The 72,089-nt window shown below is 35.6% G+C and overlaps 2 protein-coding genes across 2 annotated transcripts; both read left to right on the plus strand.

Annotated features, from left to right (window-relative positions):
* Positions 1 to 22,459: 22,459 nt before the first annotated feature.
* Positions 22,460 to 31,817, plus strand: LOC149189457 (exocyst complex component EXO70A1-like). The gene is made up of 4 exons (XM_089410243.1): positions 22,460 to 23,198; positions 23,288 to 23,513; positions 31,072 to 31,170; positions 31,616 to 31,817. Exons 1-4 carry the CDS (start codon positions 22,460 to 22,462, stop codon positions 31,815 to 31,817), a joined length of 1,266 nt encoding a protein of 421 aa, XP_089266369.1.
* Positions 31,818 to 70,535: 38,718 nt separating this feature from the next.
* On the plus strand, positions 70,536 to 71,273 carry LOC149189458 (uncharacterized). The gene has a single exon (XM_089410244.1). It carries the CDS (start codon positions 70,536 to 70,538, stop codon positions 71,271 to 71,273), a length of 738 nt encoding a protein of 245 aa, XP_089266370.1.
* The last annotated feature ends 816 nt before the right edge of the window (positions 71,274 to 72,089 follow it).

A 72,089-nucleotide genomic window follows, 5' to 3' on the forward strand; every position in this document is an offset into this window, starting at 1 on the left:
TGAAGATATGACTCGGAAGGTCATATTAATTCATGGGGAAAATGGTTTATTGCATAAGTTTATGCATACTATGGACATAAGCAAGAGTAACCCTGCGTCAAGTTATGACATACCCGCTATTAAAACCATCTTTTGTCTCTTACCTCTATACCGAAACATGTGCTAATGCTACATGTGCTAGAGCCCTCTTGAATGGCTGTGACTTGTTCAGCCATCCCTCCATCCAATCCGTATTCACGAATAACAACCACGAGTTGTCAACTTGCACGTATCTAATCCATATCCACAAACCACAGATAATGAAGTTGCAAGGTATAATTTCATACCATTTATGACAATTTAACTATGACAGATGTAGTGTTTACTCGAAGTTACACGTAGGTACTGATTAACGATACAATTGAAAAAACCATTTAAACTTTTCCTTCATAAATCACATGCTCGGCACTTATGTAAAAGCCGACATGGACTAAATAAATCACTTATGCACTTCCTCATTGGGTTTGACTCTGCAGCAAAGGAAAAGGAAAAGGTAAAATGTTGAAACTTGAACTCAATCTCAGAACTTACGTAAACTAAAACACAACCTCAGCACTTATGTAAGCAGCATTGAGTTTGACTAAGCAGATATCATGATCGCAATTCTTTTGTAAAGCACAGAGTCCGCGATTTAGATTTTTTCCTTGTAAAGCACATGCTTGGACTACATAGATAACCTCAGAATTGTTTGACTCGGAAGAACCAGGCGATTGGGGTGGGTAGGGAATGGAATTTTATTCACGCAAGACTAGAATTAGAATTAGACCACTTACAGCCATCCGTGTCAATCGCATTCAGATTACCCTTTATTTACAAATGAATGGCTTCCGATCAGTGATGCAATTTGACGGACAATTTTCCATCACTATCAAAATTTAAATTTTATAAGATTATCAAAATTTAAAGACCGTGAAAACCTTCAAATTTAACAAGTATATCCGTTTTGAAATTCCAACCCTACTATCTGTTGTAATATTTGAAGAGAAGCATCATTTTCTAATGAAAGTGGAGTTAGAACGACATAACTTTTCAACTTTGGAGTAACTTATGGCGATGGCGATGGCGATGGCGGCATTCATGGCGATGGAACTGGTATGTCTCGTATATCAGATGTGGAGGGTTTTTGGTCTCGAGAATCGAAATTCTCTGGTGTATAATGGTTATATTTATATGTGCTTAACTTGCTATATTGTCTTTTATTTTGGTAAATGAAAAAAAAATCAATTAGTTTTTGAAATTTGTAAATATATTTTATATATTTTATGAATTTTAATAGAGTTTAAAAAAATATTAAAAATTTTGCAAATATCATAACTTTGCACAAATACCATAATTTAAATGTTAAAAGGTTAATAATTATAAACTTTCTATATTTCTATAATTTTTAGAAAAATCTATTCATTGTTCTATTTATTTGAAGTTAATAAAATTTTAAAAAATGTTTTAAATACTAATTTCATATATATAATAGATAGGTACTACAACGAACCACATATTAAACTGGTTAATAATGATTTTATTAATAAAGTTATTAAGCAAGTAAAATTATGAGGTCACACAAGGTCACACATTAAGTTAAATTTGTTAATATTGATTTTATTAATAAAGTTATTAAGCAAGTAAAATTATGAAGTCACACATTAAGAACAGAGCAAGATTTTAAGCCTTCAAATAATTTATCATAATTAAGAATCTCATAAATGAAATTAAAAAATAGGTGTACCAAATTAATAACTCCAATGTTAAATGAGAACCAATTATAGTAAGAACCATAATGGAATATAAGAGAATTCATTTTTACTTTTTGAATTCACAATACCCAATATAGGAGAGATGTGTGTAATGTAATGTAAGTAAATATTTATTAAATGTTGGGTATATATATATATATATATATTCAATTACATATTCAAATTAAAACAGATATAAATGTAAAATGTAGTGTAAAGGTTAAAATGCGAAATGCATATATTAAAATATAATATAAAATGTAAATTCATATAAATTAAAATAATGATTTTCTAACCATATTTACATTTAATTAATAAGCACAAAAAATTTAATATTTATAATAAACTTACAATATAGCAAGATTTTTAACCATGCATATTCACCGTCACTTTACCATGGATATTATTAACTTGTAAATATGTTTTGTTACAATACCATGGGCCAATACCATGTCTTATCAATAACAAATGCCCAAAACCCAGATTTAAATTTAATTAATAAGCACATAAAAACTTAAAAATTACAATAAACTTACAATATAACATGATTTTTTACTATGCTATTCACCCCTTCTTTAACATAAATATTGTTAACTTGTAAATATTCTTGTTACAATATCATGGAAGCACATAAAAGCTTAAAAATTACAATAAACATACAATATAACATGATTTTTAACTATGCTATTCACCCCTACTTTAACATAAATATTGTTAACTTGTAAATATGCTTGTTACAATATCATGGATTATCAATACCAGATGCCGAAAAACCATAACTCATTTCACAATTAAATTCAAAATAATTTAAGTTTATAACATTTTTTAACTAAATGTTAAAAAAAAGGTTATGATTACTTTTGATATATTTTTAAACCCTCTAACCTCACCACTATCAAAAATATTTTGTAGATATTCTAGAGAGAGAAGGGATAGAGGGAGGGAGGGAGAGAGAGATGGAATTGAAGGGGGAGACATAGGGAGATGGGATAGAAAGGGAGAGAGAGGACATGAGAGAGAGGAGAGAGGAGAATGAGAGGGAAGAGAGAGATGTTACTTTTAGATGTAAAGTATATAATTTATTTGAGCCTTGAGCAATCCAAGCCTCAAGTGAAGTGACATGATTACTACTAGTAATAGTTGTACAAAGACTACATGGACACATCTTAATGTTCACACACATGTCTAGATGATATAAACATCGAAAATTAGGTTTATGATTCTAGGTCACCATGCAACTAATGCACACTTGTGTAGATGATGATTGGTAAATAATATTTAACTTGGTTATCTTTTTTAATGTGTTTATGTAGTTCTGGTAAAATTAAAAGCTACCATACTTATTGTTTATATAAACCAACATAGATTCATCTTAACTCTGGATCTCTTGAGGTGCAAACATTTTTTAAAGTGAAAAAATGATTTGATCCCTCATAGCCCTTAGTAGATCCAGAATAATGATGGATATAGTAATCATGTATATGTAAAATTTAGATTTTTGTAAAAATATAAATAATTTTAATTATGCATTTAGAATTAATTAAAAAAAATTAGTCATTTTGATAGTGTAACTTTTATTTCAACTAATTAAAATTTATAATATATTTAATTAGCATAATCATATAAATTAAATAGTTGGTAATCATTTATAAATATCAATTCATGATAAGATAAAAAATACTTAACTAATAATACATTTCCTAGTATCAATTTTTCAAAAAATCATAAAAATTATATATATATATATATATATATATATATATATATATATATATATATATATAAACTAGCTTTTTTCAAGGCATTTTCTTTTATCTTAATTTTAACCCAGTTTTGATCGCTCAATTTGTAAAATTTGAGTGTTCTATGGATTTTTCAAAACACTAAAGCCATTCATACATTCAAAAAATATTTTAAACAAACATTTTATCATAAAAATTTTCCCACCTTATTTTCACTACTATTAAAAATATTATATTTTACAAAAATAAATTATTTCTACTCATCTATTAATTTTATAATTAAATTATAATTCCAAAAAACCATTTAATTACGACTCCTCATGGAGTAGACCATTCTTATTTATGGGTTAGGGAGAAACATAAATAGAAAAGAAATATGGAGTAAAATAAACCCTCTTTAGGGATATAAATATTAATACATATATTAGTTTAATGCATTATTATTATATAAATAATAATAATTTAATTTTTAGAATTGATTTTTTTTCATATTATATAAAATTAAATATATATTACTTTAATTTTTTTATTTTATTATAAAAATAAATAATAAATATAAAAAATTTCGAAAAATAATTAAAAATAATATTATTTTAATTCTTTTACTTTATTATAAAAATAAATAATAAATATAAAGAAGCATAAGAGACTCTTCTTTAAACAATTTCTTTCCCTTTTCTTTGACTCCACCCACAATGAGAGAATATTTTCTTAAAATTAGATCTCCATATACATGGTGATCTCTTGAAAGTGCTTTACAACTATTTTTGGTGTTTATAGGACTCTAGGCAACATTAATGAGGCAATTTTGTGCTTAGTTCTCAAGGCACATGTTCTTAAGGTTGAGTATTATATTGTTTTTATGATTTCCCAAATCTCAAATTCTTTTTCCAAAATAAGTGTTAACTCATATATAATTATTAATCACATATTTCATAATATATTATTAGTAGCATAGCTTTATAATTTAAATGGATGGTAAACTTCTATAGGCATCAAAACAATTATCTTGTAACAACTTTAACACATAAAAAAAAAGTATTTCGTTCCATCCCTATTAACTATGTCATTGGAAAATATCAAGGTCATTAAACAAGTTTATACGAAAGTTAGGACTTAATGATGACCTGTCCTTCATATCCGTCGTGATATTTCACCTTGGTTAGACCCCCCGTTGGCATATTTAATTGTTTAATGCAACATTTTAATGATGGAGGTGTCATTCGAGGGTTGAGCTGACACCTGTTGCTCATACATTAAATGACTGACTTAGCTCATTGAATAATCCCACTGAACAGTCTGGCGCTTGGTCACTTGGCTGATCTCCCATTGTAGGATCATGGTTTGAGGATCCAACAGTTCTCATGCTCCAGAGTCATTTGTATGTTATTTTTCTGGATTTCCATTGTGTGCGACTTCCATTTTATCCTTTGAAAAACCTTAGGGTTCGGCTCTACAACTTTCCTAAGGGTTTGAAGAGAAATCATGGTGTTAATTTGATCTCCTCATCCGACGGGGTCCGACAATGTCCAGGTAACGTTTTCAACAGTTCCTTCGAGTAGTTTCCTCCAAACGCTTTCGTTTTTCAGTTTGAAGTGTTCATCCTGTTCATCTGGTGCTTTGGCATGCAGGTAGTTCCATTGTCCATTGTTTTGCACACCCCTAGAAGGATGAGATAGGGAAATATGTGCTTTCATTAAGGTAAGATCCTATGCAAGCTACATAATGGTTTTTCAAATTGTTCTGAATATAAATAGCCACTAATGACTGTAACAGGCTTTCCAGGTGTTCATTTCTTCTTATCGCCTGGAGTTCCTCCTATGCAGGTAACGACAAAACCCTTTAACATTTTAACTTATATCAGTCGTTTATTCTTATTTTCCTACAATATTTAACCCCGACGTTCATGTAATCACAGGTAAGGTCTCAGCAACGTTTGGAGGGTCCTCCTTACACTGGTTACTGTCTTCGGGTTACAGGTTGGTTTTATCACCCAGCCTTCTAGTGAATTTATGGGTAATAAGTGCCTCCAAGCTTCAACTAGCTGTGAAAGAATTTCGCCTTGTTGTGTTTAATGTAGTTTCTCTTATTTATAAGTAAACCCCATATCGAGGCTCGTCCATCGTTAAATTCATAGTTATAATGAAAGGAAATGTATGAGGGTTTGTATTGTTGTTTGGATAGTCCGAGATGGGACAGCTCTATGAACTGGTTTGACTCCGACTATAAGGGTTTAAACCCAGTTTTGATATTTTCCATTCAGATTTCAAGTTATAATTCAAGAACATTCCATACACGAATTTTATTACTTTGTTTGGTCCGTTCCAACACTATTCTGGTCATTATGAGTAACAACATTCACATCTTGAATGATTTGGAAATTAGACATGAGCGTGGGCGGTTGGCTCTCAGTTTTTCCTACATAAATTGACTGAGAGACACAAAGAACCCTCGCGATTCAGTTAATGTTTTTCTACAGTTAAAGATAAGTCTAGTTTGATTTAGTTGTGCAATGGTTTTTGATAACTGTCCCATGATGAAAATATCGTCTTTCGTCTACATCTGACATTTAGCATTTTTGATATTGCATCTATAGAAAGGTTTATAATTTCATAATGAATGCCTTTCTGTTTAATCTCTGTATGCTCTATGTATTAAGAAAGAATCTCATGGTTTGATTAAAAGTAGTATTCGATCTAAAAGCTCGACATTTTTCATCTATTACCTTCTCTAATTCACTAATATAATGTTATCCCGAAATGGTTGGGTTATTTTCTTAGAACAGTTTAAAGCTACCGATATTATTTCATTATGATTCATCAATTTAAATAAAGTGACAGAATATAACTAGCAGCATAATATGACATAATATATTTAGCCATATACCACGATAGAATATATATCTAGTAATCAATCTACTATTAGCTATCCATTATTGAATAATAATAACCCATTTTAGTTAATGATTACTAAGCACAACATGTATTACTTATCTGTTTCTAATTTGTTTATAATTGTGTAAGTAGTTCCCTTTCTTGGAAGGTCTCTCCTCCCAGCCATGGATCTGGCGATTATGTCTAGATTCCCCCTCTGAGCTCTTCCTACTCCTGAGAGTCGATAAGTCTGTTGCGGTCCGGTATCTTGGGCACCAGGACTACGGTCCAGCCTCAAGTCTCATACCATTTCGACTGTAATTCATAGTTTTCCCATTGGTTACTTTTGTCTAGCTCAAGGAAAATATGGGCAACATAATTCCTGATTCTTTTTCCAACCCCCTTAGGGTTCTCCCTCCTTTTATTTTTGAGGGAACAGATGAGCATCTGTTAATAACTGTCTTAGGATTTCTTAACTATTTCTTTCAGTTCTTTTACAAACTGTTTAAATTCTTAATTAATAAGTAACAAGATATGTTTTGGCTTCTCAGCCTCAGTTCTTTAACAGTCTATGTTAAACAAAGTAAAATATTGAAGTAATAATTAAAACTTGGTAACAAAGTAAATGTTCATGCAGCATAGGGTGTTACAGCTTCCCCCCCTTGTGAGGAACACCATCCCTGGTGTTGTTTTTAAGAAAATAGTGCCGGGTAAGCTTCCAGCATAGTTTCCTCTTCTTCCCAGGTAGCCTCTTCCGGGCCAAAGTGCTTCCACTGCAGTTTAACCATGCGGATGGCTCATTTACGCTAGATGGTTTCTCTCCGATCTAGAATACGAAGAGGCTTTATCAGAAACTCTCCCTCTGGTTCGACCTGCACAAATTATAATTTGCTGTCAGAATTTTCAAAACAACAATTCATTTGTTACCTATTCTGTTCTTTTATTACCTGTATATTTTTCTAGTTAATTACATGTTGAGGATTGTACACATATTTTTTTAACAGGGAGACATGGAAAACACTGTGGACCCAGATATGGCCTGGGAGTGCTAGCTTGTATGCTACTGGTCCAATCCATTCCAAGATTTGAAATGGTCCACAATACCAGGTTGCTAACTTAGCACAACCTTTCCACTGTAAGGTACTTTTCCAGGGTTTGACTTTCAGGTATACATGATCCCCCAACTGAAATTCCTTATGTGATATTTTCTTATATGCATAAACCTTTTGCCTATCCTAGGCAACTTTTAAATTCGGATGTATCCTCCATTTTAGCTAACATATCAGGACCCAATATTAATCTGTGAACAAGGCTATTCCAATCTGTGGGTACCATGCACTTTCTCCCATACAATACTTCAAAAGGGTTCATTCCCAGTGATTCGTGATATCCATTATTATAGGCGAACTCTACCAGGTGGAGGTAGTCCTCCCATTTATGTGGTTGTTGCATCACAAACATCCTCAACATGTCCTCTAGAATTTGATTCACTTTCTCTGTTTCGCCATCCATCTGTGGATGGTAAGCAATACTAAATTGAATCTCGGTACTTAACCCAAAGAAGAGGGTTTTCCAAAATGTGGATGTAAATTTTACATCACTGTCAAAAATTACCACCCTAGGTATTCTGTGCAACCGAAATATTTCCCTCATAAATATGTCTGCGATTTCCACTGTTTTGTAGGTGGATTTTATGGATATGAAATGAGAAGTTTTTCTTAGCTTTTCCACCACCACGATAATTGAGTCATGCTGCTTCTTAGTGCGAGGTAAATCAGTGATGAAATCTAGAGTGATTGTCTCCCATTTCCACTCAAGAATAGGTAATGGTTGCATTAGACCAGCGGGATGCTAATGTTCCGCCTTCATCGGTTGGCACTCCAAACATTTGGATAGGTAATCAGCAACATCCTTTCTTAAACCAAGCCAGAAATAACTTTTTCTGATGGAAGAAAACAATTTTTGGTATCCTGGGTGAGCAACATAAAGCTTCCTATGAAACTCATCCAATAACAATTGTTTGACATAATTCTGATTAGGAACATATATTCTATTTCAGAATGTTAAGATTTTTTCTAGATTTATACCGTAATCAGATTGTTCCCCCTTCCTGTGCATCCAATGCTTGCTACCAAATGAAGGCATGTTCTGGGCCTTTGAGAGATGCTTCCCTGATGATGTAAGGAAGGTTAGATCGTACTTGACTAAATTGTACTTCATAGATACAATGTAATTTCCTACTTAATGTGTTGGCCACTCGAGTTTCCTTCCCCTTAAGGTGCTTCATTTCAAAGTCGAATTCCCTCAAGAACGCAGTCCATCTAGCCTGCCGAGCATTTAATCTAGATTGGTTAAAGAAGTTTGTAACGCTTCTATGATCAGTTAATAATAGAAATTTATTTCCTAGTAGGTAGTGTCACACATTTTGAGAGCATGTACCACCACTATCAACTCGAGATCATATGCAGAGTATCATTGTTCATACTCTTTCAATTTACATGATTCATAGGCTATAACTTTCCCTTCCTGTGTTAATACCCCGCTGACACCCTCCTTGCTTGCTTCTGTGCAAACCCAAAATATTTTTCTGGATCTGCTACGTTTAGCATAGGTGCAGTAGTAAGCAACTGTTTTAACTACTCAAAACTTTGCTTACATTCAGCTATCCATCGGAATGTACACCCCTTTTTTACAATGAGGTCATAGGAAAAGCTATTTTCAAAAAACCTTTAATGAATCGACGGTAGTAGCTAGCTAAGCCCAAAAAGGATCTAATATCAACAACATTCTTTGGGGTTGTCCATTCCATAATGGTTTTAATCTTTTCTGGATCCACCGTTATTCCCTCTGCTGATATAACATGACCCAGATACTGTATTTGACTTTTGAAAAAATCACACTTGCTATACTTAGCATATAGCTGATTATCTCGTAGAATTTGCAATACTATTCTCAAGTGCTTTTCATGCTCCTCCTGATTCTTAGAATAAATTAGTATGTCATCAATAAAAATCAATACAAACTTATCTAAAAATGGCTGAAAAATACTGTGCATTAGACTCATAAAAGTGGTTGGAGCATTTGTAAGGCCAAAAGGCAATACCATGAACTCGTAATGGTCGTAGCGAGTTTGAAATGCAGTTTTGCAAATATCTTCATCATTTATTCTTATCTGGTGCTAGCCAAACCTTAGGTCAATTTTTTGAGAACACACTAGCTCCCTGCACTTAATCAAATAAATTTTCAATACGTGGTAAAGGGTATTTGTTTTTTATAGTCAGTGTGTTTAGCTGACGATAATCAATGCATAGTCTCAAGGTTTCGTCCTTCTTTCGCACAAATAGCACGGAGCCGCCCCAAGGGGATACACTGGGATGAATGTACCCTTTATCCAGAAGTTCCTGAAGCTGCATTTTGAGTTCTATGATCTCAGGGATGCTCATGCAGTAAGGAGCTCTCGAAACAGGTACTGCTCCAGGTATCAATTCAATTGTGAAATCAATATCACTCTTAGGTGGCAATTCGAGAATGGATTCAGGAAATACATCAATGAAATCCTGAATCACGGGAATATTTTCGAAAGAAGTCATTTTACTCTTAGAATTGATGTATCCTACTTGGACATCATAAATTTGACAACCCTTCCTAATACATCTTCTCATATGGTTGGTAGTAATAGGACAACTTAATATTTTTCTTGATTCCTTGTATTTCCTTTCTCTGTCCTGACTCTGTGAGATAACTTAGAAATTTCTTCTTACAATTGAATACAGACCAATTCCCTTCCAACCAGTCCATCCCTATTAGTACATCATATGATCCTAAAGGAAGTACATTAAGGTTGACATGGATTGATTGTCCTGAAACTGTTATAGGACAGTGTTCTGTTTTCACAGATACCCTTCTTTTTGTCACTGTGGCTAGTTGAACTAACCAATTCTTCTTAAACTTACTGCATTGCAGCTGACATTTCTCTACCACTTTATGACTAATATAGCTTAGGATAGCACCCGGATCAAACAAAATAGAAACAAGTTGATCAATAATCATACCTTCACACTCGATCATGGTGGGTTGGTATTCTGCTTGATGATCATCCAAAGCAGCATTAATTCTGGGCATAGTCCTTGCTACATCTCCAACTATGAAGGCTTCTTGCATATTTGAAAGCTATTGAATAGTCTGGGACACGTCTGCATTTTTTCTCTTTGGCTGCTGACCTTTATCTCTATGTTCACATTCACACATACTCAGTTGTTTATTACACACACACACACATATATTAAGATTTATTTCTTTATATATATCTATATCTATTTATCCCAGAAGTCTCAGTGTGAAAACCTGGGCTCTGATACCATTTGTAACAACTTTAACACAAACACACACACACACACACACACACATATATATATATATATATATATATTTCATTCCACCCCTATTAACTATGTCACTAGCAAATATCGAGGTCATTAAACAAGTTTATACGAAAGTTAGGACATAATGATGACCCGTCCTTCATATCCGTCATGATCTTTCACCTTGGTTAGACCCATCGTTGGCATATTTCATCATTTAATGCAGCATTTTAATGATGGACGTGTGGTTCGAGGGTTGATCTGACACCTGTCACTCGAACATTAAATGACTGACTCATCTCATTGAATAATCCCGGCATAACAGTTTGGCACTTGGTCACTTGGCCGATCTCCCACTGCAGGATCATGGTCATTCGTATGTTATTTTTTTGATTTTCCGCTGTGTGCGACTTCCATTTTATCCTTTGCAAAACCTTGGGGTTCAACTCTGCAACTTGATTAAGGGTTTGAAGAGAAATCATGGTGTTGGCTTGATCTCCTTATCCGACGGGGTCCGACAATGTCCAGGTAACGTTTTCAAGAGTTCCTTCCAGTAATTTCCTTTAGACGCTTTGGTTTTTCAGTTTGAAGCATTCATCTTGTTCATCTGATGCTTTGACATGCAGGTAGTTCCATTGTCCGTTGTTTTTCACACCCCAGGAATGATGAGATAGGAAAATCTGCGCTTTCATGGAGGTAAGATCCTATGCAAGCTACAAAATGGTTTTTTGAATTGTTCTGACTATAAAGAGCCACTAACGAATGTATTAGGCCTTCCAAGTGTTCTTTGATTCTTATCGCACAAAGTTCCTCCTATGCAGGTAATGATAAAACCATGGAACATTTTAACTTATATTAGTTGTTTATTTTTATTTCGCTATAATATCTAACCTCGGCGTTCATGTAATCGCAAGTAAGGTCTTGAAAACGCATAACCCACGGATTTCAGAGTATGGAGGGTCCTCCTGACGTTGGTTACTATCTTCTGGTTACAGGTTGGTTTTATCACCGAGCCTTCTGGTGAATTTATGGCTAATAAGTGCCTCCAAGCTTCAACTAGCTGTGAAATCGTTTCACCTTGTTGTGTTTAATGTTAGTTTCTCTGATTTATAAGTAAACCCCATATCAAGGCCTGACCATTGTTAAATTCATAGTTATAATGAAAGGAACTATATGAGGGTTTGTATTGTTCTTTAAATAGTCCGAGATGGGATGACTCTATGAACTGGTTTGACTCCGACTATAAGGGTTTAAATCTGATTTTGATATTTTCCATTCTGACTTAAAGTTATAATTCAAGAAAATTCCATACATAAATTTTATTACTTTGTTTGGTCGGCTCTAGCACTATTATGTTCATTATGAGTAACAATGTTCATAGCTTGAATGATTTGGAAATTAGATAGGAGCGTGGGCGGTTGTCTCTCGGTTTTTCCTATGGAAATGGACAGAGAGCCATAAACAACCCTCGCGATTCAGTTATTTTTTTTGTACATTTAAAGATAAGACTGGTTTGATTTGGTTGTGCAATGGTTTGTGATAATTGTCCCATGATGAAAATATCGTCTTTCGTTTGCGTCTAACATTTAAAATTTTTGATATTGCATCTATATAAAGGTTTATAATTGCAAAATGAATGCCTTTTCGGTTTAATCTCTGTATTCTCTATGTATCAGGAAAGCATCTCATGGTTTGATTAAATGTAGTATTCGCTCTAAAAGCCTGAGATTGTTCATCTATTAACTTCTCTAATTTGCTGATATAATGTTATCCCGAAATGGTTGGGTTATTTTCTTAGAATAGTTTAAAGCTACCAGTATTATTTCATTATGATTCATCAATTTAAATAAAGTGACAGAATATATTTAGCAATATACCAAGATAGAATATATATCTAGTAATAAGTTTGCTATTAGCTATCCATTATTGAATAATAATAACCCATTTTAGTTAACGATTACTAAGCATATCTTGTATTACTTATCTGTTTGTGCTTTGTTTATAACTATGTAAGTAGTTCCCTTTCTTGGAAGGTCTCTCCACCAAGCCACAGATCTGACGATTACGTCCAGATTCCCCCTCCGAGCTCTTCCTACTCCTGACAGTCAATAAGTCTGTCGCAGTTCGGTATCTTGGGCATCAAGACTGCGTTCCAGCCTCAAGTCTCATACCATTTCGATTGTAATTCACAGTTTTCCCACTGGTTACTTGTGTCCAGCTCAAGGAAAATCTAGGCAGCATAATTCTTGATTCTTTTTCCAACCCCCTCAATGTTCTCCCTCCTTTTCTTTTTGAGGGAACATATGAGCAACTGTTTGTAACTGTATCAGGAGTTATTAACTGTTTCTTTCCGTTCTTTGACAAACTGTTTAAATTCTTAATTAATAAGTAACAAAATATGTTCTGGCTTCTCAGCCTCAGTTCTTTAACAGTCTATGTTAAATAAAGTAAAAGATTGAAGTAATAAGTAAAACTTTGTAACAAAGTAAATGTCCGTGCAGCATAGGGTGTTACATATCTCATGATAAGTTTTACATTGCCAAGATTAAGAAAATCATAAAAATTAACTAAATTATAACTTTATTATTATTATTATTATTTAAAAAATGAATATGTGAGTTAAACATATATACATTTCAAAAGATATATGTCAAGGCTCTTCACCATGGAAATTTATTTCCACTTATCATGGAGATTCTTAACTTGAAAATATGTTTTGCTACAATACCATGACCTGGTATAATGACTTAGTAATACCACATGTCAAAACTACCATAACTTATTCATACAACATTTTTTTGTTTAATCAATTTATTAAAAAGACAAAAAAAGACATAACTACTTTTGAAACAAATCTCAGCATTTAATTTATGATTACCACCATAAATATTTAAAAATGTTAATTCCCTACCATCTACAATTAAATTAAAATTAAAATCATATTCTAAAATATCCACACCTATCAATATACTTATTATAAAACTATAATTTAATTGAAATTAAATTTAAAAAAATATTCAAAACTAATTAGAAAAATTATTTTAAAAAACTAAAAAATATACAATACCAATATTGATTTTTAAGTTGTTTTAATATTTTTCAAGATTGTAAACTAATCCCAAAAATATAAATAGAAGTACACTCAATTATAAAACTATAATTTAATTAAAACTAAATTAAAAAAATATTCAAAACTAATTAGAAAAATTATTTAAAAAAAAAAATATACCATACATTTTAAGTTGTTTTAATATTTTTTAAAATTGTAAATTAATCTCAAAAAAATAAAAATAAAAAGTAAAAATACACTCAATTATAAAACTATAATTTAATTAAAATTAAATTAAAAAAGAATTCAAAACTAATTAGAAAAATTATTTAATAAACAAAAAATATACCATACCAATATTGATTTTTAAATTGTTTTAATATTTTTCAAAATTGTAAATTAATCCCCAAAAAAAGAAAAAAAAGTACACTCAACCTTCACTAGTGTGTCAACTTCACTATCAAAAAAACGTTGCGAGTATATATTTGCATATGCCCCCAACCAAATAATAATGACAATGTAAATACAATTAAAAAAAAGGTAAATGGTTGAAACTTTTTCGTCTTTAAAAAACTAATCATGAAACGTTTAGAGTTCCCTTTGCCAAGCAAAGACTCGGCACTTCGGAAAACGATGTCGATTTTTGCTTTGTAAAGCAGACTCAGCGCTTATGTGAGCAGCATGGATTGCATAGATAATTTCGATATTTTGTTATTTTGTCAAGGAGTGTTGGTTGTGTGGTGGGAATGATCTGTTGTCCGAGTCTTAGTGATGTCTTGCATGGCTTACTCAAGCCTATCTTTTCTCACATGAGTACATGTGTATATTTTAATGTAACATCTTGTAAAAGTGAAAGAACAAGTGTCAATAGTAGAATGTAACAATCATGTAGTAGTTGAAGAGTCATGAGGTTAGGTGAAGAGTCACAAAGGGGAATTTCAAGGGTCACTCCACCCTTTTCTATTTAAAGAACCTCATAAATAATTGTAAAGGCTTTTGGGAGCCAAACTTCCTATAGGTGTATCTTAGAGAACGCTTGGAGTGCATTGTAATGAGCCTTGGCTTATCCACAGTGAAAAACTAGTATATCTCTTTGGACGAGCAGGCAGTAGTGACTGTAACGTTCCGCTGTCGGAAATAGTGGTTGGTCATGGTTGCATTGTATTATTGGATGTTTCACTCTTAATATAACAGAGCCAACACGTTTCATGCATATGTTGTTATTGTATTTCCGCTACCTTGGTTACTCTAATAATATATGTAGTTATTTGCTTACGCATGTATGTATGGACTCTTTCTATAAATGTATGTATGAATGTTACTGAGATGTGATGTTGGTTTAACCATCACTTTGGATCATTTGTTTCCTTGCCTTCCAACTTGTGATGTATCTTTGCTCATGTGTTCCCTTTAAAGCTGCGTGTTTCCACAGGTTTCTAAGGGGCACAATCATTCCCCTTTCTGTGTGTTAGAACCCTTCATGCACCTTCCTTGGCTTGCTGTGTAGGTCACACCCTTACTGCCAACAAGGACATCCTTCTTGCCTCTGCGCGCAACCGCGATCAAGGCAATACCGTACGATCCGCTGTTGGGACTCCTACACCAAACAGTCTAAGGTCTAGCTGGGACTTCTTACCGGGGAGATCCCCTTACATGTTGGCAGGTCCAACACCGTCAACATAATAATAAATTTAAAAAAAATGTATATTTATATTTATGTAAATAAAATTACCGACTTAATCACTCTCAAGTTAAATGTGAATTAGTTATCTCATTCTACCATATAAGGAAATATAGGAAAGCACCTCATCTTTTACTTTTTTGATTTCGTTAAAATAAACCTATTCAAAATTATTTTGCAAAATTCCCAATAGGTTTAGTTATGCATGCTTGATTGCTAAATTTTAGCAATCTAGTTCAATTATTTTTGTATTCATTTAATTGGCCCGTAATTATTGATAGAGTCAGTTGAAGGTCAATTATGCAATGGGACAACAGTCTAACTCAAAGATTTGTCATTTAACTGATCAATCGACCCAAAATAGCTAATAACACATATTTGTTTAAATTTGGAATTAAATAGTGGATCTAGAATTTCAAAATAACCAAAAAAAATCAATTCTAGTGATTTCTGTGTAATCATTTTTTTTCCAATCTTAATGAAATATGTGTTTATTGCATGCAAGCAATTCAAATTCCTCAGCTGAAGTGGGATGACAAGGCAGTGTAACATCAGTTGTGGACTAGTTTTGAGTGTACAGGTGTTGCATGAGTCAGGAGATCAATCCTTGGAAATTTCACAAGGAAATAGGAGGAAATTCTTATATTTTATGGGCTAATTTCCTCAAAAACAACGAAAGGAAATATGAAGCTGAAGGATAAAATAAGTGGCTATGTGTTGGCTAGATTTTCCCATTCAACAGGGAGAACAATTATTCTTTTGCAGGTTGTGCTCAAAGATGGAGCAAGAAATTGTAATAGTTTCTCTATTCAATTGATTAATGAAAAGAGACTTGAGGGATTTCCCAGTTGGGTTCCCCTAGAAATTATTGTTTACTTGTGGTTTGTCTTATTGCATGTCTATACATATTGTTCTAAATTGTTATTTACATTCTGCATATTAGTAGGGTAGAATTGTCTCCCTTATTTTTCATTTTGAAATCTTGAGTAGTTGCAATTTCTATCAAATTTATAAATGGTATAAGAGCTCTGAAATCACATTAGAACAAGTATTCTAAACTTGTATCTCAGGAATTTCGAATTTGTGCTTTAGTACAACATTTTTTCTTCAGGATCAGGAGAATGTCTTTCAACGGACTGAGATTGGAGTATGCCTTGGAGGGTAGCTCAAATTTCATAGCCTGAAAGGATCGAATGGAAGTAGTTCGTGATGATAATGGTGTGTTAGAATATGTTAAAACTGACATTGCAAAACCCCAACAATCTAATGCACAAGATTTAGCCCAATGGAAGAAGGATAATGTAAAGGCTAGGAGAATTCTTCTAGAAGGTGTGAGAGACAATGGGGCCTCAAATATCCATGGAAAAGAGACACCATTTTCTATGTGGAAGACATTGACTGAGCTATTCGAAACTAGCAGTGACAATAGACAATTGGCCTTGAAAGATAAACTTTAAAATATTACATTGTAGAAGAATGAAATTATTCCACAATATCTCTACAAGTTTACACAAGTTTGAGATGAGCTTGGAGGGGTTGAGGTGAATGTTGCAGAAGATGACCTGGTGAGCCTTGCTCTTCAAGGCCTTCCAAAATCCTAGTATAGTTATTAGGAATTTGTGAATGGAAGGGGAAAATTACCAAATTGGGAAAGGTTGTGGTCTGATTTGGTTCAAGAGGAGTTCTAGAGAAATAAAAGGGATGGAGCATCATCCAAATCTGAGGATGAAGATAATTTTTCATTTGTTGGAAAGGGGAAGAAGGGAAAATGAAAGAAGACCCAAATCAATCTTGAATCTAGCTAAAATAATGCCAAGAAGAAAGACTTAAGAAAGATAAAATGCTTCCACTACCACGAATACAGGCACTATGCAACAAAATGTTTGCACAAGAAGTATACCAAGAGGCCTTGAATAAGAGCAATAGGTGAAGCACTGGCTTCACAATTTGAATTAAACTTCACCATGATAGCATGCATGGCCAACACTATTATGGGGAGTGTATGGTACCTTGGTTTCGATTCCTTGTTTCATATGAATGGGTACAATGAGTTTTTCAGTAGCATGGAGGAGAAGGATCTCCATATGAATATCAAAATGGGGGATGATGGGAGGTACAATGCCATAGGAACTTGGATTGTCACCTTTGAGAGGGAGAAATCCTCTCCTCTTCGCCTCAAAGATGTTATGTTTGTACCTGGGTTGAAGAAGAACCTGATCTCTATATTACTATTTGAGGATAGAGGTTATGATGTTATTTTCAGTAAAGGAAAATCCTTTCTGAGACACATAGCTACTGGGAAAGTGAAGCAGATATGGGTTAGAGTGAAGAACCTATACAAACTTGAGGTGGGAGATTGAAATGCATTGAGAAGTAAGGCTGAAAAGTGTAGATTCGAGATGTTGGAGAACTTTGGCACATGAGAGAGAATAGACAGATAACCAAATTTTTATAGTTGTACAAGTTCCTCTGGGATTTCACCCTGCTTATCGAAGAAGCCAAAAACGATTTCATGCAGAAACTAACCTATGGGTGCAAAAGAAAACAAGAAAAGAAAAGAATCAAGAAAAAAGCAAAACAAAGTAATAACATCATGAACAAGAAAGAAAATCACTACTCCTATTCTTAACCTAAGAAAAAAGTAGGTTAATCTCACATAAAGTGATATTTTCAATGCAGCCACCGACACATTGGTAGGCCTACGGAGGCAAGGAGATACATGTCAAGAAAAATATTCAAGTAACACACAAAACAAGAAAGATAAAATAGTGTAAACCAAAATGTTTAAATATTGAATGAAGGCACAAAAAAATAAGAACAAAAAGTGTAAGGGAGACATTCCACGGTTATGTCATGGTGTCCTGACACACTGTGAGCCAAAAACTTACACGCGTAAAATTTCGAACTGTGAAGTCGAGAAAACATAAAGAAAGAAATAAACTTTTTCTTCATCGTGGTGCTCACCAAATAGCACCACCCCACCCTCCCCCCCCCCCCCCCCCGTCCCCCCCCAAATATTGAGCGATAGGATTGTGAAAAATGGATGGAGGATGTGAAAATTGTAAAACAGAAGGATCTTCAATATGTGCGATGAAGTGACGAGGAGCCTCAATAGATTCAACATTCTTCTAATCAGACATGGAGCTGACCTCAAGGCTACGAGAACCTGACATAACAATCAGCTCAGGCTTATGTGTCTTGACAACTTGAGGAAGTTCCACCTGATCGGAGCATAGATCATTAAAGATAGGTGGCATTGAAAAATTGATAGTGGAAGAATCAACATCGTGACCTGCTAAATCAATGAACAGGTCGCGACAACCACGATCAGAAAATTCAAGATCACCAATGGGGGCATCCTCGTGATCTGATGAACTGTATAGAGGGGAGGATGAAAAATGATAAATTTCACCCCTTATGTTTCTAGAAAGGCATGACGAGGAATTGGGAAGATCCATGATAACAAATTAAACCTCTCTGCATTTAGATGAAAAGATAACATTCCACGAATTTCGTGAATGATTGGAAGTATTAATATGATAAAAAATTAAACTCTCACATGATTCAACAGGAATGACAGAATCGTTGACAGTGTGAGGATAGTCGGAAGATCTATGAAAGGAATAGGTTCACCCTTCATCGCAGATTCTTATTCGACTCTTGACTTCCAGACATACTCATTGAAAATGATATCACAATTTGGCTGCTCAACAACAAGTTCATCCAAAAATTGATCCTCATGAACATCAAAGGAAATATTTGAAACAGATGAACACAAAAACCTGCAATTTGGAGGATTGGAGGGAGCGAAGGGTGGAAAATAAGGGGAAAAAATTTCATCACACACATTGGGCTTGTAGTCCAAAACTGTGCAAGGGTCCTGACCATGTGATATGGGAAGAGAAGGTGACAGTTCAACAAATAGATTTTGAATTTGTCCCACCTCAACCCATGGCACTAGAGTTTTTTGATGAGAAGAAGATGGGGGGTTATTTGGAACAACAACCTTGTTTGTCAGAGATTTGGAAGCTCTAGCCCCGTGCTAAGCTGGGAGTGACTTGAAATATTATAAGTATTGAGAAGTTAATGAAATGCAAACAAGATGTAGAAATGTTCTGGTTAAGATATACCAATCAACTTTATTTTCTAGAATTTCATAACAAATATGTACAAAATGATTGTGAAAATGGCATAACGATTCATCATGTAATTTTCGCAATTCTAATTTTTTTTGGCACAGATGTTCGTGAGCATATTTGCCAAAATCATGGGAAAATTTTGTGACAAAGTGTTTGAAAGAGTGAATGAAGGCATTATTCAATGTGTAACACTATTTCCTTACGTGCCCTTCGAACGTGAGAATGAACAACCTACAGGCAACATCCTCATCAAAGATGTTGTGCTCTGTGAAAAATTGAAGAAAACACTTAGTATGCTCAAGCAAGGTTGTTTCACCCTCGCCATTAAAATTAATATGTGACAAGTCATCAATGATATTCGCTGACACCTGTAGTTTTGTGTCTCTGGAAAACCATGTCGGGGGTTTTATTGTGGAAGAAGTTATGAAATGGGTGCAGAAATTCAAAAAAGACTTCAGGGGATCAGCTTGTCATCTAGCCCTCATTCTAGCACCAAAAATGTTGACAGTACTGGACTCACCAAAATTCAGGGGATCTCCCCGGTAATAAGTACCTACTAGACCTCAGACCATTTGGAGTAGGAGTCCCAGCAGTGGGTGGTAATGTAATTCCTTGACCACGATAGCACGCAGAGATAAGTATGATAATTTTGGGCTGAAGCAAGTATGTGACCTTGCAACAAGTCAAGTGAGATGCATGGGGGTTCTAACAGACATAGGTGAAAAGGAAGTGTGCCCCTTATAATCATATAATAGTACACAACTCAAAAGGAACACAGGAGCGGGATTACATCACAATCTAAAATGTGGAATAGTCCACAAATTAAAGTGACGGGTTAATCCAAAAACACGCATTCAACCAGATTCATACAATTTCATACAAAATAGTTCATAAGGAAATGCATAAGTTAAACAACATACATTGCTAAAGCAACCAGAATAGTCCAACTACAATAAAAACATATTCTTGAAAGTGTGTTGGCTCTGTTATTTTTATTATAGGTGGAATTTCCCTGCATACATACACCATTGACGACCACTATCCCCAATAGTGGAACATTACATTCAATAACACTTGCTCCTCCAAAGAAGTATACTAGCTCTACATTGTGGAGAAGCAAAGGCTCATCACAATACTCCAAATCCTTCTCTAACCTTAAGCCTAGCCAAAAGCTTGGCTCTCAAAATCCCCTTTCTATGAGTTATGAGGTTATATTTATAAGAAAGGGTGGGGTGACCCTTGACATTCCCCTTTGTGAGTCTTTAACTACCCTTGTGACTCTTGAACTTCTTTAGAAATAACTAATTACATAATATGATGACCTTTCATATTCCACTAATGACACTTGGAATTTCACTTACAACATATTTACAAATAATATTACATTTGCCACATGTACCCATGTGAGAAAAAATAAGCTAGAGACAACCTATATGAGGGTTTGTATTGTTCTTTAAATAGTCCGAGACGGGACGGCTCTATGAACTGGTTTGACTCTGGCTGTAAGGGTTTAAATCTGATTTTGATATTTTCCATTCTAACATAAAGTTATAATTCAAGAAAATTCCATACATGAATTTTATTACCTTGTTTGGTTGGTTCTAGCACTATTCTATTCATTATGAGTAACATTGTTCACAGCTTGAATGATTTGGAAATTAGATAGGAGCGTGGGCGGTTGGCTCTTGGTTTTTCCTATGGAAATCGACTGAGAGCCACAAAGAACCCTCACGATTCAGTTATTTTTTTTGTACATTTAAAGATAAGACTGGTTTTATTTGGTTGTGCAATGGTTTGTGATATGGTTTGATTTTTCATAATAGCAAGTAAATGTTGTTTGACTCAGCAACCACCATTCGACTAGGGAGCGAAAGGTACTTTATTCACGCAAAACCAAACTTAGAATTCGACAACTTCCAACCATCCATGTGTTTATTTATCCCTAAACTCCTTCAAATACCGCACCCCACTCACGTTTCCACTCATTCTCACTCTCTCATATTTCATTCATGATGCTCTGGAGCTTCAATTCTCATTAATCATTCTGTTGTTCATACGCAGACTCTCTCTCTCTTAAAACAATAGGGATTATTCAGATTTTCTGGGCTGTAAGATTATTTCGTACTCACGAATTCCGAAGAATTTGGGAAATATCTTGATATCATATAATCGTTATATACACACGTCCATAGAGATACAGGAAGCAGTGGGAGGAGGAGAAGACAGAGCAGTGGCCACTGCACATCATATCGAAAAATCTCCAGCCACCTCTGAGAACATGAGGAGAGACATGCTCACAATCAGTACCTTTGACAACCGCCTTTCCGGACCGAGCAATCAAAATCCCGGCAATCCCAAGGGAAAATCGACTGATTTGGAGACCAATTTGGCTTTGGCCGACAAAGTAATCTCATCCTGGGACTCCAACTCATTGAACCCCTCACTGTTCCAGAAAAACCCAAAAGAAACCAACAAGTATCTCGATGTTGTGGACGGCCTACGTGGCGTCATGGAAATTTTGAACGCCACTCAAGGCAGATCGGATAAGTTGGTGCATGCGCACCGCCTCATGGAAATGTCGATGGGGCGCCTTGAGAAGGAGTTTCACCGAATTATATCGACCAACGTCGAGCCGACCATGGCGTATGAGGACTGCAACTCGAGAAAGGGTTTGTCGGACGACGGTTTGACATACGAAGATGAAAGCAGCAGCAGCCGTCGGACCTGTAATTCTAACGCCAACGAGATCTGCAAAATTGACTTGATATCGGTCGAAACTGTGCTGCAACTCCGCAACATAGCGAAGCGCATGGCTGCCAACGGGTACGAGAGTGAGTGCGTATGAATGTACGGGCTCACCAGAAGGCCTATAATCGAAGGGTGTCTGAACAGAATTGGAGTCGAGCGGCTCAGTACCAGGGATGTGCAGAAGATGCAGTGGGGAATTCTGGACGTCAAGATCAGGAAGTGGATACGCGCCGTGAGAATTGCGGTGAGGATTATGTTCGCCAGCGAGAAACGGCTCTCCGACGAGATATTTGCCGGGTTTAGCGACATCGGCAATTTCTGTTTTTACGGGGTCGTCAAGGGGCCGACGACGAAGTTTCTAGAGTTTGGTGAATCCGTGGCCATGAGCAAAAGGTCGAGTGAAAGGCTCTTTAGGGTGCTTGACATGTACGAGACTCTGCGAGACCTAAAGCCCCACATCGACACCGTTTTTTACCACGACTCATGTGCCAGCATGCGGACGCAAGCATCTACGACCCTTGTTCTGCTCGGTAATTCGGCACGGGGGATTTTGAGGGAGTTCGAGAATGCAATCGAGGAAGATAATTCAAAGAGTTCGGTGCCGGGAGGTACGATTCATCCGCTTACGAGGTATGTTATGAATTATCTGATTTTTCTGTCCGATTACAAGGAGACTCTCACCAACATAACAGCCAATGATCCCACTGATATCTCCAAGGGCCTGCCCAATAGCGTCATGGTCTTGTTTGGCGAATTGGATGGGCATGGTGATGAACTGGGGAGCCTAGCCTCTGCTCTCTCAGTGAGACTGGGATGGATTATTACGAGTCTGCAATGTAAGTTAGATGCGAAATCTAACCTCTACCAAGATGTTTCCCTGTCATCTCTGTTTCTCACGAACAATATTCATTACATTGTTAAGAAGGTCAAGGGTTCGAAGCTCATAGCACTGCTTGGTTATGGCTGATCAGTGGGGTGTCACAGCAGTCCTTGGAGAATAGATTCAAGGGTTTCAATTTCGCAATTGAGGAGGTCCTTAGGAAACATTCTGGTTGGATGGTCCTGGATTTGGAGCTTCAAGAGGAGCTTAGGATTTCAATTGCAGAGAAGATGATACTGGCTTATCGGTCCTTCTTGGTCAGACTGAGAACGTATTTAACACGGGGGAGCCACTCTAACATGTATATTGACCACACTCCTGAATAGCGGGAAACGCATCTCTTGGATCTGTTTCCCAACAATACATCATCCTACGTTCAAGGAGATCCGAGATAAGTTCAAGGACATCCGACAAGGAAGGGAACTCTTACTGTGGAAAAAAATATCTCAAGTCAAAGATAGCTTGCAATTACAAGTATCATATTGAGGATTAAGATCTTTCAGCCCCGACTATATGTACCTTTAAGTTTGAACATTCTTTGATGATTGTGATTAATTGTCATGTGAGACTATACATAACGGATCTTCCTAATGTCTATTTTCAGTGAACCTATATTACCAAGGAAACTAAGTACTGGTTCAGCCAACATGTATTTACTCGAATTACTTGTTTCTATGTGTTTTCACTTTCTGGTTTGATTGAAAGTTTTGTTACCGTATTGAAATCCAAATAGTTGAGCTAGAGTTGAGCGAGATTAATGTGTTTAGGATTGTTAGTGTATTTTTGTTAAATTTATAGAGAGCATTTTTACATGTAAACAAATAAAAATAAAAACAAAAACTAGAAAAATCTTGTTGTCAATACATAAACTCAAGTCTCATTCCAATTCTATATTTTCATGGAAATAATGAATACATTATTATATAGCCAATATATTTCTAATTGGATTATCAATTACCTGACTAACTTCTGATTTTAATCTACTGCCCCTAATAATTTATTGAATAATGGCTTTGAATACTCACTACATCTATTATTTTGTTGCCCTAATTATGATAACTCACGAACACAAAATATGTTGACGAATTTTTCATCAATTACCTAACATAATTAAGCATTATCCTCAAGAGCCCCCCTTAATGCTTAATGAGGTGATTCGGAGCATATCCCTCATGTATTGAAACTTCTTTGGTGAATATATCTGCAGGTTGATCATTTGTTGTACAAAATTTTATTTCATTTTCTCCTTCTAACATAATGAAGCATTATCCTCAAGAGTCCCCCTTAATGCTTAATGAGGTGATTCCGAGCATATCCCTCATGTATTGAAACTTCTTTGGTGAATATATTTGCACGTTGATCATTTGTTGTACAAAAATTTCTTTCAATTTCTCCTTTTGCCACATAGTCTCTTATGAAATTGTAGTTGGTATCAATGTGTTTGGTGCGATTATGAAACACAAGATTTTTAGTTATGGCAATGGTAGACAAGTTATCACAGTAAATAGTTTTGCCATGTTTTTGTTCTTGTTTCATATCTAATAAGTCTTTCTTCAGCCAAATTACTTAACATGTTATCATTGTTGCCGCAATATACTTTTCCTATGTAGAAAACAATGAAATAGTTGGTTGTTTCTTTGAACACCATGATACTACACCTGACCCAATGCTAAAGACATAACCTGAAGTGTTATTTCTATCATTAAGAAATCTAGCCCAATCACTATCTCTATAACCAACCAACCCAAAATTATTTGATGAAGTATAGAGAATGCCATAATTGTTTGCTCCACAAAGAACTCAAAATTCTTTTTCCTGCTCCTAAATGAATCTCACTTGGCCTTTGCATGAATCTGGAAATCAAACCTACTGCATGCATAATATCAGGCCTAGTGGTAATATGATACAAAATTATTCCTACCAAACTCCTATAAGATCTAGCATCTACCATTTCAACTCCATCTTCTACAGAAAAAAATTTCATTTGTATTCATGAGTGTGCTCATGGTTTTATAGTTTCCCATTTTCCATTTGTGAAGAAGATTCGAAACATACTTTTCTTATGAAATAAAATTCCATCATTCATTTGTGTCACTTCTATGCCAAGAAAATAATGCAGCAAATCCAAATTAGTGATTTCAAATTCAGACGTTATAGCTTGTCTGAACTCTTCCACTAACAAATCACTTGAAGATATGTATATCAAGTCATCTAGATATAACAAAACAATTAGTATATCATGACCATTTTACTTTATAATAATGTGGGTTCATTTTCACTCCTTTTAAATCCCTTTTTCAAAAGATAAGTGTCAATTCTACTATACCATGCTCTTAGATATTGTTAAGCCCATAAAGATACTTTTTCAGTTTGTAGACTCTGTGTTCATTAACTGCTTCTTCATATCCTTGGGGCTGTCGGACATATACATCTTCTTTCAAATCAACATTTAGAAAGGTTGATTTCACATCAAATTGATAAAATAACCATTTATATTGTGTTGTCAATCCCAAAACAATTTTGATTGTATCAAATCTTGCAACAAGAGCATATGTTTCATTGTAGTCAATACCTGGTTGTTGAGCATATCCCTTTTCCACTAACTTTGTTTTGTGCTTTTGTAATGAACCATCAGCTACATACTTTGTTTTATACAACCATTTCACCCCAATAACTTCTTTTTCAGTAGGAGGGTCCACAACCTCCCATGTTTCATTCCTTTTAATCGTTCTCATCTCTTCATCCATTTCTTTGCACCAAACTGACTCTTTTACGACATCTTCAAAACATCTTGGCTCTGCTTCAATCTGAGACATCAAAGAAAAATTAGTATACCCATAAATTTCATTTAAGGATTTTGTCTTTCTTGGAGGAGGACTTGGAATTGAAGCATGACTTGAAGTTGTAGAAGATGATGAAGTGGATGTGGCCTATGAAGTATTTTTATTTCTGAATGAATTTGCAAAAGCAAAAAGATTCATCTTCTTGTACAATAATACTGGGAGTTTGTTGTTACACATTTTGATTCCACTGCCATTCTTCTTTCTCATCAAAGAACACATCACGACTAATCTTTAGTTTTTTAGTTTGTGGATTGTACAATATATAACCTTTGGTCTCCTCACAATAGCCAATAAAAATGCATTTCACACTTTTATCATCAAATTTTCTTCTCTTTTTCAGTAGGAACATGAGCATAAGAAGTGCAACCAAATATTCTTAAATGAGAAACATTAGGTTTTCTTCCACACCATACCTAATAAGGGGTAATATTTTGCACACTTCTTCTTGGTCATATATTAATAAAAGAAAGAGATGTAGCTACAACTTCAACCCAAAAAATGTTTGAAAGTTTTTAACCTTTTAGCATGCTCCTAGCCATCTCAACAATTGTTTTATTCTTACGTTCAGCAATGCCATTCTGCTGGGGAGTATAACTGGTTGTCAATTTCCTTTGAATGCCATTCATTTTACAATAAGAATCAAACTTATTAAAAGTGACTTCTCCCCCTCTATCGGTGCGTAATAATTTTAGAGAATAACCACTTCTCTTTTCCACAACAACTTTAAATTGTTGAACTATGACAAATGCATCATATTTTTCCTTAACTAGATATACCCATGTTCTTCTACTAAGATCATCCACAAAAATAATCAAATACTAATTTTTGTTGAGAGACAAAGTTTGCATAGGACCACATATATTTGCATGCACTAGCTCCAATGGTTTACTTTCTCTCCATGATTTCCCTACTAGAAATGAATCTCTATGTTGCTTACCAAGAATACACACTTCACACACTTTATCAATAAAACTAATAAGGGGTAACCCTTTGGCCATTTTCTTGTTATATAGCAATTTCATGCCTTTCATATTCAAATGTCCATACCTCATGTGCCATAGCCAGGAACTATCATCATAAGCAACATTTAATGTTGTAGTTGTTTCACAAGGGAGAGTGAAAGCATAAATTCTATTTTGTAGCATATTAGTCTTGGCAATAATTTTACTATGATCATATTTATCATAGGTTATGCATTGTTTGTTCTTAAAAATAATTAAATATCACTTTTCAAGGAGCTTCCCCAAGCTCAACAAATTATGTGCTAGACCAGGAACATATAAAACATCATTAATGTGTTTTAAAATTTACAAGTTTCTTTGAAAAGATGGGTCGAATAGAAGATAATATCTATGCTAGAAGATATCTTAACAAAGCTAATATGTGCTCTGTACTAGAAATTTTTGAGTCAATTTTGTCCAAACATTTATGGGATCTGAAAAAATCAAATGTTTTAAAAATGATAAAAAATGCAGTTTAAATTGCTAAAATGAAAAATCTCATATAGCTAGTATTTAGACTGCACGTGCATAAAATCCCATGTTTGTAGTTAGACCACTGTTAGACCGCCCTATTAAGAAACAATCTAGATGTTTTCTTGTCCCTTTCGCGAAAGGTATGTAAGATTCCATGTTTCACAGTCCACACTCCAACGAGATAAAAGTTAGAACTTGATTTCTAGTTGTGTGTGTCACCATTTATTCCTAACGAATGGGACTTGCCATGTTTCTGAGACGTTGCCATTTCCAAAAGGATTTCGTTAATGTGGTCGGTCGCCATGTGAGGGGTAAAGATTCTATGCACTAGAAACTCGATGTGTAACAGTTTTGGGGGTTGTCCCTTTCCATTCAAAGAGGACTGTATTTTTCAGACCAGTTTTTGAATATTGTGGGGATTTATTTCCATCAGTATGAAACAAAGCATTTTAATTTATAAAAAGAATATTTTATCACGTCTAAGCTAGGGAGTCACTTTACCTTTCTTATCAGCGGCTTTACAAGCGGCATGGATTTAAAAGGAGAAAAATAACAAATTAAAATTAATTAGAGTTGAATTAAAGTCACATAAGATTATGAATATTAATCATTTTTTTATAACATAAAGCTGTAAATCAAATTAAATTAAAATATTAAAAATTGTTATAGGTATATTAATATTTTAGGGTTTGGAGTATGCCTTAAAATTGTTACTGTTTGGTTGAAAACTTGATTTTATGAGACCAAAGGAATCATGTTAGTGGCTTAAGTGACAAAGGCATCAAACATAAGTGAAAGTTTGCCCCCTTACGATCCCGTATCCCAAATGGCATGATTTTTCTTGAATAAGGGTGATGAATCATAGTGTATTAGCCAATAGTAACCAATAATGATAATAATAATAAATACATTATATAAAAAATGGTGTTAAGAAAATAAAACTTAAAAAAAGGTATAATATATATAAATTATATAAATTGTATAATATATAATTTATATATATATATATATATAAATATATATATAATTGTATAATATATATATATATATATATATATATATATATATATATATATATATATATATATATAGATATATATATATTTGACCAAGTATATTAGGTAAGGTTATAAAAAATTGTATAGGTTTAAAAAAATTATGTTTTTTTAATGCTAATCTTTAGTTTTCGGGGTATAATTTTTTGATAAAGCATATTATGTAAGGATTATAAGGTTTTTGGTTTAGATATCATCTTACTTATGTCTACTTTATGGCGATAGTGTATATATAATGGTTATAGTAGTAGGGCACAAATATGGCTCATATCTTGTGAGGATTATAAGGTTTTTGGTTTACATATCAACTTACTTATGTCCATTTTATGGCAATAGTCTATATAAAATGGTTATACTAGTAGGGTACACATCTGATTCATATTTTGTGAGCCTTGAGATCATCATAGTTGATTTTAGTTGTTCAAAATAAATTTTTATTTCTTTTTTTAAATATAATGTGTATATGGAAATTAAAATGTTATTTTAAATTTTAAATAAAAATATTTCTTTAAACAAATTTATCTAACTCTTTCTTTCTTTTTAGTTTGATCGAGATAGGATTTCAATATTAAGTTTCATGGTTTTACATAATACTTCATAACAAGACAATTAGCAATTAAATTGTTGCAGTGGAATAATTTGCAAAACTATATTTAGTAATTAATTTCCATATTCAATATTATATATTTTTAATATAAATTTTATAAATTTTTTCTACTTGATAAAATTGTGAAATTGTGAAATCGCATATTTTAATTTCTATTTTTAATATTAATTTTATAATTCTTTTTCACTTGACAAAATTGTGAAATCACACCTTAAAATTGATATAAAAACTTTTAATAATTAATTATATTTAAAAATATTAATTATATTTAATAATAATAATATGGTGTAGAGCCTACAACCACCCTCCAAAATTTTGTCTTAGCTTTGTTTTGGAGCCTCCCTACCAACCATACTTAGCAGCATGTCTTGCACTGTCAAGTACATAGGCTTCAGCTGAGTTTCAGTGGCCTACTAGCCTGTGCATGTCAACTTGTTTGTCTCCCACCCGCAGGCTGTCATTCCACACTTAGACAATTCTCTGGCTGAGACGCTCCACGTGAAAATTCTGCAATTCTGGAGCGAAACCAACCTTCCCTCCAGAAATTGCGCAATCCAGCCCAACACTAGGCTTCAGCTGAGAAATTACACAATTCTGGGAGGCAGTGACCTGCTGGCCCTAGAAATTGCGCAATGCCCGAGGGACAACCAGCGTTGCTCAGCCCAGAAACTGCGCAAATTTCATCCCCAGGCTCGCAGGCTGTTGCATGTGCTGTCAGGTTGACCGGTTCCCTCCAAGACTGAGCAATCCTAATTTGCATGCATGGGATGCTTTTCCCGAAAAAGAAAAAGAAAAATCATCCCTAGATTTTAGGGATCCATTTTTAGCAGCAGAGGTTACATGCAAGGATCGTTTTAGAAACCTCCCGCCAAGTGTTTCTTTTTCCTATATTTGTGGCATGCACGTCATAACCTCGATCTTATCAAAACTCATTTGTCGAACGTTGCAGAGCTCATTCCTCACATCGATCTTGCAGCTTTGACATCCCACATCGCATCTAGGAGCCTTCGGCACATTCAACTTAGTTTTTTCTAGGTAAGTCTGTTTTTAATGACTTGTGTTGTGTTTCTGTTGCTTTTGTATTTTGGATTGTGTGAGTTTTGTCTGCTTGGTTTTAATGAATGCTTTCTGTCGTTTTGATGTATGTTAGCTTGTAGAAGCATTGTTTCAGTTTTCCTTTACATCTCACTGTTGTTGCATGCATGACATTGTTTCTGCACTGACGATCGTCGTTGCGGCGACTCACATCACACGCATGCTTACTTACCCATTTTCTGAGTCTTTCACTCATTGTTTGGATGTATGATCATTGACTCTTACTTATACTCAGTCTCGCCATGCATTCAAAACTTCTCATGTTTTCAGTTGTCCGTCGGCAGGCCTGGGCTGCGTTGGCCTAGACCTTGCCTTGCCCAGCCAGCGATGCACATCCCTGAGAATGAAGGCTCTACCTTCCTCCCAGAAAATGTGCAAAACTAGCCATCACTGACCCCCAGGCTGGTTTTGCGCAATTATGGGAGATAGTGCCTAGTTGGCTCCAGAAACTACGCAATGCAGTTTGCTGGATTTGCATGCCCTTGCTCACTGAAACTGTGCACTGCACAGTTTCAATCCTTAGTAAGCCAGGATGGACTGTGCATTGTGCAGTTATAGTAGTTAGTCAGCCTCCTAATAGCCTGAACTATCCCTTGAGCACTACCAGCAGTCAATCTCCCAGCCTCTCGGTGAAAATTGCGCAAACTTCACAGACACTCACACATGTACATTGCATGTTAGTCCTCTATTTTGTTTTGGTTTTCATCTGAAAAATTGATTCCCATGAGTGTTTCTATGTCTCTGGTTATCACAGGTGTTCGTCTGCCTCTCAACAATACATGTACATGGCTTACCAGGGAGCAGAGTCAAAGGACAACATTGAGAGCGCAACTGGAGATGCAGTTGAGCGAGTGTCTATGAGCTTGTTGTTTATTTGGGATAGCATCGGATGTGATCTAACCATGATAATTGGTGGAGAGGCTAAAGCACATGAGATCTCCAAGACCCAAAAATAGTTTGGGCAGATTCTGCCAGGTTTAGGAGTTATTAAAATAATTAATATTTTTAATAGTTCCTAAGTCTAAACTTAGGAAAAATAAAATATTAATGACTATTTAATATAAAACTAGGTTAGAAGGTTCTAAATGACATGGATCAATCCAAATCTAATATTAGTTGTTGATCAGAGATGTAATCTCGGTCGTTGAAGGACCAACATGAAAAGTATAAGAGGAGGCTTGAGGGTCAATTGGAGAACACACTAGAGTGATCAGTCATTCGATTTTCTATAGCGGGGTTTGCTAAGAAAAGTCGAATAAGTGATCAGTTTGTAGGGAGGGGCAATGAGTACTGGAAAGAGAGGCAGAGATAGTGCCAAGAGACCAGTGGAGAAGTAGAGAGAGGCAAGCGTTGAGCCAGAGGGAGCCACACAGAGCTAGAAGGGATTGCGCAGAGGCCAGAACGGCCTGCGTCATCCACGCAGAGGGTAGTAAGAGTGACGCAGAGGGCCGTAGAGGCTTCGCAGTGCCTCAGACACTGACGCAGAGGGTTCTAAGCTGACACTGAGCTTCATAGGTTGTTGGAGAGGGTTTCGTGGGGTAGATTTTCTGAATATCTGCTTCCAAATAGAGAGGTATTACTGCCAAATTATTTTCTTTGTCGGGTGAGCTGGTTTTTCACCCAATTGTACTCAAGGATAAACAACATAATAAAATAACCCTCAGAATTGTTGCACCGATTTTCCCAAGTTGGGTTTTTTCTGGGGATGAGTTGTCCAAAAATAACGATGTCACTTGTGTTTTTGATATTTATTTCGGTTGTTGATCTGTAGATGGTTGAGACTATATTGTGTTTATTTTGATATGTTTAAATAACATGTTCGTAAAGTAGGAGAAATAAACCAGATAATACAGATAAAATTTCTAACGAGTAATACTTACAAATTTCAACATGGTATCAGAGGGTGGATGCAAATCACATTAGAGATGAAGGCATCAGCTGAAGCAGAGCATTTGCAGTAGAAACAGTTGTCCCAAGTGACAAAGTTTGTTCCTAGCAGAAAGTGGCAGAGAAGCGTTGACGTAGAGGGGATGTGTCATCAGTTCGGGTCAGCGCAGAGGCTGAGGAGGGCAGAAAAATCCTCACGAAGAGCCACGGAGAGACCAGGAGGGTTGATGCAGTTGGAATGGGAAGCATTTCAACTAGTGCCAAGATTTCGCAGAGCCTAGAGGCTCAATCATTTAGTTGCTGGGGCTTAGGAAGCTATGGGCAGTTTGCGAGGAGTGGATCTGGTGGGGTGTTGTTGATGTCGAGACAGAACAATACCTAATGGGGAAAAACCAAGATAGAGGGAGTCACTACCAAGGTGAATTTCTAGCCAGGGAATCCTGATCAGTGTTGTAGGTGCATAGGAGATCGAAGAGGTGCGACTCGACGATCAGAAGACGGATTTCCAGGAGGGAAATCGAGACTCAGAGGGAGTCTAGCAGAGAACTTCCAGACGAGAAGTAGTGACTCAGAGGGAGTCGAAGAGATAAATTCCAGAGGGAAGTAGAGACTCGAAGGAGTCGAAAGGAAGAGCAGAGAGATGGCCATGAATGCATTGAGGGATCAAGACAGGCTGGACGGGGTGTCCAACTTTGTGGTCTGGAAGGCCAGGATCCTGTCCATTCTAGATAGACATCGCATCAAGACCTTCACCTTGAGAACGGTGGTTATCCCAGTTGACCTGGGTGATAATGAAAAGTACGAGGAGGCAATGGCCAAGGTAAAATGCATCATCCTTGATGGGGTCAATGATCATGTGGTCCAACATATTGCCGAGAAGGAGACATCAAAGGAAATGTGGGATGCCTTGAAGATGTTGTACCAACATACTTCTGTGTAGAGGAAGATGTTACTTGAGAATCAACTGCCATCATACGAGATGCAGAAGGGAGAGCAGATAGATCACTTCCTTGGTAGATTGAAGGAGATCCGGGACGAACTGACTTCCATAGGGGCCACGCCAGATTAGGAATTTATGGTAAGGATCGCCCTAAACATAGTCTTCGAGTGGGAGACATTTTTCCATAACATTCTGGGCAGGGCGAATCTTCCAGATTGGGAAGAATTTTGGGCATCCCTTTGCCAAGAAGAGATCGGACAATTGTCCAAGATGGGAAGTAGCAACCAAGGAGTTCAAATCATGAAGGAAGAGGAAGAGGATACAAATTTGGCATCTGCGGGGAAGCAAGAGAAGAGGAAGAAAAAGGACCTCTCCAAGATTAAGTGCTTCAATTGTGGGGAATTGGGGCATTATGCGGAGTAGTGTCCGAGAAAGAAGGCTAAGGGAGAGGCATCTGACTCCAAGGCAGTGCCAGTGAAGGCAAAAAAGTAGGTAGAGGAGGATGTAGATTGGGCCATGAGTGTTCATGTACTTCTAGAGAAGAGGTAGGGAGACATCGAGCTGTAGTCAAGAGGACTACAGGAAATGAGGAGCACGATCCTTGAGGTACCCAAACTCTTGGATCAGATCCTTGCTACAGGAGCCCCGAAGAGAGAGTATCAGGACTGGCAGATGTCAATGGGAACGGATGAGGATGAAGCAACAGAGAGTGCTACAGTGCAGTAGTCCTAGGCAGCACACAACTAGCAGGATGCAAGAGTTCGAGAGGCATAGAGGAGGTTGCAATAGTGTAGGATGGCACAGAGAGGTTTGCAGCAGTGCGAGAGGCAGGGAGTTGTTGCACCAACGTAGAGGCAATAGAGGGAGCACTTGATAGCAATAGAGAGAGCTCCACCATTGGGAGTGTTTCTAGCCAGACATGGATGTCAAAAGTTGGGTGGATGAGTTACGTACTTCTCAGTAACTAAGTTGCAGTGCAATAGCAGTAAGCAGTAGCACGATGCAACATGATGAGAGGTGGTTGCAGTGCATATGCAGTGTTGGGAGAAATGACCAACAACAGCACAAATGGAGAGGGAGCTGCCGTACGGATGCAGTAGTCGAAGTGGCAGGGTCATGGGTAGCAGTACAGGTTATGAGAAAGGACTAGCAGCAGCACAGATGCAGAGGGAGCTGTCGTACGGATGCAACAATGGAAGTGGAAGGGTAATGGGTAGTAGTATAGGATGTAGCAGCGCAGAGGATGTTGGGCGGGGAGGCCTAGCATCAGCACAAGTACTGGTGTCATATAATCAGAGTGATGCTCAATGTAGAGTATTACTAGAGCACAGTCTTCGCTAAGAGGGAGTGTTGATTTGGGGTAGCATCGAGTGTGCTCTAGCCATGAAAATTGGTGGAGAGGATAAAGCACATGAGATCTCCAAGACCGAGAAATGGTTTGGGGAGATTCTACCCAGTTTAGGAGATATTAAAATAATTAATATTTTTAATGGAGTTCCTAAGTCTAAACTTAGGAAAAAAAGTTATTAATGGGTATTAATATAAAACTAGCTTAGAAGGTTCTAAATGACATGGATCAAGCCAAATCCAATCTTAGTCGTTGATTAGAGATTAAATCTCGGCCGTTGAAAGACCAACAAGAAAAGTATAAGAGGAGGCTTGAGGGTCAGTTGGCGAACACACTAGAGTGATCACTCATTTGATTTTCTAGAGCTGGGTTTGCTAAGAAAAGTCGAATGAGTGATTAGTTTGCAGTGAGGGGAAGTGAGTATTGGATAGAGAGGTGGAGATAGTGCCGAGAGACCAGTACAGAAGCAGAGAGAGGCAGATGCTGAGCCAAAGGGAGCCACACATATCTAGAAGGGATTGTGCAGAGGCTAGAAGGTCTTGCATCATCCAAGTAGAGGGCAGTAGGAGTGACGCAGAGGACTGTAGATGCTACGTAGTGCCTCAGAGGGATGTAGAGGGTTCTGGGCTAACTCGGAGGCCAGGTAGGCTGATGCTGAGCTTTAGAGGTTGCTGGAGAGGGTTTCGTGGGGCAGATTTTTTGAATATATGCTTCCAAATAGAGAGGTATTACTGTTGAATTATTTTCTCTATCAGGTGAGCTGGTTTGGCACGCAGTTGTACTCAAGGATAGATTGCATAATAGAATAACCCTTAGAATTGTTGCACTGGTTTTCCCAAGTTGGGTTTTTCGGGGACAAGTTGTCCAAAATAACAGTGTCACTTATGTGTTTGCTATTTCTTTGAGCTATTGATATGTTGATGGTTGAGACTGTATGGTTTTTATTTCGATATTTATATGTGTAAATAACTTGTTCGTAATTAACAAGTAGGAGAAATAAACCAGAGAATATAGATAAAATTTCTAACGGGTTAGAAATTTCGACACTTGCCTATCCATGAAAACACCAAGTTGTTCATGGACAAGGATATCAAGATGAAATGGTCACGACATCGTAGAGAGTAGCACCATCATCAACAACAGAGGATAGCAGACTTGCGCACAACCAAGGCAAGAGGAAGGTTGTTCACAACACAGAGGCGGAGCAAAGTTGAAAGCTCAAAGTAGATCCACTTGTGATGAAAGGAGCTTTGGAGATTGAGGCCAAGAGGTGAAATTGCGTCAAGAGGATCACACAAAGAGGATGGAATAAATAGAGAAGGGGTTGAAGGAGTTGAAGAGGCAACTCAGGGTAGAACAGGTGTTGTGCAATGGAGAGAAGGAAGCATAGCAGGAACATGTACAACAAGAGGCACAACATTCACAAACAGATGAAACTGCACTTATAAAGGTTATGGACCCATGCCGATAGCTGGCATAGAGTAGACAAGGTGAGCATTGTTGTTGATCGCATTCACGGGTGTTAAGGAGCATGGATGTCATTGTGCACGTGCATGTGATCCCATCCATTGGAACACTCACCAAGGCAAAGACAAAGAACCAGGTCTGACTGGAGCTGGACATGTACTTCGATGACTTGATGCACATAGCCACCAACATAGACTTGGAGATCATCATAGACACTATGCATCGGTATTTTGCCGGTCATGTTGCACTCAACACTATGATGCGCATGTTATCAAACGAGTTGGATAGAGGAGGAAAATCAGTGTACCCGGATGCAACGAAGGCAAGAGTTCACTTCTAGAAGGATTTCAACATAGAGTACATGGACACCATTGCGAACTATCCAGCTTGACATTGGCTCGCCGTCGTCGATCATCACGAGGATGTCGAAGAGTTGGTCTTCCCACAGCTGTCCGAGTCTTAGTAATGTCTTGCATGGATTACTCAAGCCTATTTTTTCTCACATGAGTACATGTGCAAATTTTAATGTAACATCTTGTAAAAGTGAAAGAACAAGTGTCGATAGTAGAATATAACAGTCATGTAGTAGTTGAAGAGTCATGAGGGTAGGTGAAGAGTCACAAAGGGGAATGTCAAGGGTCACTCCACCCTTTTCTATTTATAAAACCTCATAAATCATTATAGAGGCATTTGGGAGCCAAGCTTCATATAGGTGTATCTTAGAGAAAGCTTGGAGTGCATTGTAACGAGCCTTGGCTTCTCCACAGTGCAAAGCTAGTATATCTCTTTGGAGGAGCAGGCGACAGTGATTGTAACGTTCCATTGTCGGAACTAGTGGTTGGTCATGGTTGAATTGTATGATTGGATGTTTCACTCTTAATATAACAGAGCCAGCACGTTTCATGCATATGTTGTTATTATATTTTAGCTATCTTGGTTACTCTAATAATATATGTAGTTGTTTTCTTATGCATGTATGTATGGACTCTTTCTGTATATGTATGTATGAATCTTACTGAGATGTGTTGTTGGTTTAACCATCACTTTGGATCTTTGCTCATGTGTTCCCTTTCAAGCTGCGTGTTTCCACAGGTTTCTAAGGGGTGCACTCATTCCCCTTTCCGTGTGTTAGAACCCTTCATGCACCTTCCTTGGCTTGCTGTGCTCGTCACACCCTTACTACCAACAAGGACATCCTGCTTGCCTCTACGTGCAACCGTGGTCAAGGCGATACCATACGACCCACTGCTGGGACTCCTACACCAAACGGTTTGAGGTCTAGTTGGGACTTCTTACCGGGGAGATCCCCAGACATGTTGGTGCGTCCAACACCGTCAACATAATAATAAATTAAAAAAATTGTATATTTATATTTATGTAAATAAAATTAATGACTTAATCACTCTCAAGTTAAATGTGAATTAGTTAACTCATTCTACCATATAAGGAAATATAGGAAAGCACCTCATCTTTTACTTTTTCGATTTTGTTAAAATAAACCTATTCAAAATTATTTTTGCAAAATTCCCAATAGGTTTAACTCAACATTGCCTTTCTTTATTTTCAAATAACTCTTTTTTATTTTCAAATAACTTCTTTACACAATATTGATGGTGAGTAATTTTTTTTTCTTCCAGAAACAACTAAAATTAAATAATTCAATTTCAATTGGTTGAACATACACAAAATAATAAAGTAAGATAACTCATATATAAATAAAATTTGTGTGATCCTTCATTTTTATTTTTTAATAGTTTTTATCGACTTCTCATAACTATTAGCCAATAACACCAAAATAAAAGAATTCTTATTGTAAAGATTGTACTAGATCAAAAGATTCTACCTATTAAGGTTGTCTCTGTAAGTCTGAAACATGAGATTATTCAACAAATACTTGGGCTTGAGAAACTAAGTTTAACATTATTTGAATGGACTAAATCTTAAAGATTGTACTAGATCAAAAGATTCTACTTGTGAAGGTTTGCTATGTAAGTTTGAAACATGATATTCTTTAGCAACTACTTGGGATTGAGTGGACTAAGAAGCTTCATTAGAGAATGGTTCTAGAGTTTGTAAGCTAATATTTGTGTGAATATTTTGCTACAATTAATTTAATGGGGTTTTCTTTCTAGCATCAAATTGTTGATAGACAAGAATATTCCTCATTAACTAAGGGAGAAGTACTAGATGGCACCTTTCGATTAATATCTAGATCGATCAACAATTGAAAAAAGAAGATGTAAGTACAAATTCTTTAAAGAGGAAAAACTCTAAGTTAATATTATATGTAAAATGCCTTTAGAATTAACTAAATGTAAACTATACTAAATACTTATCCAAGCCAATAGCATAAAACTACTTCAGAAATAGATGCAAGAAAAAATATGAGTTACTAAGACTGCAAAAACAATTCAGAATATCAACAACATTTTAAACACATGTAGATAAATTGTTAACCAATAAGAAATTATAAATTATTGGGATAGGATGAAATGAGCTGTTATATCCCACTCATAAAAACTAATGAATATTATAATATTATGGAAATAAATTGCTCATAAAAATAAATAAATGAAAAATCATACATTTGATACAAATGTTGTCATATAATATTTAATAATAAAGAACTAGATTCTGTTAAAAACTCCATATATTGTAACTTCTCAAAATTCAAATGTTAATAAGTTTTTAGGTTCTGATGGCTTCATCCTTCCGATAGTCCGATATTTGTCTGCTCCGATGTTTCGATGGCGTCCAACTTCTGATATCTCGATATGACTTGCTCCAAGGTTTCGATATTTTATGACCTTTGATATAGCCTGCTCCGATGTTCTAATATTATTTGACCTCCGATATAGCCTAATCTGATCCACTCTGACCTTCGATCTTTCGGCCTGCTTAGGACCTTAAGACCATGACTTCGACAGACCATAACTTTTGATCTAAGAGGCCATTTTCAGTCTTCCACACATTGTTGGAAATCTCTTTCAGAGCACTTCCCAATGAAGATGGTTTGGTGTAGGATATGATGGAATATGGGTTTCTTTACTTTATCTAATGCATGGGATTTTGCTTGAGGGATAGGTGTCTCACTTTTCTCCCTCGAAGTGGGTAAAAATATCACCTTCTTAAAATTATATGAACCTTACTCAATAGAAGTGAATTTTGGTAAAACTTCATCATTAGTATGTGAATTCATAAAGGGTTGGTTATCTTGGTCGGTAGGACTTATACTTTTCACTTTGTGCATTTGATGTTTGGGGACCTATGCCTTAAGTGGTTTCCCTCTTGGAATTTCTCATTAGAAACTTGAAACAAGGTAGTATTTTGGGTTATGAACATGAAAAATTTACTCCAACTTGGACAAATAAAAGTACTAGAGAGGCCCAAATTGCCAAAATACTTAATCATTTTTTGGTCTCAAAGGATTTCTTAGAGGAGAATCTAATATTATGTTAAATGGTATCAATAAGAGGGGATTTTCATCATAACATGGTACTTTTAGAATTGGTTGTTTCATAAGGCCGGAAACAACAAGCCCCTTTAAGCTAAATCCCGAGTGACTAAAAGACAATGACTTCATTCAAACCTTAAAGAATACTTTGTTGCCTTTAAACAATTCCCTAAATGAATTAATAACCATCCAATTTCACAAAATATTGAAAATTTATAAGCAATAGGAAATCTAATGGTAAAAGGAAATGAGACAAAGATGATAGATTCCTATTAGAAGTGGAAGAGTCCCTAGCCATGGGGATTTCCATGAAAGGATTTGATTCCTTAATGGACTATTAGAAAGTCAAGCTTACTAAACTAGAACATAAGAGAAAAGCTTAGTTACTCTTTGATAAAGAGAAAGAGTGGTTACTAGAGTAACTAAGCTTAGTTACTAGAACATAACAAAATTGAATTATGTCTAGAAAATAACTGCAGAGGATGGGACATAGGATAAAAATTTCCTAGACATTGTAGATGAGGGAATTAGTTATTTCAAACTCTCTTCAAAGACAACAATAATGAACCTATAGTTTCCATCTTACATTTGGAAAAAATCTCTCCTATATTCTTGGATCCTAAAGACAACCAAAAATCTTATGGTAGATGTGGAAAAAGAGGAATTGTAGTTTTTTTTAGTTATTGATATTTCATTGAAAATGATCTTTGAGGGGTAGTGTAGGCCTCAAGACAATCTAGAAGAGTATTTAAAACTTTAAAATATCATTCATAGAACTCATACCAAACACATTATAAAATATTTCATCCTATCTCGTTATGTAATATTATTTACAAATCCATCTTGTATCGATTGAAATAAATTTTGTCAAGATAGGTATCACTTAAGTAGTTTGGATTCCTCGAAGGAAGGAAAATACATGAGGCCATTGGTGTATCCCAGTAAGGTGTAAAATCTAAGAAAAAAAGACCTATGAATTGTCAAAGTTGATCTACCCAAACATTTAACAAAGTTAGCTAGCTCCTTCTCCACCACCTTCTCATTCACATGGGCTTCATTTTATATTTTGTAGCATGGGTCATGGGATTTATAATCTTAGTCTCTTTGTAGTTTTAATTAATGGGGTAGGGTCACCCTTCTTCATGCTCAAAAGAGGAATTTGGAATATATTCACATTATCTCCACTCCTCTTCCTCCTTGTAGTTGAAGGTCTTATTAGAGCACTCAAGGAAACCTTGGAAAATGGTTCCTTCAAAGGTATGTTAATTGCAGTTCATTTTTTCTGTCATATCTACTATCTTCCAATGGTATTCTTATTTTTTGTGATGGCTAAAACATATGGTGGATAAGCTTAAGGATATCTTGGATCTTTTCCATTCTACCATGGGCATGTTGGTAAATTCTTCCAAGTCTTTGGTAAATTGATGGGGGTTTCTAAGCCATAAAATATTTACACTATGCACATCTTGACCTTACTCATAATATTCTTTGACATAGGTTGTAAATATCTTCTATTCCATTTAATGGCTAATATATACCTATAAGGGGAATGGTAGTGGCTCATAACAATGACAAAAACAAAAGAAAAAATTGAACACTTGGTGCAATAGATAGCTATCTTCATGTGGTCATTTAGATTTGATTAAATCTATCATTGAGACCATTATAGTATACTAGATGTATCTCACCTAGATTTTGAAAGGAATATTTGATGAGATAGGATAGATTTTCTAACACTTTATTTTTTAATGGAAAGGGGAGAAAAAAGGATGGGCATTGGGATCTTGAAGAGAAGCTCACTATGCCGAAATTTCGAGGTTTTGGATAAAAAAAAATTATTTTTATTTTTCAAAGCTCTAGTAGCCAACAATGTTTGGTGATTACTGCAAGTACAAACACTAGTAGAAAATGGTGAAATTAGTGACTAGGTGACTAAAAAAGTTAGTCACCACAACTTTTCCAAGTGAAATACTACCAAAAATTAGCAATATTAAGAGACCCAACTAAAAATGACTAACATAAATGACTATTTTAGTCACCAGTTAAAATATACGACTAGATAATAAGTAATACTACTAAAAATGACTAACATAAATGACTAATTTAGTCTAGGAAAAAAAATATGACTACCTAACAAAAACTACAATAATATGAATTAGTCGTTTATGTTAGTCATTTTAATTGTGTCACTTCAAAAATCTAAACTTACAAGTCATAGGGGATTCAAAGGTTGTTTTAGATTGGATGAAAGGTTATACTTCCTTGTACACTTCTTTATTGGATCAAAGGATTATTAAAATTATGGAGCTTATTAGAATCTTTAGGGTCACATCATTTGATCACATTCATAGGGAATCAAATTCAAATGCTGGCAAATTATCGAAAAGGGGAGTGGGCCAACACCTCCTTTTGTAACACGACATGGCCACCTATATATGTTGCAACAACCTTTCCAACTTATTAATTTGTCTGCACATATATTTCACATTTCTTCTTCGTCTTGCAAAGTGGTAGTGGTAAGGAGAAGGTATGAACTTTGATCAAATAATGTTCACTTAGTACCACTACCAAATTTCCCTCATGCAACTTGAATGATGATAAATATATGACATTTGAATGTTACAAATGTGTAAGTAGTCCACATTCAAATTTGTTGTCTTCATTGTCCTTAGTAACAATGACAAGTTTGAATATTTCCTTTATTTATCATCACAAATACGTAACTCTTTGTTGTCGCAAACATAGTTAATATTGTTGGTGTATGATCTCTTAATTGTGGAGTGGTACCTTGATGATAATAACAAACTCTCAATCTCCAATTCTCATGAATATGTTGAAATATTGCAACAATACTATTCCAATTTAATTTGTCCTTGAATTAAATTTTGAATTAAAATCAAATTTAGTCTTAAAAGCTACTTGGAAATAATTAATTTATTTATTTTAAATTAATTAGTTGGAAAATTCAAGTTAGAAGTCTTTTTGAAGTCTTGCAAGAGTTATCCCTTAAATTAAGGAGATAAGATTGAGTTATATTTGAGTTGTAATTAGTTAACTCAGTTTATTGAGTTAATTTGATTTAAATTAGTTCCAAATTGTTTGAGGAACTAATAGTTAGTTAACAGTGAGTTGATGCATTAATGCACTCAACTAGTGCTACTCCAGTTAACTGAAGATTCCCTCATCAGAAACTCATGCATGTCTATTCTGAGAAAGACCCAGTTGAGGTTAATGTTCAAGGACAATGTCCTATCAGTTGCATGTGTTTTCTCATGGAGAAAACCCATGCATTCAGTCAAGGATTCATCCTTGAGGATTGCGTAGTTTTGAAGGTTTGTTTTTCCACTTGGTAATAAGCTAATCATCCACAAGGAACAATGCAAGGAAATAGGAGCTTGGAGGGAAGAGAGGAAGGCTGGAGAGAAGCCAAGATTTCTTGTGAGAATCTGTGAGGATTGTACTGAGAGCTGCCTAGCTGTGAGAGCTAAGGCTTTGTATAATTCCTATGTATTTCCACCATGTATGATAATACAATAGTGTGGGGTTTTTATCTGAGACTTTCCCCAAAGTATTTTCATGTGTATTGTACCATTGATTCTTCTTCTTCTGGTTATATTGTTCAGCTCGATCTCTAAGCTTCTGTAGATTAATAGTAGAAGTAGGTTATAATATTTTGTTTTGATTTATATTGCATTATCGGGTTAACCTATCACATATTTTCTACATGGTATCGAAGCTATGAACAATATACTAGGAACACAATTCGAAGTTTGAAGTTTAGGGTTGCATCTGCAAATCAAATTCATATCATACTTCAAGGATGGCCAATGGCATTCTATGGCTTGAGACTCGAGTATGCCTTGGAAGGTAGCTCGAATTACATATCATGGAAAGATAGAATGGATGTTGTATTAGAAGACAATGGCTCGAAGGAATTCATTGATCAAGAAATCCCAAAGCCAACTATAACTAATGCACAAGAGTTGGCTGAGTGGAAGAAGTGTGTGGTGAAGGTGAGATGGATCATCCTTGAGGGAGTTAGAAACCATATTGTCTCGAGTCTCCATGGGAAGGATACTCCATTTTCAATGTGGAAGACATTGAAGGAACTCTACCAGAACAATAGTGACCAGACGAAATTGGTGCTCAAGGATAAGCTTCAAAGAATAAATATTGAGAAGGGTGATACTATTTCCACATATCTAAACAAGCTCACCACCTACATATATGAGCTTGGCAATGTGGGAATAACTACTTCCGATGATGATATGGTGAGCCTCTATCTCCTTGGCCTTCCAAAGAGTTGGAATAGCTACCAAGACTCTGTGAATGGAAGGGAGAAACTGCCCGATTGGGAACGACTGTGGTCGAATCTTATGCAGGAGGAGATCAGGAGGAGCACACAAGATGGTTCTTCATACAAGAATGATGACGAAGAAAATCTGGTCTTAGCAAGTAAGGAAAGGAAAGGGAAGGGGAAGGCTTTCCATTTCGAATCGAATTCTTCTCATGGAGGGAAGAAGGGTGACATGTCTAAAGTAAGATGCTTTAATTGTCACAAGATGGAAAATTATGTGACTAATTTCCCATCGAAGAAGTCCAAGAAGGGATCCTCGGAAGGATCGAAAGGTGAGGCATTAGCCTCTGAGTTCAAAATGGACTTTACCCTCATCGCATGCATGGTGTCATCGATGATGGGTTGTGTCTGGTATCTTGACAGTGGAGACTCATTCCACATGATCGGTGATAAAAATTTATTCAATGCCTTGGAGGACAAAGACCTCAAGATGTGCATAGAGATGGGTGACGACGAAAGGTATAGTGTTTCAGAAGTGGGCATGGTTGCTTTTCAGAGGGAGCATGGAGCTCCTCTCACCTTGACAGATCTGATGTATGTGCCTGGACTGAAGAAGAACTTGGTATCAGTCGCGATGTTGGAGGAAAAAGGCTACGATGTTGTATTCAGTAAAGGAAAGGCGTTCCTAAGACATATAGCCACTAGTCAGACCAAGAGGATAGGGATTTGGGTGAAGAATCTCTATAAACTAGAGGTAGATGATTGTGCAACATTGAGTACAAAAGAAGAATTGGTGCAAAGCCAAGACATTGGCGAGTTGTGGCATAGGCGGTTGGGCCATTTGCATCATGGGGATTTGAAGATAATACAGTAGATATCTACAAGACTTCCCAAAGGTAAACTTGAGCAAGTTGATAAATGAAAAGTTTGTACCTTGGGAAAGTACACCAGGTCTTCCTTTCATGATCGAGACAGTCGAGCAGAGGCTATCTTAGAGTGAGTTCATACTGATTTTTGTGGACCATTCTCGATGACATCCACAGTGAAGAAAAGGTATTATGTGATTTTCATTGATGACTATTCTTGTAAATGCTGGATTTATTTCATGCAGAAGAAGGACCAAACTTTCACAAAGTTTTGTGAGTTCAAAGATTTGGTCGAGAAAGAGTCAGGGAAGAAGATCAAGGCCTTGAGAAGCAACAATGGTGGAGAATATGTCTCTCAAGAGTTTAAGGACTTCTGTGTAGCAGAAGGAATTAAACGAGAGTTGACGGCACCTCATAACCCACAGCAGAATGGGGTGGCCGAGAGGAAGAACAGAACTATTGTAGGGGCAGCACGGGCAATGCTGCATGACCAAGGCCTACCACTTCACTTGTGGGATGAGGCATGCAACACAACAGTCTATTTGTACAATAGAATCCCGTATCGCATACTTGGGATGAAGACACTAGAGGAAGCTTTCTCCAGTAAGAGACTAGATGTGGGTCACTTCAGGATCTTTGGCTCATCGGTATATTGCCATGTGACAAAGGATGCACAGAAGAAGCTTGATCCAACAACAAAGTTGGGGATATTTGTGAGGTAAATGATACACCTCACAACTATCAGGTGTACTTGCCTACCAGTCAGAGGACAGTGGTTCACAGAGATCTCAAGTTTGATGAGAAGAAGGCCATGCGGGTTTCCCTTGAGAGGGAGCTCCAACTACAGGCTGTGGAGGAACTGTTGGTTCCTAAGGAGGAGGAGCCTCAAACTAATGCGGATCAGCCGCATGCAGAGGTTTCAGGAGTGTAGACATCCACTCAAGCAGAGTCTTCCAGAGATGGACAAAAGCGCACAAGAGAAGCTGATAGATTGTTGGAGGATGCAAGAGAGAATGTGGAAGAACCATCTTCTCAGCGCAGACAGAGGAGGTCACCTGAGAGGTACACTGGATACATGGCCATTGCTAGGGAATGTGTTGAGACTAAGCCATCTTCCTTTGAGGAAGCAATGCAGCAGCCGATTTGGGTTGATGCTATGGTGGAGGAGTATGACTCCCTAGTTCGTAACAATGTTTGGGACGTGGTTCCAAGACCGGAGAAAAGGTCAGTTGTGAGTTCCTATTGGCTTTAAAAGGTAAAACAAGCTGCTGATGGTAGTGTGGAGAAGCATAAGGTAAGATTTGTTACTCGTGGCTTTTCACAGGTCGAGGGGATTGACTATGATGAGACTTTTTCTCCTGTTGCAAGGTACCTATCTATCATATCTATGTTGGCACTTGTTGACACCTAATCATCATGATTGGGGGAATATAATGTAAATAAATAAATAGTTAATATGAAAAGTCATCAGGAGATGAAGTAAACAGTCTCTCCTTCATGTATATAATGAAGACCTACCTAAAGGAATAAGATATACGAATCAATTTGTGTTGAAGAATTACTGCCTAGTCTGACATGGTATCAGAGCCAGCTCCTAAAATAGTTGTAACTCCATTCTGCCTACTGCTCTCTGTCCTCTGCCCCTGTGGAGTCTACCTACTGAGCTCTCTGTCCACTATCTACTGTGCTCTCTGTCCTCTCTGTCTACTGCACAGTCTATCTACTGTTCTTACTGCCTAAATTCAGAAAGCGTTGAGAGAGGGACGGCTTCAGAACTGGAATATTGTCTGAAGACGTTTCGGTGGAATATTGTCTTGCTGCGTGGCCCCAAGAGCCATCGTGAGGCTGTCATTTTTGTTTCTTGCATCGATGTTGCAGTAAATGCCATCGCAGTGAAATTTCCTACCTGGAAATGTTTTCAGGTCAAAGAAAAATACTAATGCAAGAAGGACATGGTACATGCAATTTAATATGAAGGTTGGCACATTGAGTAAATTGAAGTTTGAAGAATGCTACTCCAGAATGTTGTGTTGAACTGTTGATTTGAACATTGCTCCCTTCCATAAGTATTTACATAACGCTGCTCCCTTCCATAAGTATTTACATAACGCTGCTCCTGTTTTCAAGAACGCTGGTATTATAACGTTGTTTTGGCATTGTGTTAACGCTAGTCTGAAGTTTTTTTTGGCATATAATGCTGGTATTTACCTTGAAGTTTTTTAGCTAAATGCCATGCATTGAATTGTTTTGGTACGCTGCTCCATGCGTTGAACTATTTTGGTACGTTGCTCCATGAGTTGAATTGTTTTGAACGCTGGCTATATACATTAAAAGGTCTGTTTTATTTACACTATATTACACTCTTTGTGTATTACAGTCTTGAACGCTGCCCATATGTTGATCGCTGCCACCGGTTTGCCGAGTCTGAGTTCTGCAATACCGGTAGTAGTGTTTTGGAAACATCAAGATGAAGAAATGTTGGTCTTGAGAATGGCGATAAATGCAATCCGATTTCTTCGGCGCCCAAGTTTCTTACATTGCCGAATGTGTTGACACTGGGGCGAGTCGCTGCAGTTCCTCTTCTAATTGCCGTGTTTTATTTTAATGGTTGGTGGGTAACTATGGCTACAACAAGTATCTAGACCCTTTGAGCTGTAGTAAATAGACCGATGCTTTCCAACTGAATGATAGTGAAAGATATGTGGTGATGGCATTAGGGCTTATGTTGTTTGTTTTATGATGACATGCCATGGTATAATATGTGAAATATATATTGCATGATATATGAATATTGAGAGCTTGCAGTTGATTCCATTTTTTGTAAAGTCATAGCAAATTATTATTAGTGTTTTGCTACGAATATTGTAATTATTTTTGGGCTCAGTTCAAATTTTTATGATGGAGAATTTTGTTGAAAAAGAGAAGGGTTTGGAAAAGAAGACAACTCTTCTTGCACACAGAGAGAATAATCTTGCTCAAGATTCTTCCAGAGGAAGAGGTAGAAGAGATTTCAGAGGCAGGGGGGCAGAGACTCTCAAGGAGAAAAGGCAGATTTGCACTACATACGCTGCAAAAGAAATGGATCACATGATGCCTCTACATGCAAGCTACCATGGGACAAAATTGAGTAGAAAAGAAACCAACAGAAAGGTAAAACTGATGATACAGACAAAGGTAAAGCACCTGAATCCGCTCACTATGTTGTGGCACTATGTAATATTGGAGTAAATGAAGATTTATTTAATGCTTCACTTGCTTCTTGGAAAAATGATTGGTTGCTTGATTCAGGAGCAACCTACCACATCACTTATATAATTTTTTTTTTTGAAGAATTTACTGACAACATTGATGGAGTAGTATACTTTGCAGACCAATCAAAAATCAAGCCAGCAGGGCTTGGCACAATCAGGCTTAAACTGCCTAATCTTCCAAACTTTCTTCTACATCATGTTCTATATCTCCCACAGCTCAAGAGAAACTTGTTGTCCTTGCTTCACATCCACCAACATGGTCACTCCATTCATATGTTTGATGGAAAGCTTGAGGTAAGAAAAGCATCTGACCACTCACTTGTCATGAGGGGAATAGAAGAAGAAAGGCTTATCAAGCTGCAATGTACCTCTTCTCGTGCACAACATTTCTCATACAATTCTCATTATGAAGAAGGTACACTTCCATCAATTTTATTATGGCATGCTAGATTTCGACATTTGAACTATGACAGCCTCCGCTTGTTGAAGAAAAATGGTGTTGCTGGTTCACCTACAATTCCTAGGAAACTTAAGCAATGTGATGCTTGCATTCTATGAAAGCATAGAAAATAGTCTTTTCATGATTCACATTCAAGACCACATAGAAAAATTGAACTCATTCATTCGGATTTATGTGGTCCAATGCTTGTTCCTTCTACAAATGGAAATAAATATATCATGACATTTATTGATGACTACACCATAGTGTGTTGGGTTTATTTATTAAAGAACAAATCTGGTGCTTTTCAAACATTCAAGAATTTTCATAAATGGATTGAAAATGATGCACAATCTCATATTGGGTCTATTCACACTGATAATGGAAAAGAATACACATCAAATTAATTTGAAAACTGTCTTCGCCAACATGGGATCAAACATCAAACAACTGTGCATTATAATCCCCAACAGAATGGTGTAGCTGAAAGAATGAATAGGACAATCTTAAATATGTTATGATCCATGCTCTTCTTCAAAAATGTAAAGATAATGTTTTGGGCTGATGTTGTTCTATGTGCTACATATATAAAGAATAGATGTCCATGTAATGCTACTAGAAACAAGACTCCATATGAAATGTGGTATGGACATGTTCCTTCGGTAAAGCATCACAGGGTCTTTGGTTCCACCTATTATGCCTTGATACCAAAGGTACATAGAAATAAACTTGGTGCTAGAAGTCGTAAGTGTATCTTCCTAGGGTATTCAAACACCTCCAAAGCATATTGTCTCTATGATGAAGTAAATAAAAAGTTTGTTGTATCTAGAGATGTAATTTTTCTTGAATCATCTAAAACTGACAATGTTGTTGAGTGGCAACTTGATCACTTGGATAGATTCGCAAAAGAACAATCATTTCAAGAATTTGATAATCAGATTCCACATCTTGAAGGGGGGATTCCTATACAAAATCAACATGTGGAATCTTCTTCTGAAGAACACTCTCCCCTGCATGAAACTCAAACAATGGATGATGCTTTAAGTGATGTGATTGACAGAATTAGGAGACTCATTCTTGATTCAGTTCAAACTCAATCAGCGGAGCAACCTAGACCATCTGAGAAAGGTCCCTAAAAGTGGCTAACAAAGACACTTGAAAGTGTTCATCCTGATGAGGTTGGAAAGATAGGAACTAGAAATTCAAACTGGCAAAATGGAGGTGATGTAGATGACTCTAATTCACCTGTTGATATGGATGCTTCTTATGATTGTGAATTGAACTTGTCTACAGATTGTGAACCAACTTCCTTCAAAGAAGCTACTTCTCATGATGAATGGAAAGAAGCGATGCAAAAGGAGTATGATGCCCTCATAAAGAATGGCACTTGGACGCTGGTTGATCCTCCACTCGGAACCAAACCAATTGGCCGCAAGTGGGTCTACAAGAACAAGTATAAAGCTAATGGCTCACTTGACAAGCACAAAGCCAGCCTTGTGGAAAAAGGTTTTGCATAGAAGGAAGGGGTCGATTATGAGGATACTTTTGCCCCCACAGTAAAATGGGCTAGCATTCAAACACTCTTTGCCCTAGCAGCATAGAACGGTTGGAAATTCCATCAAATGGATGTTAAAAAATGATTTCTTGAATGGAGATCTAAAAGAGAATATTTTTATGTCCCAGCCTGAAGGATTTTCTCTGAAATGACATGAACATAAAGTATGAAAACTGGTGAAGTCCTTGTATGGCCTCAAACAAGCACCGCGAGCCTGGTATGAAAAACTAATTGAGCATCTTCTGAAACTCAATTTCAAACATTATGATCTTGATGATGCAACTTTATTTGTCAAAAAAGTTGGAAAAACAGTTGTATATCTTGTGGTATATGTAGATGATCTTTTAATGACAGGGAAAAATGAAAGCTACATTGCATCCATAAAGAAGGAATTGGGAAAAAGTTTTGAAATGACTTATTTAGGCTATGTTCATTACTATTTTGGTATTGAAGTAACCCAACATCCGAAGTCCTTATTTCTTTCTCAAAAGAAATACATTGGAGATCTATTGAACATGTTTGGCATGACAGAATGAAATCCTCTTACTACTCCAATGGAACAAAACTTAAATCTCACATCTATTGACAGAAAAGAATTTGAGGATGCAACAAAGTATAGATAGCTTGTAGGAAGTCTCAACTACCTAACTACTACCAGACCAGATATTTCGTTTGTTGTTGGAATCCTCTCCAAGTTTATGCAAAAGCCTTGTAAGGGACATTGGTCTGCTGCAAAAAGAGTTCTAAGGTACTTGAAGGGAACTCAAGACTTTGGAATCAAGTATACACAAGTGGACGACTTAAGCTTGATTGGATACTCTGATTCAGACTTTGATGGAGACAAAGAAACTGGGGTATCTACATGAGGATATGCCATGAGTCTTGGATCAGGATCTATCTCCTGGAGATCACGCAAACAATTAGTTCTAGCAGATTCCACAACAGAAGCAAAATACGTGGCAACAGCTGAAGCAATAAAAGAAATTGTGTGGCTCAGGAAAATTCTTGAAGATTTGCAGGTAAAACAAGCACAATCAACTCCACTCATGATTGAAAATACATCTGCAATAAAGTTGGCCAAAAACCAAAACTTACATGATCGAACAAAGCATATCAATACTAAATATCATATGATTCGAAATCATGTTGAGGCTAGAACAATCCATCTTCATCATTGTTCCACTAATGAGAAAATTGCAGACATATTCACCAAAGCGCTTGGAAGAGAAAAGCTTGAACGATTCAGAATGATGCTTGGACTCACCAACATCCCTTGAGATTAAGGGGGGGGGGGGGGAATGTTGACACCTAATCATCAGGATTGGGTGAATATAATGTAAATAAATAAATAGCTAATATGAACAGTCATCGGGAGATGCAGTGAACAGTCTCTCCCTCATGTATATAATGAAGACCTACCTAAAGGAATAAGATATACGAATCAATTTGTGTTGAGGAGTTATTGCCTGGTCTGACAGCTCTATCAGCACGAATGGGTTGGAAGATCCATCAGATGGATGTGAAGACTGCATTCCTCAGTGGCCAGATTGAGGAAGACGTGTACATAGAGCAGCCGGAAGGTTTTGAGACCTTCGATCGTGAGTCGCATGTGTGCTGACTCAAGAGAGACTTGTATGGGCTAAAGCAAGCACCTCATGCTTGGTACACCAGGATAGACAACTACTTCACTGGGTTGGGCTTCACAAAGAGTGAAGCAGATGCGAACCTGTAACACATCATGGTGAAAGGTAAGTTGTTTATCATTGTACTTTATGTTGATGATCTCATATTGACTTGTGATGATCAGTTGATCATGTCTTGCAAGGAGGACCTTGCAAGAGAATTCAAGATGAAAGACATGGGTCTCATATATTACTTCCTTGTCATGGAAGTGTGGCAGAAGGATGGGGAGTTGTTTATGTCTCAGGGCAAGTATGCCAACGAGATACTCAGTACATTCCACATGGAGAAGTGCAAGCCCATGCAGACTCCTCTAGCAGGTAACTGGAGGAAGGAGGTTTCTACTTCAAGAGAAGTGGTAGAGGCTACTATGTACAGGCAGCTTGTGGGTTCACTGATGTACTTAATGAACACACAACCAGATTTGTGCTATGCGGTGAACCAGCTGAGTCAAGCAATGGTTCAGCCTACCAAGATGTTTTGGAAGGTGGAAAAGCATGTATTGAGATACCTCAGAGGCACATCTCAGTATGGATTATGGTACAAACGGACAGAGGGAGTGAAGCTACAGGGCTTCACTGATGCAGATTGGGCAGTGAGTCCATCAAATTGGAGGAGCACATCAGGAGGGATTTTCAACCTTGGGTCAGCGACAGTTTCTTGGTACAGCAAGAAACAAAGGTCAGTTGCACTCAGCTCAATAGAGGAAGAATACATGGTTGCAAGTCAGGCATCATGTGGGGCCATCTGGATGCGGAAAATCCTAGTTGGTTTGTTTGATCAGAGGATGGATCCAACTATGATCTATTGTGATAATTAGAGTTGTATCAAACTCTCTAAAAATCCAGTATTTCATTATAGGTCCAAGCACATCGACATATGATATCATCATCTCAGAGACTGTGTAGCGAGTAGGATCATGTTGCTGCAATATATTTCGACAGAGGAGAAAGATGCTGACATTTTGACAAAGACATTATCGGAGTGTAAATTCGAGTTCCATAAAGACAGGATTGGGGTGGCAGATAATCCCTTTCTTGTTGAGAGGGAGTGTTGAAATATGGCAACAAGAATATTCCAATTTAATTTGTCCTTGAATTAAATTGTGAATTAAAATTGAATTTAGTCTTAACAGCTACTTGGAAATAATTAATTAATTTATTTTAAATTAATTAGTTGGAGAAATTCAAGTTAAAAGTCTTTCTGAAGTCATGCAAGAGTTATCCATTAAGTTAAGGAGATAAGATTGAGTTATATTTGAGTTGTAATTAGTTAACTCAGTTTACTGAGTTAAGTCGAGTTAAATTAGTTCCAAATTGTTTAAGGAACTAATAGTGAGTTAACAGTTAGTTGATGCATTAATGAACTCAACTAGTGCTACTCCAGTTAACTGAGATTCCCTCATCAAAAAATCATGCATGTCTATTCTAAGAAGGACCCAGTGGAGATTAATGTTCAAGGACAGTGTACTATCAGTTGCAGTCAAGGATTCATCCTTAAGGATTGCCCAATTTTGAAGGTTTGTTTTTCCACTTGGTAATAGGCTAATCATCCACAAGGAACAAAACAAGGAAATAAGATCTTGGAGGGAAGAGAGGAAGGTTGGAGAGAAGCCAAGATTGCCTATGAGCATCTATGAGGACTGTACTGAGAGATGGCTAGCTGTGAGAGCTAAGGCTTTGTATAATTCCTATGTATTTCCACCATGTATGATAATACAATAGTGTGGGGTTTTTATCTGAGACTTTCCCCAAAGTATTTTCATGTGTATTGTGCCATTGATTCTTCTTCTTCTGGTTATATTTTTCAACTTGATCTTTAAGCTTCCGCAAATTGATAGTAGAAGTAGGTTATAGTATTCTGCTTTGATTTATACTACATTATCAAGTTAACCTGTCAAATATTTTCTATAGAATACGATGAATGAATGATCTAATGCCTTACTTGTATAGACAATTTATGATTCATTTTCTATTTTTATTGTGGCATTGTATATATGCTTCACTAGCATCTCATGTTATATGGTTAATTGAGCAAGATTTATCTTTCATTTTTCAAGTATAATTTGGTTGTGTGAATAAGCATAGTTGTGTAATTAAAATCATTCAAAATTTGTTAATAATTCATGGTTTGTGTGACTATTCGTACACTTATCCCTAACCTTTTACTTTGAGAGTGACTAGTGTCAAATCACTAGTCTTTGTTAAGGAACTTCCTTTCATTACTCAATGACCTAGCTTAGCTTGATATTTAAGGATTCCCCCCTAGATAAGGATATCCTTCTTGTAGTCTAAAGAGTGAGAGAAGGCCACCAAGGGCACATTGGGTGGCTTGCTTGATGGGTGGGGTCAAGCCTTTTTTTTTCTATGAGTGTTTGAGTGGAGATACAATTTAGAAAATTCTTACAAGAAAATTAGTTTCCTTTATTTCAATCACCTAAACTACTTCCAATAAAATCATGTGCTTTTAATAAAATCTAATTTTGTTAAATAATTAATTCAATAAAATTAAAAAAATAAGATTATTATCATTATTGTTATTTTTTGTATATGAGAAAATAGACAACTATAGCATGTTTGTACTTAAGGATCGATTCTATCCACTACCACAATCACCTCCAAGTATACCCACATTGCCTCACACGTGGCACACTGAGCTAATCTAAGTTTAAACCAATAACATCATAAGAAATTCCTTAACAACCCATTTTATCATAAACTAATCTACACTATGGGGCAAATTAAAAGTAACTTTTAATATTGAAAAATATAGCCAGTTTATTTTATTTGAAATTCAATTTTAACATCTAATTTGAGGAAACTCCATAAAATAAAATTTAATGTGAAAAATGTTAAGAAAAATAAATATGGGGTAAATTATTAAAATAAAAATAAGTAAAGTGAAATATAAAATTAATAATTATAATTATAATTAATAATTCAGTGTCAAAGGCATAAAATCTCTTCATATACAAACCGTTTTTAAAGTGAAAAGAGATTTGATCCCCTCTGCCCTTGGTAAATCCAAAATGAAGATCTAAAATTAAGATAGATCCAAGCTAGTTTTATATCAATTTATGTAATTGAAAGTAAAGAATTATTATTTTAATGAAAAGTTACTTTCAAAAATATTTGTAATTTCCTCAATTTTAAAATAAATCCATCCTAGTTCCATATTAACTCTGGATCTATCAAGCGACGAGAAGGATCACATCTATTGAGGTGCAAACCTCTTTTTTGAGTGAAAAACTTGAGAAAAGGTTTGTACCTCGAGAGATTTGATCCCTCTCGATGCTTGACAGATCCAGGGTTAATATGGATCTAGGTTAGTTTCAGTCATGTGCGGCCAAAGAAAATCTAATTAACATATGATTAATTCTATCAATAATACACAAATTCATCTAATATTAATATAATCATTTTAAATATGCCAATATGTCTAAGATTAATCTGTATATTTTAATTTTAAATTTCCTTAGTTGCCTCAGTTTGTTGTGATGATAATAACGTTAATGACGAAAAATTATGAAATATAAATTTTTAATGTAAAGGGACAATGTAATAGTGTTGAATGATAGAAAATGTGAATAATAAGAATATATTCAATTACAAATAGTCTTCATTGTGGTTAATTTAAAACTATTTTCTTCTATTATTCTTATTGTCACCCTTGTTACTTTTGTCATCTTTTCATATTGATTGTCATATTTTCATATCAATTATATGAAAAGGACAGGTTAAACCATAAACCATTTAAATCTTTAGCTCAATCTATTGTAGTAAACATCATTCATTGTCTCTCCTTCTCTCCAATATTAATAGGTTGAATTACTATAACACAAAAATCAATGTACAGTGTCAATATTTTTTTGTGCTTACACTCAAATCAATGCACAATGTTAATCCAATCACTTTAAAATTAATGTACCATCATACATCCAATTACCTCAAAACAGAAATCAACATTTACACTGAAATTAATGAATCTAATGTAAGCAATTAAATAGTATTAGAAAGAAATATTTACACTCAAATCTCTGCATCTAATGAAAGCAATCAAATAAGATTAGAAATCAACACCTACACTCAAATCAATTCATCTAGTGCACGTAAGAAAATTGGATTATAAACCAACATCTAAACTGAAATTAATGCACCTAGTGCAAGTAAGCAAATAGGACTATAAAGCAACATCTACACTGAAATGAATGCATTTAGTGCAAGCAATCAAATATGATTAGAAATCACCATCTACATTGAAATCAATGCATTTAATGCAAGAAATCAAATAAGATTAGAAATCACCATCTACAATCAAATCAATGCATTTAGTGGAAGCAATCAAACAATATTAGAAATCAACATCTACATTGAAATAAATGCCTCTAGTGCAAGCAATCAAATAGGAATAGAAATCACCATCTACATTGAAAACAATGCATTTAGTGCAAGCAATCAAATAGGATTAGAAATCATCTACATTGAAATTAACGCATCTAGTGAAAGCAATCAAATATCATTAGAAATCAACATCTACACTAAAATCAATGCATCTAGTGCAAGAAATCAAATTGGATTAGAAATCATCGTCTACATTGAAATCAATGTATCTAGTGCAATAAATATTCTTCCCTTCCCCCCGCCCCATATAGATCTATATCTCCCTCCATCTCTCCTTATTTTCCACTCTATCTCAACCCCCCAAACACACATGGTATTTCACTTCATAACTATCAATCTCTTTGTCCCTCCCTCCCTATCTCCGTCTCTCTCTTCTTTCCTCCACTTTCCATCTATATCTCTATCTCCATTTTCCTCTCTATATCACCGCCAAAACATACACTCTATTTCTTAAATCTATCTACCTATCCCTACCTCCTCTCTCTCTCTCTCTCTCTCTCTTCCCCTTCTCTCCCTCTCCCCGCTTCTATCTCTCTTCCCTACTTATTTCCTCTCTCTCTCTCTCTCTCTCTCTCTCTCTCCACCTTTCTCTCTATATTTATTTATTCTTACCTCTCTCTCTCTCTCTCCCCCTCCAACTCCATCTCTCTTTCCCTCCCTCACTCCACTCTCTCACATCCTCTCTCTCTTCCTTCCTTATTGGGTTTGGAGCCTGATTATCTTCTTTATTTAGAGGCATTTCCGCATTGGACCCCAGTTCATAATGTGGCGGCAATGCCACCCATAATATTTGATCTGCAAGGGGGGTCCGGGGGGGGGCAGTGCCCCTGAAGCTAAAAATAGATGTAAAATTTCCTTGTAAAATATTGTAATTTCATAGTCAATCTGGGTCGTTCATTAGGCATAGATCTGATGGTAGAAGTTATTCTTAATTTAGGGTATTTTGCCCTAGAAGGCAACCCCTCACTATATATGAGGGAATTGTATTGCGTCTATGTAGATCTCTGTATTCTGAGTGAGAAAGAGAGGGGAGATTGTGTGAGAGTGAAGAGGGAATTATAACAGATTTGTTTTAGGTTGTATCTCTTCAGTTTGCCAGATAATATAAAAGGAAGGACTGGTTGTTTCTCCATGGACGTAACCCAAATTGGGTGAACCACATATATTTGTGTCTCTCATGTTTTATGTGTTTTATGTGTTTATATTTTTGCAATATATTTTATGTGTTCCATTGCTCTATAATATATAATTTTCTAACATTCCTTTCTTTCTCTCTCTCTCTTACTCTTCAGCCTCCAACTCTGTTACTATATCCCTTCCTCTCTCCTTCTCTCCCCCATTCTCTCCATCTCTCCTTCTTTGTCTTTATCTCAACCCCAAACATACACACTCTCTCTCCATCTCTCCCTTGTTACTCCCTCTCTCTCAACACTTCTCACTCTCTATGTATTTCTTCTTCCCTCCCTCTCTCCCCCTCCAACTCCATCTCCCTATCCCTCCCTCTCTCCTCCTCTCTCCCTCCCTCTCTCCTCCTCTCTCTCAAATATTCTCTCTCATACTTCCTCTTTCTCCCTTTCTCTCCTACCTCCCTCTCTCTTCCCCCATCTCTCTCTCTCTCTCTCTCTCTTTTCCCTCTAATCCTCTCTCTTACCCCATCACTCTCCTTCTCTCTCTCAAGTATTATCTCTCATTCTTCCTCTCTCTCACTCTCTCACTCTCTCTATCTCTCTCTACCCTCTCTCTCTCTCTCTCTCTCTCTCTCTCTCTCTAACTATGTTACTATATCCCTCCCTCTCTCCTTTTGTCTCCTTCTCTCCCCTCTTCTCTCTATATATCCTTATTTGTCTCTTTATCTCACCCCTAAACATACACTCTTTCTCTCCATCTCTCCCTTATCACTCCCTCTCTCAACTTCTCACTCTCTATGTTTATCTTCTTCCCTCCCTCTCCCCCCCTCCAACTTCATATCTCTATCCCTGCCTCTCTCCTCCTCTCTCTCATCCTTCCTCTTTTTCCCTTTCTCTCCTACGTTTATGTCTCTTCCCCCGTCTCCCTCTCTCTCTCTCTCTCTAACCTCCAATCCTCTCATTATCTCCCTCCCAGTCTCCTCTCTCTTCCCCCTCCATATTTGTGTCTCCCTCTCCCTCTTTTACCCTTCTCTACCTCTCTCTCTTTTTATTCCTGCTCTCCCCTCTCCTTCAATTTATCTCCATCTCTCCCTTGTGACTCCTCCTATCTCTCCACCGCTATAACTTTATGTCTTTGTTCTTACCTCTCGTATATATAGAGTTAATATATATCATGATATATTAATATATATTATAATATAACAATTTAATATTGGATTAAAACAAAGTTATTATATTTAATAATATCAATATTATGATATATTAATATGAATATTATATTTAATAATATTATTATTATTATGGTTAATAGTATTTTTTGCATGGTATTAATAATAATTTGGCCCATGGTATTTTTCCCATAGGCTTCACCTAAATAAAACCTATTTTTTTAGTGTTAGTAAGTGTAAGGAGGTTTATGGAGCAAATATAAAAAGAGGTTTTATTTATTTATCATATTTCTTTTATTTACAATGGTATTTGGCCCATAGGCTTGTTATATAATTAGATGTTGATTTATAATCTTATTTGATATGTTTTTATTTATTTACCATACATCTTTATACCTCTTTTATATTTATTTATTTATCATACCTCTTTTATAAATATCGTAATTGGCCCATGGTATTAATAATTATAAAACCTATTTTTTGAGCTTTCATAAATATAAAGAGGTTAATGGCGTAAAGATAAAAAGAGGTTTTATTTATTTACCATACCTCTAGTTTATTTATAAAAAAAATTATTTACCATACCTTTGGACTAAAGATAAGAAAAGTCTTATTTATTTACCATATTTCTCGTTTATTTATATTTTTATTTTTTTAACATAACTCCTTTTTTACAATTCTTAAACCTCTTTATTTATTAAATTTATGTTGTCTTTATACATAATAATAATAATTAGATTGATTTTTAAATAGGGCCGACATTAGATTAACAATGTTAAATGTTAAATATTAACGTTTACATTTACGTTTACATTTACATTTAAGTTTACATGTTTACATTTTTACACGAGACCTACCCCATGGGTGCAATAATTATTTTATTTTTAATTTGAAATTATAAATAACTTTGAAAAATACATATAAATAACCCAAAAAATTATATTAATTAAAATAAAATAAATATCGATTAATTGAAAGTTAAAATAATATTATTTGAATGAAAAGTTGCTTTCTATTTTCAAAAAGAGTAAAAAGATTTGTAATTATTTTATTTAAACTTTGAACTACAAATAATTTAATAATTTAAAATGACATAAATTTGGGGTTTTGGTTGATTTTCCCCTAAACTGTAGGGGTTATAGATCATCTTGCCTTGATAATTGGCAATGTAAATGCATTGTTTTACTTCTGGCATTATTTCTACTAGGGTAACACCTATCCAAATCTCTAGGAGGAAAAAACTAATCCAGATCGTGCAGCTAGATTTTCAGAGGTTCCATGTGTTTGGTGCCCCCGAAAACCTACATCTCAACCATCAGAGTGATTTCACATTCTATAGGGATTGAACTAGCAACAACTAGTTGGGAACTAGAGAAAGAGAGATGCACTGAGTTGCTGAAACTTGGAAAAAAACTAGTAGGCTTTTAGATTCGAAGTTCCTTGTAATGGAGACATGGTGGGTTCTCAAGATGTTGGTTACATGTTTGGCATTTTGAACTACTGCCGATGGATCAAAGGATGTGGAGGTTTCATCAGTATTTAACAAAGTTGAGGAAAACTTCCAATGCTCGATTACTCTGACTTTGTTGTTGAGCTAAATCAAGTATTCAGCTAGCAGAATGATTGATCCAATATTTACACACTATGGCAAAGGTCAACTATCTTGCTTCTTGGCTAATCTAGATTCTTTACACACTATGGCAAAGGACACCTATCTTGCTTCTTGGCTAATCTAGATTTTGTGCTAGATCTGGTGAGTAACTCTTAACAAAGTGTGAAAAATCATTTTGTAATTACTTTTAGATTTTCTAGAGTATTTCCATATTAATTTTTTTTATTAGATTACGTTTTTCATCTATATCTGGAATATGATTTTTTTATTAGATTACATTTTTCATCTATATCTAGAATATGACAGCGGATGGTTCCAAACTTAGATTTCACAATTTTTAATTATTTAAATCATATTTATTTGATTTTTTTGGACCTTCTCTACATTATTTATAAAAAAAAATTATTAGATTACGTTTTTCATCTATATCTGGAATATGACAGTGGATGGTTTCAAACTTAGATTTCACATTTTTTAATTATTTAAATCATATTTATTTGATTTTTCTAGAGCTTCTCTACATTATTTATTTCTCTTGGGAGATCAGATCTTCCATATATGTCTTCAAAACTTCGACTCAAAAAAACATTATCCTTCTCTTAAATCTGTTATTTTTTTTTGTTGAACTCAAATTGCAGATATCGACAGACATGGTTGTGAATGCAACTTTAGAAGTCATGGCCAAACACGTAGGAAAGCATGGCATAAATGTTTATCAGGTTGCTTCTATAGTGGTAAATCCCATAACAATTCAAGAATTTTTAAATATAAAGGAAACCCAGTAAAATTGTTGAAGCAATTAACCTGTGTTAGTACTATGGAGAATTATGGGCAGGCTCTCATCGACACAGCAGTTAGTTCACCATAAGTTGTAATGATACTCTGTGTTTCTTACTTGAAATTTTAATGAATATAAGTGGAATTTGAAAAGTTAAAAATTTACTCATGTAAATTTTACTTTGTATATAATATCTTTGTTCAAGGCATACATTCGTTTTTTAATCCAAAGAATTATCGATTCATTATAATTGTAGAAAAAACATACATAAAATGAATCATTGCAAACTGATAGTCATATTGCAGATAGCTAGGTTATCAAGATCATCTACAAAATATATGCTACAACAATTGAAGCACCTGGAAAAGATCTACGAGCCATATGCATCCTACGAAGGAAGGTGAACTATGTGTAATGGACATGAAATACAAATTTGTTGGTAATGTATTATTTTAAACATTTTGATTGGTAATCAAGCAGCATACATTAATACTTTTTTTAATATATTTGTGCAGATTCGATACAATAGTGAAAAAAAAATTCGAGAGCTCTTTGAAGATGAATGAGACAGTTTTGGATTTGATGTTAAGATTGTCGAGTGGAAAAATTACATCTGAAATATTCATATTCCCTGACTTTGTGAATATATCTTAAATGGGTGAATATGTATCAGTGGATCACAATGGTTGAAATGGACATGAAGACATCAATTTTTACTTCACTGGGTTCACTATTTCTGAGAGAGTGATGGGGGTTGTTGGAGCATAAAGTTGTCTAGATATAAATGGAGGTGGTGCCAATGTGAAGGTTGAACTTATTTCCACCAGTAATGATCTCATTAATGATGTGTTTACATCGCAGGCAGGCAGTTACACGTTTACAAATATTAATCCAAGGAAATATACGTTGGTTGCTTCCCATCATGAATATATAAAATTCATCAATCCTCGAGAAATATACAAGTATCAGGTCATATCAAATCCCACTACATTTTTTTTCAAAAAGGAAAGGCCATGATATTTTTCTCTCTTTGCCTTCATTTGATATGCATAATAAGTTTTGAGATTCCTTAAGGATGAGTGTCCGGAGGACACAATAGCCCTCCATGAAATCAAATGTGAAGAAGTCGAAAGAGCGGGATGTGTGAGCCAATTGTTAAATAGAGGAAGAAGATACAAGGTCATACCTAATGTCGATACTAGCTAAGATGGCGCTATGCATTAGGTACAATGATTGAGTTTTATAGAGTATATTTTCTATAATATTCTCTTTCAAATACGTGATTCTCATGTTCTATTAACAATTGTCGAAAGAGGCTCTCCAGAGATGGAGTTGGGCTTTGGAAATCTGGTAGTAGATGGCATCTTTTCTGTCCCAAGTTATGATATGGATGGCTTAGTTACTTCTCAGGGTATCCATATTTTAGGTGTTCATGTATACCTTTATTCGGATGATTTCCATGAAATGAAATGCCCTAAAGGAAGATCCTTGGCCAAATCAAGTGCTTTGTCATGCAATATCTGATGCAGATGGGAAATCTGCTTTTAATTTTATTCAACGTGAAAAATAAAGGTTGTTGCCATTATACAAGGGTGAGAATACAATATTTGATGTTTCACTTCCATCTATAGAGGTTCTTATTGAGCACAGTCATGTTAATATATCTCAGCCATTTCAGGTCATAGGTTTCTCAGTTGGAGGACTTGTAGTGACATCTAGAATCATTTTTGAAGGTGTTAAGATATTAGTTGATGGATGAGAAAGAGCTACAACAAATGTCTAGGGATATTACAAACTTGATCATGCAACATCAACATGTTACACAATCAAGGCTGATAAGGATCACTTCGAGTTTAGCAGTTTGGATAATTTCATGGTTGTGCCAAACATGGCTTCAATCCCAAAGATAGAAGCAACAAATTATAATATTTGTGGTTCCCTAAAATTAGTGACAAATGGCTATTATGGAAAGTGTCAAGTTGGCTTGACACATGGGCCAGACAATGTTAAGCCTCAACTAAAGAGGATTGATGATATGGGAAACTTTTGCTTCGAGGTTCAACCAGGTTAATATCGAATATCCCCACTGACCACAACAACAGAACGTGATTCTGGTCTTTAATTTTCACCATCACATATTGATGTGATAGTAACTAGATCAATGTTTCACATTGAATTTATAAAGGCCCTTGGTTATATCCGTGGATTGGTGATATGCAAGGAAGGATGTGACTCCTTGGTTTCTATATCACTTACTTCTCTAGATGTTGAACTCTGGGTTCAGAGAAGCTTAACTCTTTAAGTTTAACAAATGAGAGAAGTGACTTCATATTTGAGAAAGTCCTACCTGGTGCATTGCGTCTTGAGGTAAAACATGGACCTTCATCTGATTTGTTAGATTGGGATGATGACTGGTGTTGGGAGAGAAAGGTTATTGATGTCAATGTTGGTGTTTCTCATCATTGAGAGATAGTGTTTTATCCAAAAAGGCTATTGGTTGCATATTATGTCTACTCATCCTGTGGCTTCTTACATCGTAACCAAACAAAGAACCCATGAAATTTTTTATTGAGAAAGAATGGTAGCAAATCTACTTAGAAGCTTCTCATCTGCACATTGCTTCATTTCTTGAACTCGTGCATTTTCTTTGGAATGTCTACATTAGAATTCAATGTATTGAACCATAAGCCTATATATTTGACTGGTGAAAAATATATATTGAGTGGTGAAATACATGTTGATTTAAGTTCTTACCCCAACGAAAATGAGTTTTCTCGAAGCATTATTGTAGACATATGGAAAAGGGAGGGTGCATTCATAGATATGATCAATAATTTCAAACTTCTTTCAAGTGCTAATGGACCAAGCAACATTATTGTATATCAGTACACTCACTGGGCCAATCTTGAAGATGAAATGGTATTTGTTCTGAGAGATAAAAGGAATGCTAGTGAGAAAAATAGTTTTGAAAAGGTATTGTTTTATCCAAGAAGTCGGCACATTGTTGTTAAAACTAATGGGTTTCAACCTGCTATTCCTTCTTTTGTGGGGTGCCCAGGAAAGTACATTCAGGGTTAGTGCTGCCAACAATCTGAGGTGTTGATTTTAAAGTAATTGCTCAAAATGACAATAGTAATGGTCATTTGAAAAAGGGTGACATGGTTCCTCAAACTTCGACATCATCATATGGTCTATTTTTGGGTGGTCCTCTATTCCAAGGGATATCATTTAAAAGAACTTGCATAGGACCCCTTTTGAAGCTTAGATGTATGCTCATCCAATTTGATCGAACGCCCCAATCAACTATCCAAACCATAAATAATATTTGATCGTTAGTATTTAACCTTCTGTGCACTCCCTGCATTTGTGGTCCTCAGTAGAGGAATCACTAAATTTGCATCAAACAACCGCTAGATATGGACAAAACCTCTTCAATCACATTGCTTCAAACTACAACCATGTAAGTCTAGATTTTACTATTACTTTCAACGCTTTACAATGAAACCAGTGTAAATGCAGGTTATATGTGGATAAAATATAAACGAATGTAAATGCAGGTTATCTTGTATGTGTATGCAGGTGCATAGATGATAAAATATTTGAGAGTGAATGGGATACTATTTCAAGAGATTTCATGCTCTATCTTGAGACTCAATATGCAACGTGGAAGTAATTCGACCGTACTGAAAATGGACTCATATCCCGATAATGCATACAATTTCTTTGTGGACATATTGATTGAGATGATGGGGAGCATCAAATCATTAAAGGAGCTGGTCATATGTGTTTTTCCTTCGCTTAAAGAAATATGTGTCTTCTCAATTTGTTGTTCGAGAGGCTTCCTAATATCCAATGTTTGTTAATCGGTGACAACTTTATCTTGGTAAAAATAGAATTTATGCTTTTCTTTTACATGTGAAATGAACAACATGTTTCAATGCTTAAGAATGTTTGCATTTTCTACTTAGTTGTTAGGTATAGCATAATATTTTTTTATACAAAGCATATATTGATGTATCTTAGGTTGAATATTATGTTTTGCTTCATTATTATGTCCTGTTTGTAGATTCAATATATCCAATAGATATGAAGCAAAACCAAGTAATGACTTTTTTTCATATCTATTCCTTAAATAAAATATACACTACCTAAATTTAAAAATTTAACCTGCTATAAGATGTGAAAAGACCATAAAATTCTTTCATGGATTTTTTGCATGATGTTCATAATGAATATTTATGTCTTTTACCTTGTAAATGAGTGCGGAGTTGGCTTATTCTAGTTTTGAAATTTAATTCAAGAACTTTCAAATATCCCACACCTCGACGTCTCTGATCCCCACTCTCTCATCTCCGTATATATAGGTTTATGTAGACATAATTGAATTTCATGATAGGGAAATCAGTGTATTAGGTTGCTTTCTTCAAAGCACCCCTACTCTAGAGATGATAGAACTTCATTTAATTGATGACTTGAATTATGATGATCCATGATATGTAAAGTTTTTGGAGGAAGTGATGTATTTGAATAGAGTTTCAAAGCAAGCAAGGATATTGGTATGAGAATCTTCTTTTTAAATACACGCTTCAAAATATTTAAACCATTGACCGATAAAAAGGCTTTCTGGCATCATTTTATTTTATGTTTTTTCTTTACGAACGGGTATGACCAATGCAGGCTGTATGTGGATACAAGGATGAATTCGACTGTGCATACGAGGATGTGGACACTAGTGGAATGACCTGCTTAGTCTTGGGAAATATTGAGTATGGAAGTAGATGGCAGTGTCATGGAGTGGGTATGCAACATTTTGCCCCATTTTCATTTTGTTTATCATTCGTTGTTTGTGTTGGTTCTAATAGTCAGTTTTAATTATTTATCCTTTTGTCATTTATATCGTTAGCATTACATGTTTCCCAAGCAAGGTAACATTTTCGGTTGCTTTATATGAGCAACCTGTAGGATTAGGATGTTCCCAATGAGTTTTGAATATTTTTCCGATATGCCTTATCGATTTTGGATTGTTATTGCGGGTTATCTCTTGAATTGTCATCCAGTTTTACATTTGATTGACAACAAAATTCCATGCTTTTATAAATTATTTATATGTTTTTTTATAAAAGTATTTAATAAATTTGTCTTTAGTAGCCACACTTCAAACAATGGATTTCACACTACTAGTTTTAAGGTTTCGGTTATGTATTTGGTTAAAATTTTCCAAGATTTATATCTTATCTCAACTGTCAGGTTTAGGTTATTTATTTGGTCAAATTTTCCCATGATTTATATCATATCTCAGCGTTTCAAAATTCATGCATTCATTCCATTCGAATGTAACACATCACGACAAGGATGGTCCCTATTAAGATCACCAACTCTGTTACTGTGCTTCATGAATCATAATTCAAATGGACTCTGAATTTGGTTCTTTTCTATGGCTAAACAGTATTAAGCAAAATCCTCTCATTCAAACTCAACCCCAAGTCATAGTATAAAATTTTACATGTGAATAACATTGTCTCGGCAGTATGTTTGATACCCAAGTCCTTGCAAGTCAGACAAGACTGCCCTTTTTTTTTTTAAATTGATCATATCCTTAAATTGTTAGCCCTTGGACTCCTTCATTAAAGAAAATATCATTCTATGATCTTGACAATTAGTCTATCAAAACGTGGATGGGGTGAAATATGAGTTAAGGAGTAGAGAAATAAATTTTCCTTGACATTTCCTAGAATCTTTTGAACTTTTGGGGGCACATAACGTGACACTACCATCACCATCCCAATAATTCTTGGTAAAGTTCCACTGCAAGAGGCATCCGCTGATTCACATTCCTCAACCCATGACCGTAAACATGATTCTTCCTGAAAATTCTTCCTAGATGATGATAATGATATATAGTCCTTATCGTCATAAGGTGTGGATTTTCTTTCTTCACCTATGCTCCACCTTCCCCCTCCCAATTGTATATAAGGATCGGTTTCTCTTTCATTCTTCCCTCCGATTGCAAAGCTATACCCATACCTAAAATCCTCATCTTGATCTTGGTTCTTATGCTTCTCTTCTTCTTCTAAGCTAAGAAATCGTAAAAAAATTACCTCCCTACGAGCACAAATAGATAAACCATTTTTCCTACACTATGTTTCAAGCTCCACAAGAGGAATACTAAACAATTCTCGAGCTGTTGCTCCCTCTCCAATCACCATAGCAACATTTTGATTTGGACCAGATCCATCTGTTATGTCCGTAAGATTGGATTCAGAACTATCAAGGTCCTTCAATGGTGGGGCATCTCCACATATTGAATGAAAGGGAGGGACACCTAAATTTCCAAACCGAAGAAAGGTAGATGATTGTCCATTCACATAAGCATATGAAAGGAGAAACTAGTCTGACCAAACCTGGAGAACTTTCATCACTCTCTCCTGCAAGGATGCCATAATATAAATTTAAAAAAATTCACAAAAAGATCCACATAGTCATTACACTAATTATGATATTTTTTTTTACAAGTAGAAATTACCAGTCGCCTTGCTAATTCATGACGAATAAGGGGCTTGATCTTAATAAATGATCTATTTTCATCATTACTATCCTCAACATGTTCTATTATTTAGAGTGAGATTTCGTGAATTTGCAGGCATGTTTTTCCAGATTTCTATTTTTATATCCCACACAATTGGAATCCTGCTACATTTGGCCTCCTCTACTTTCCTAGGCTGCATGTGTTAAAGAGGGTACAAAACACTAATTATATGTTCTTTTGCCATAATTTCTTCTCATTTTTTGGAAGAATTCAATGGAAATTTTATTCATGCCAATTATGTGGCAGGAAATAATGTTCCGTTATTCTTTTTTATCATCTCTTGTTTATGAGTTAGCATGCTTCTATTGTACTAGTTTGTTACGACTATGTCATGTAAAGATCAAGTTGAGTGGGTTTTACATTTGATTTCCATTGTAGTCAACAACTGAATATATAAGTTTTTTGTTAGGTTGAATGATGGGACAACACACTTTGATTTCCACTAGTGCTCTCTTTTTCATATACTATCGCAAATGCACAAATACAAACTCACTTTTCTTTTTACCTGGATAAGAAAACGATGACAACTTTGTATTTTGTAGTGACAAGGATAACTATGTATTGGAGCTAGACCTTGATCCCTTCAATTCATCCTTTCCTTACCCAACACAACCATCTCCTATTGGTAATGGAGTTCAATTTCTAAACAAACATTTGTCTTCAATACTATTTCATGATAAAGAAAGAACACAACCATTGTTGGATTTCCTTCGAGCACACAAATACCAAAGCCATGTCATTTTTATTTCCTTGGTTAATATATTTCATCATTGTGTTTGATAGTTAATTCATTATTATTCTATGCCAATAAATCTCTATCAAATAGTAGAGAAGGATGACCTAGCTATTTTAGAGATATATAATATGAATTAATTAAAAATTCACAGGGTTATTTCGATTCTCATCTTTCTATTTCACTTCTTTAGAGAAAATTGTATATTCAAATACCAACTCAACTCAAACCAAACTAAAATAGAGAATCCTAGTTATGAAGATGTTTCTCTCTCCATACCTTATAATGATATTATTTTTTTGAATTATACTTGAAGTTTACTGATAATAACCTGGATTTATATATTTCTTTTAGCACCAAATTGAAATCATGGTAAAAATACGAATATCCCATTAAATATGACCTAAAGATGATTCAAAGAATAACACCTTTAGTCTGAGCACATAGCAGAGTAATTTCTGATGTGTGAAGTTTTATTAGAGGCATTGTTTGTTTATTTGTTTTGGTTAGAAAATGGTTTTCTCTTGCTTTTATGTGACTTTCAATTTATCATATCTAGCATGTTGAGAAATGGGAAAGAATAATGTGTGACATTTATCTTGCAGAAATTGATGTTGAATGAAAGGATATAGAGTTTAACCAAGCTACAATCCACTTTGGTAAAGGTAGAGGGGAATCTTAAAAATTTACCTAAGAATACACCATATACATAGTTTGAACATAAGTAATATATGGCTTTTTCGTTTGCAGATATGTTCTTTTTTCTATCCAAGATATCACAACAAGACAAATATTGATATTGTAGAAATTGTTAGAGGACCTCATTGAGGTCAATTTTTCATATGTTCTACTTGATTGCTACATTCTCATGAGAGGAAGGCTTTAAATACGAATTAATATGTTACCAAAACAAATTATATTCAAATTTTATACATATAAAAGACAAAAAGAAATGTCAATTCCTTCATATGATTGTTACTTAACTCTATTGTGGGTAGGCTACATGAAATGTGATTGGAAAAAGGATGGGGAGACAATATAGAGATCATGTCTTGGATATGGTTCACTTGTTGTTGTAGATCCTTCAGGCACATCAACCATTGACTTTGGAAATGTTTCTAGTAAGTATTCCTATGGTTCTTAATGTTGTGATTCTTTCACCTCATGGATATTTGGGCAACCAAATGTTTTAGGAATGCGTGATAAGATATCGATGGACAGGTAAACATTTTTTTTATAATTGCAATGTCCATTCCATGATATCCTCTCTTTATTGTTTGATTGTATTTTCAATGTTTATTTCGATTTTGCTTTACATTTTAACTATGAAATTGAATGTTCTTGGTATTATGTCTATTTAAACAACAACCAAAGCTTAAAGATGAAATTAATATTACACGATATTGATTGAAATCCTTTTAACTGTTTTGTATTGAAAGATTTTAATGATTATTAGAAAAAGTTTACTTTCATGTTGTTATTTGAAAACATGTTGTGTATATACTTGACCAAGTTCATGCATCAGACAACAAATTTTTGTTGCGAATAAAATGACAAAGATTAGACATCACACCTTAGATTATTTGTTTTAACAAGTTATTTATAGCTTGAGATTTTTAACATGTAACTTAGTTGGCATGATTGTGCCTAAGCTTTCCCTGAAGGTTGAATACTAAGTTACTAAGGTGTTCTTTTCTATGGTGACTTTAATTTATTTATACAGGTCATCTAGCCACATAGTGGCCACTATCGCTCAACTGAAGAAAACTTGTTCGAGTTTCTTGCTTTTATGGGGAAGAATGGCTTTAAAATTTTTGATGTTGAGGTATATGTAATATAAATCCTTTATAGTCTACTTTCATTTATATTGTAGTGTTCATCGTCTTTCATGTCTTACACTTTGCATTCTAGGTTCTTTTGTTTCCAGAAAAGGAACTCAGTATTGATGGTAAGCAACAGGATTTGAAAAAAGAGGAGAACACTAAAACTGGAGTGGAAAATGCAGAAAGAGAGAGAAGATAACCAGTCTAGTGGTATCCTTAAAGCCAATATCCCACATAAGACACACACATAGAGACTGATGTTCAAGTCTTCATAGTTGGTGAATTCACCTACAATGACTTGACCACACAATGATAATGTTTTATAGTGATGAAACAACATTTCATGTGTAAATTGTAGTCCAATCAATGTTAAGTTAGAAACTCATATTATAATACTTGACATTTCATATAATATAATTTCTATGGTTGAAATTATTTATAGTTGCACATGATATTGTTTAGTATTTTAACTCTCCTCAGTCAGGCTCTCTGACTCTCCGGATGAACTCAGATGTGTCTTTGCCCAGAATGGGCTCTATTCCCTAAAGATAGGTTATAAATGGATGATGTCCCAAAAAGGGTGGGGGAATCCAGATTGGTGGTTTAAACCGCTTTGTAAGTTAAAAGGGCCAGCCAAATGGAGACTGTTCTTCTGGTGTGTTCTGCTCCAGAAAGTCCCTACTTGGGATTTTCTTCAAAAAAGAGGTAGGATTGGTGTTGTATGGTGCCCCCTCTGTAAAGATAGTGTTGAATCAGCTCAGCACTTGTTCCTTTTTTGTCCTTTTAATACTAGCCTTTGGGCCGAAATGTTAAGGCTGCTAAAAATTCCTTTCAGATGGGAAGGGCAGGGGCTCTTGGAAGCTTGGCAGAGGTGGTGGAATGAAGCCACAAATGACAGAGAGAGATCCATTCCACTTCTCATTACCTGGGGGACTTGGCTTGCTAGGAATCAAGTTATTTTTAAGGATTCTGTTTTCCCGATTGGTCGTCTTGCCGCAGAAGGAGCTGCTATTTATGAAAGTATCCCTGTTCCACTAGATCCTCCTACTACTAGAGCTGTTTGCCGAGAATTTATCATATATACAATGCCATGGGGTTATTTTGATGGTGCCTCAGATATTAATGGTCGTTGTGGAGCTAGTTTGATTATTCATTTATCAGAGGTTAAGGTTGTTAAAGCTTCTATCGGTCTTGGACAGCGCTCCAATAACTTTGCAAAATTGAAAGCCCTACACTCCCTTCTTTGTTGGCTTATCCTTAGGAATGTGAGAGAAGTCCAGATCTTTGGGGATTCAATGAACGCTGTGAATTGGTTTAACGGGACTCAACAATGCAGGAATTTCATCCTGCTCCCTCTGCTTAAAGAAGTCTCACGCCTTAAATGTCATTTCTCGGAGATTTCTATCTACCATATCTACAGGGAAAGAAATTATGAAGCTGATCGTCTTTCCAAAGAGGGTGTTGATCAATATTCAGGGTCCAGGACAGTTTTGGAGGAAGAAAATGGGTTGATTCGTCCGCTCGAACAACCCATTTTTGCTTAAGTTTTGATTTAACAGAATCTGTAATGTTCATGTACATAGTTCGTTTTCTTTTTCTCTTTTCGTTTATACTTCTTTCCTGAAGCTTTTCTTCAGGGCTCATGAGTTTTTTCCTTCAAATAGGAGGCCCGGGACGTTGGGAGCCCTCACTGTTTTGTCCCTATTATATGAGTTTCTTTGGGGATGTTGTTCGCTGCTCTTTACCTTTGTTTTCTCAGCCTCTACTTGTTACCAGATCCTCTCTGCGTGAATCGTTTTCCGGGAGGTGTGGATTCTTAGGTGGAGGCGTTATGATCCATTTTCTTGGTTGATGAGACTGATGCGCATCTACTCTTTTGGGTTGTAATGATTATCAGTCGTGACTTCTTTTTTCTCCCATCATGGAGAAAAACAAGTCTGCTTGCAATGCTCTGCATACACTTTGTAACTATCTATTTTTAATAGAAGGTTCGCTATTTTTCATGTGGAAAAAAAAAACATATGTAATTTTAAATTTTCATACTAGATGAACCAATTGACATTGTATGATGTTTTTTCAATTTAGTCGCAAAATCATACTAATTAATCTATGTTGATTAACAATGAATACATAAAATCAATATAAAACTACTAAATTAGTAGTTTATATTGATTAATGATGAACACAAATAAAATGAATATATGACTAAATTAGTCGTTTATAATAATTATTAATGATAATAAATGAAATGAATATAAACTACTAAATTAGTTGTTTATATAATGAATCTGAAACTACCAAAAAAATATAATTGACTATTATAAATTATTATTTCCTCATTACAAATGACAACTAAATTT

The sequence above is a fragment of the Pinus tabuliformis genome, chromosome 3_1, assembly GCF_031772625.1.
Source record: "Pinus tabuliformis cultivar Carrire ecotype Pingquan chromosome 3_1, CPIR1, whole genome shotgun sequence".
NCBI lineage: Eukaryota > Viridiplantae > Streptophyta > Pinopsida > Pinales > Pinaceae > Pinus > Pinus tabuliformis.

What these genes read in the sequence shown, in the direction of transcription:
- LOC149189457 (XM_089410243.1), top strand. Translation starts at nt 22,460, where the DNA reads ATGTACGGGCTCACCAGAAGGCCTATAATCGAAGGGTGTCTGAACAGA. An exon ending in GATTATTACGAGTCTGCAAT is followed by an intron (nt 23,199 to 23,287) that starts GTAAGTTAGATG and finishes ATTGTTAAGAAG; the next exon opens with GTCAAGGGTTCGAAGCTCAT. An exon ending in GGAGATGCAGTTGAGCGAGT is followed by an intron (nt 31,171 to 31,615) that starts GTCTATGAGCTT and finishes AGTACTGGAAAG; the next exon opens with AGAGGCAGAGATAGTGCCAA.
- LOC149189458 (XM_089410244.1), top strand. Translation starts at nt 70,536, where the DNA reads ATGTTAAGGCTGCTAAAAATTCCTTTCAGATGGGAAGGGCAGGGGCTC.